Source organism: Cryptomeria japonica, chromosome 2, assembly GCF_030272615.1.
Source record: "Cryptomeria japonica chromosome 2, Sugi_1.0, whole genome shotgun sequence".
Classification (NCBI taxonomy): domain Eukaryota; kingdom Viridiplantae; phylum Streptophyta; class Pinopsida; order Cupressales; family Cupressaceae; genus Cryptomeria; species Cryptomeria japonica.
In genome coordinates, this window is record NC_081406.1 from 246,941,036 (window position 1) to 247,013,124 (window position 72,089).

General features: G+C 36.1%; 1 protein-coding gene across 2 annotated transcripts; it reads left to right on the forward strand.

Annotated features, from left to right (window-relative positions):
• Positions 1-20,100: 20,100 nt before the first annotated feature.
• LOC131035023 (uncharacterized) lies at positions 20,101-25,301 on the forward strand. 2 transcript variants are annotated; one of them, XM_057966659.2, is made up of 5 exons: positions 20,101-20,550; positions 20,712-21,519; positions 22,445-22,952; positions 24,080-24,175; positions 24,496-24,632. In XM_057966659.2, the coding sequence occupies exons 1-4, from the start codon at positions 20,395-20,397 to the stop codon at positions 24,129-24,131; spliced, it is 1,524 nt and encodes a 507-aa protein (XP_057822642.2). In that variant the 5' UTR covers positions 20,101-20,394; the 3' UTR covers positions 24,132-24,175; positions 24,496-24,632. The 2 variants fall into 2 exon arrangements, with proteins under 2 accessions (XP_057822642.2, XP_057822640.2); XM_057966657.2 differs by having other exon boundaries at positions 20,109-20,550; positions 24,094-24,175; positions 24,496-25,301.
• The last annotated feature ends 46,788 nt before the right edge of the window (positions 25,302-72,089 follow it).

Genomic DNA, 72,089 nt, shown 5'->3' on the forward strand with positions numbered 1-72,089 from the left:
AGATCTCTGAAGTCAATACAAATGCGGATGCCCCCTTTTGGTTTGCCGATAGGCACAATAGTGGAGATCCATTCTGCATAATCAATTGGCCTAACGAAACCAACATCTAGGAGTTTCTCGAGTTCTGTTTTGACTAGTACTGCAATTTGAGGATGCATCATACGAAGCTTCTGCTTGACAGGTTTGGCTCCTTCTGCGACGGTGAGGTGATGCATGACTAAATCAGGATCAAGCCCAGGCATGTCTGCATATGACCATGCAAAGTTGATATGACGCTTCTGGAAGAACTCTATAAACTTAGGCTGTTCCTCTAGAGTGAGAAGAGATGCCAGATGTACGAGGCAAGGATTTTCAGGAGTCCCCACATTGTATTCTTTGGTTTCCTTGATGAGCATCGTTGATCGTTCTTGTTGTGTACTATCAGGCAGAATGTCAAACCCTTCATCCTCAGGCACCTCAGAGAGGTTTTCACCATTGGATACGCTCTTTCTTTTTACTTTTGTTGGATCAAATAGTGTCACAGTGTGGTTTTCACTGGAAGATCCATGTTTTATTGTTATATTTTTGCAGTTGAAAGGTTTGGCATCAGCCCCGAAGTATGATGCGCTATTAAGTTCAATGGCGAAACCAGCTTTGTGATCCCTGCTTGGTAGGTTATCCCTTAATTCCAAAAAGTCAATGATGGCCTCATCGTTTTGGAAGAAGTCAAGACATGGGGGATTTGGTTGGTTCCATTCGATGAGTTCAGGGTGGATAATGGTCATTACTTCATCGATTAGGTTAAGTGCATTAGATGTATCAGTGAGGGTTAAGACGTTATGGTGAAGGTCATTGATGGTACTCTCTCTGTCAGAATCAGGCATAGGATGAGACGTAGGGTCTGTGGAAGATGTTTCCAGTTCAAGAACCCAAGAGGTTTTTATCTGTGCTTCTCCATAAACAAGGATGTCTTTGTGTGGTGGAGGTGGTGATGTGTCTTCCTCATCTGAAGTATTAAGCTGTACAGAATCAAATTCCCACTCATGTGAATCAGTCTCTAAGTCACTTTCCAGCATCCGATTACCATACCATACTAGGATGTCTTTTGAGTTAAATACTGCAGGTGTGATTGGTTGATGTACCTTTGTAGTGATCGGTGTTGCAGGAAGATTGATGGGGATAAAAGAATATGGTACTGAGAGTATCGGTAATTTTGACTCAATGGCTTCTGCTGGAACTGCTGGTGCCATAGATGTTACTGCGAGTTCTGATATAGTTGTTACTGCTAATGGTGTTGCTAATGGTATTACGGGTTTGTTTGGTGGGACGAGTGGCATTAGTGACTGTTGTGTTGGGGTTTTGAGCCTTGATGGGGAAGTTGGGATGGTTTTTGATGCTGCTTTGATAATGAAAGGTGTCCTTTTTACAGTAGGCAAACAAAATGGTTTGCTGGGTTTTCCTTAGAATTTGAGTTTAGGAAAGATCTCTTTTTCAAAGCCTAGGCCTGTATTACCTTTGGGCTTCAATTCCGGTAGCAGAGGTTCATGTCATCCTTGTTTGCAACATCCCAAAGCACTCTGACCATCATACCCCATTCTTTGCATAATGAGGAGACCTTTGCCATACTGATCCGTAGGAAGTTTAACTTTCGGTATATCAATGGTGATGGGATTTTTATAGATCCAGTCCGCCAAGTACTCATCTTGGGTTTCTTCTTCTTGACTCTTTCCAAGGTTGAAAGGTGTCAAAGCACATGCAGGCGTGTTTAGTGGTTGCTGGAGTAATTGTTGTGGTTTACCATGTGTTCAAGGAGAAGTGGGCATTTGTCCCACACAAAAGAGTTGACTCAAGTTGTATTCCCCAGGACCTTCCTTTGCTATCTTCATTTTAAGCTTTTCTTGCTTTGGTATAGTGGTGCTCAAACTGGCAAGAGAGGCCGGACTTATATATGATGTGGAGGAAATGGCTTCTCTATTATTAGGAATGGTAATCTCTGGTTGATGGTTGATATTATGGCAATACGCAAAGGGATTTGCATCGCCTAGGATTGTGATCTCTACACCGTTATGTGGGAACTTGATACATTGATGGTAGGTAGATGGAACGGCTTGCATGGCATGTATCCAAGGTCTTCCTAACAATAGATTGTATGGCAGAGGAAGGTCCAGAACCTGACAAATGATGTGCTTTACCACAGGGCCCACTCGGATTGGTAGTACCACAGCTCCTTTGGAGGAACGCTCCGCATCGTCACAGGCTTTGATTGTGATCTTCTTATGAGGATCCACTGATTCTATTGCATATACCAATGTTGTGACCAACTGTAATGTACAAATGTTCAAGCCTGCTCCATTATCTATCAAGACTCACTTGATCCTATGCTGGTTGATAAAGCCTTCAATGTGTAGCGAAGCATTATGAGGTTGTTGGAAGGAAGAGTTGTCACTTTCGGAAAAAGTGAGACAAGGTGATGACTTTAGACTTCCAACCATGGCTTGAAATTGGTCGGTATTCAGATTTGCAGGGACTGACGCCTCTTGGAGTGCTTGATCCAAGATAGTTTTATGAGATGGCGATAGGCGCAATAGTTCTAAAATGGATATAAGTGTAGGGGTTTTGTCTAATTGTTCCACAAGATTGTACTACTTTGGGATGGAGGGGGTGCCTTGTGGAGCTGCCTTTACGGTGACCTTACCACGATGTGTAACAACATTGCAATTTGAGTTGGGATTCTTGAAGGTTATAGTTGCAACTTGTTCACTGGCATCATACATATGATTTACAGTGTAATTATACGCAGCCTGTGTATAATCAGTGGTATCAGTGCCTAGCCTGGAAGTAGAAGGATCCCTTTGATCTTGTGATGGAAGTGGATTTTTGAACATCAGATGATCATTATTTGTTGTTTTTGGGTCATGTCCTTCAATTTCAAGTTCTCCTCGGTCAATAAGATCCTGAATAAGATCTTTCAAGCAGTGACAATTACTTGTCTTGTGTCCTCTTCCTTGGTGGAAATCACAGTGTTCAGTATCTCTCCACCATGCAGGTTTGACTTGAGGCTCATAGTTTGATGTTTTTGGTAGAGTGACCAAATTTTGAGAAATGAGTTGTCGCAATACTGTTTCAATGGGTTCCCCTAAGGGAGTGTATGTGCGTTTCTATTTTTGCTGACGAGGTCTTGGTTCATCATGAGATGTGATGCGACCTTGATTGGAAGGAACATTTGTGTTATTCTGAGGTGGAGGATTTTGTCCTGCGAACCGAACCACAGGTTGTGCATTTTGGATAGTCCAGGCATCCACAACCCCATCGTTGACGATATTCTTGTTTTTGTTCCAGAAGCTTGGTTTATCACTATTGAAGCGTGGGCGAGGACCATCTTTTGGTTCATTAAAGATTTTGATGAGTCCTTTCTTGATAAGTGCCCTTTCACATTTCAAACCCTTGGTGATCATATCATTAAAAGAGTCTGTGTCTTTGACATCTAGGTGAAATTCCATTTCTTCGTTTAAGTTGGAAATGAATATTTCCACTAGTTCTCATTTAGGTAACTAAAGAGAACGTCTGCTAGACATTTGATTTCATCGTTGCAGGAATACTGAGAATAGTTCACCTGGTTTTTGTTTGGTGTTGCACAGATCAGCCATGGTGATATCGCGTTCAATGTTATGAGAGTAATGAGCTAGGAACTTCTGGATGAGTTCCTCAAATGTTCTAATGCCACTTGATAGTTGGGAAAACCATGATGTGGTTGTTCCTCCCAAGATTTGGGGAAAAAGGCGCATTAGGTAGGTGTCTTCATATGCCACTTCGAGACAAGCGGAATGAAATTCTCTAACATGATCACGGGGATCTCCCTTTCCCCTATATTTTTTGAATTTGGGTGTTTTGAATCCTCGTGGAAAGGGTGGCATATAAAGATTCCTATCAAAAGGATAGGGATAGATGTCATTGAGTGAGAATTGGTTATTTTTGACACCACTATGAAGTTGTTGGGCGAGATTCTTGACTTGTTGCTGCAACATCTCCATTTCATTTGGAGGAGGAGGTGGTGGGTTACCTCGAGGAATGTTATATCTGATGGGATCTCTTCCTCTGTCCTCTTCATGGCGACTTTGTCTTTCTGATGCTTGTCTTAATTGGGCAAGATCAAAGTCAGAGGGGAATTTTGCTCCTTCTTGTGCGAGCTTTAAAAAGTGAGCATCCGCATTGCTCCTGAGTATTTCGTCAAACAGTCTGTTAAAGAGAGGGTTATGCTTTATCTTAAATAAATAAATAGGCAAAAATACAAAGTGCAAACAACAAAGAATCAAACTTTATGACCATTCTTCACATCTTGTGAAAGAAGAAGCATCATCAGAATATCAACTTGAAAAGAAGACCATTGAGCTCAAAGGCTTTGATCAAAAGGAGGAAATTCTTCTATATAAATAAACAAATCTTTGTCTCCCATAGAGTTTTTTTGCGTCACATGCGTCTCTACCTTCAAGGCAAAACAAATGAATTTGATTCAGAATCATTGAACCGCATAGCTTTTATGCAATATAGAGCTCTGAGTTATCACAAAAACCAAGGAGGTAAGATTAATCCCAACTTTTTCCCAAACGTCTATATCACATACAACACAGCTTGAGAAATACCACCAACACCCAAAAGAGAAGAGGTAGAGTTTGTCCCATTGGTGACACAAAGCTTTTATTGAAGTTAAAAACATTTTCATCCATTATCTTACTCATACATCATCACTTCATCATCAATCTGTTCCAACTCTCAAAACATTAAGAGGTTCTTGCTCCAAGTTCTCTTTTTAGATATTGCTTGAATCAAACACATCACATCACTTTTTAGATTGTTTCTACATCTAGGATAAGCTCATCCTAAGAGACACATCTACACAGGTTAAAACTAGTTCATGAGTGAATCCTCTCATTACTAGGTAGTTAAATCTGTAACACATCTCAGATTTCTCTACACCTTATCACATCAAAACTTATCAAACAAGCAAGCAATTCAAAAAAGGAATTTCGGTTACATCTACCTTAAAAGTGCTAGAGATCCACATACAACACAATTCACCAACCATCAATCTCTCATTTCATCAAAAACTCATCATCATTTTCACACAACTTCAACAAAAGCTTGTAAGCAAAATGGCTCAAACCCGACCACAGTCAAGGCAACGAGAAATAGAAATGGAAGAAGAAGAAGAGGAAAATCTCAATGAATTCCAAGAAGCACTTGGAGGAAATGCGAATGATGAAAACCAAGGTACACCTACTCCTACAACAATAGAAAGGGCTCAACATAACCCTCTCTTTAATAGATTGTTTGACGAAATACTCAGGAGCAATGCGGATGCTCACTTTTTAAAGCTCGCTCAAGAAGGAGCAAAACTCCCCTCTGACTTTGATCTTGCCCAATTAAGACAAGCATCAGAATGACAAAGTCACCATGAAGAGGAAAGAGGCAGAGATCCCATCAGATACAACATTCCTCAAGGTAACCCACCACCTCCTCCTCCAACTGAAATGGAGATGTTGCGGCAACAGTCGAGAATCTCGCCCAACAACTTCATAGTGGTGTCAAGACTAACCTATTCTCACTCAATGACATTTGTCCCTGTCCTTTTGATAGGAATCTTTATATGCCACCCTTTCCACAAGGATTCGAAACACCCAAATTCGAAAAATATAGAGCAAAGGGAGATCCCCGTGATCATGTCAGAGAATTTCATTCTGCTTGCCTCGAAGTGGCATATGAAGACACATACCTCATGCGCCTTTTTCCCCAAAGTTTGGGAGGAACAACCACATCATGGTTTTCTCGACTATTAGGTGGCATTAGAACATTTGAGGAACTTATCCAAAAATTCCTCGCTCATTACTCTCATAACATTGAATGCGACATCATCATGGCTGATCTGTGCAACACCAAACAAAAACTAGGTGAACTATTCTCAGTATTCCTGCAATGATGGCGCCAAATGTCTAGCAGATGTTCTCTTCAGTTACCTGAACGAGAGCTAGTGGAAATATTCATTTCCAACTTAAACAAAGAAATGGAATTTCCCCTGGATGTCAAAGACACAGACTCTTTTAATGATATGATCACCAAGGATTTGAAATGTGAAAGGGCACTTATCAAGAAAGGACTCATCAAAATCTATAATGAACCAAAGAATGGTCCTCGCCCACGCTTCAATAGTGATAAACCAAGTTTCTGGAACAAAAACAAGAATATCGTCAACGATGGGGTTGTGGATGCCTGGACTATCCAAAATGCACAGCCTGTGGTTCGGTTTGCAGGACAGATTCCTCCACCTTAGAACAACACAAATGTTCCTTCGAATCAAGGTCGCATCACATCTCATGATGAACCAAGACCTCGTCAGCAAAAATAGAAACGCACATACACTCCCTTAGGGGAACCCATTGAAACAGTATTGCGACAACTCATTTCTCAAAATTTGGTCACTCTACCAAAAACATCAAACTATGAGCCTCAGGTCAAACCAGCATGGTGGAGAGATATTGAACACTGTGATTTCCACCAAGGAAGAGGACACAAGACAAGTAAATGTCACTGATTAAAAGATCTTATTCAGGATCTTATTGACCGAGGAGAAATTGAAATTGAAGGACATGACCCAAAAACAACAAATAATGATCATCTGATGTTCAAAAATCCACTTCCATCACAAGATCAAAGGGGTCCTTCCACTTCTACGCGAGGCACTGATACCACAGATTATACACAGGATGCGTATAATTACACTGTAAATCATCTGTATGATGCCAGTGAACAAATTGCAACTATAACCTTCAAAAATCCCAACTCAAATTGCAATGTTGTTATGCGTCACGACAAAGTTACCATAAAGGCAGCTCCACAAAGCACCACCTCCATCCCAAAGTAGTACAATCTTGTGGAACAATTAGATAAAATGCCTGCGCTTATATCCATTTTAGAGCTATTGCGCCTATCGCCATCTCATAAAACTATCTTGGATCAAGCACTCCAAGAGGCATCAGTCCCTGCAAATCTGAATACAGACCAATTTCAAGCCATGGTTGGAAGTCTAAAGTCATCACCTTGTCTCACTTTTTCTGAAAGTGACAACTCTTCCTTCCAGCAACCTCATAACGCCTCACTACACGTTGAAGGCTTTATCAACCAACATAGGATCAAGCGAGTCTTGATCGATGATGGAGCAGGCCTGAATATTTGTACCCTATAGTTGGTCACAACATTGGGATATGCAATAGAATCAGTGGATCCTTGCAAGAAGATCACAATCAAAGCCTATGACGATGCAGAGCGTTCCTCCAAAGGAGATGTGGTACTACCAATCCGAGTAGGCCCTGTGGTAAAGCACATCATCTGTCAGGTTCTGGACCTTCCTCTTCCATATAATCTATTGTTAGGGAGACCCTGGATACATGCCATGCAAGCCGTTCCATCTACCTACCATCAATGTATCAAGTTCCCACATAACGGTGTAGAGATCACAATCCTTGGCGATGCAAATCCCTTTGCATATTGCCATAATATCAGCCATCAACCAGAGATTACCGTTCCTAATAATAGAGAAGCCATTTCCTCCACATCATATTTAAGTCCTGCCTCTCTTGCCAGTTCAAACATCACTATACCCAAGCAAGAAAAGCTTAAGATGAAGATAGCAGAGGAAGGTCCAGGGGAATACAACTTGAGTCAACTCTTTTGTGTGGGACAAATGCCCACTTCTCCTCAAACACATGGTAAACCACAATAGTTACTCCAGCAACCACTAATCATGCCTACATGTGCTTTGATGCCTTTCATCCTTGGAAAGAGTCAAGAAGAAGAAACCCAAGATGAGGACTTAGCGGAATGGATCTATAAAGATCCCATCACCACTGATCTACCACAAGTTAAGCTGCCTACAGATTAGTATGGCAAAGGTCTCCTCATTATGCAAAGAATGGGGTATGATGGTCAAAGTGCTTTAGGATATTGCAAACAAGGACGACATGAACCTCTACTGCCAGAATTAAAACCCAAAGGTAATACAGGCCTAGGCTTTGAAAAAGAGATCTTTCCTAAACTCAAATTCAAAGGAAAACCCAGCAAACCATTATGTCAGCCTACTGCAAAAAGGACACCTTTCACAATTGCCCCACCGAGGCTCAGAATCCCAACAAAACCATTACTAATGCCATCAAGCGAACTAGTAATACCATCCGCAGCAGCCATCACATCAATAGTACCATTAGCAGCAACAACTGTATCAGAACCCGCAGCAACATCTATGGCACCAGCAGTTCCAGCAGAAGCCACTGAGTCAGCACTGCCGATACTCCCTGTGCCATATTCTTTTATCCCCATCAACCTTCCTGCAGCACCAATCACTACAAAGGTACATCAACCAATCACGCCTGTAGCATTTAATTCAAAAGACATCCCAGTATGGTATAGTAATCGGATGTTGGAAAGTGACTCAGAGACCGACTCACATGAGTGGGAATTTGATTTTGTACAGCTTAACACTTCAGATGAGGAAGATGCATCACTACCTCCACCACGCAAAGACATCCCTGTTTATGGAGAAGCACAAATAAAGACCACTTGGGTTCCTAAACTGGAAACATCTTCCACAGACCCTACGTCTCATCCTACGCTTGATTCTAACGGGGAGAGTACCATCAACGACCTTCACCATAACGTCTTAACCCTCACTGATACATCTAACGCACTTAACCTAATCGATGAAGTAATGCCCATTATCCACCTTGAACTCATCGAATGGAACCAACCAAATCCCCCATGTCTTGACTTCTTCCAAAATGATGAGGCCATCATTGACTTTTTGGAATTAAGGGATAACCTACCAAGCGGGGATCACAAAGCTGGATTCGCCATTGAACTTAATAGTGCAACATACTTCGGGGTGGATGCCAAACCTTTTAGTTGCAAAAATATAACAATAAAACATGGATCTTCCAGTGAAAACCACACTGTGGCACTATTTGATTCGACAAAAGTAAAAAGAAAGAGTGTATCCAACGGTGAAAACCTCTCTGAGGCACCTGAGGATGAAGGGTTTGACATTCTCCCTACTAATGCACAACAGGAACGATCAACAATTCTCATCAAGGAAACCAAAGAATACAATGTGGGGACTCCTGAAAATCCTCATCTCATACATCTAGCATCTCTTCTCACTCCAGAGGAACAACCTAAATTTATAGAGTTCTTCCAGAAGCGTCAGATCAACTTCGCATGGTCATATGCAGACATGCCTGGGCTTGATCCTGATTTAGTCATGCATCACCTCACCGTAGCAGAAGGAGCCAAACCTGTCAAGCAGAAGCTTCGTAAAATGCATCCTCAAATTGTAGTACTAGTCAAAACAGAACTCAAGAAACTCCTAGATGTTGGTTTCATTAGACCAATTGATTATGCAGAATGGATCTCCAATATTGTGTCTGTCGGCAAACCAAAAGGGGGCATCCGCATTTGTACTGACTTCAGAGATCTGAATAAGGCATGTCCTAAGGATGACTTCCCCCTACCAAATATTCACATCATAGTGGACCTGACAACAGGACATGCCATGCTTTCACTCATGGATGGCTTTTCAGGATACAATCAAATAAAGATCGCACCAGAAGATCAACATAAGACAGCCTTCACCTGTCCATGGGGCACATATTGCTGGAATGTAATGCCCTTTGGTCTCAAGAATGTAGGAGCAACCTATCAAAGAGCAATGACCACCATCTTCCATGATATGATGCATACTATGATGGAAGATTATGTGGACGACTTACTAGCAAAATCACTTACCAGAGAAGGGCATCTCCACATCTTAGATAAAATCTTTGATAGACTGGAACAATACCATGTTCGACTCAACCCAAAGAAATGTGTCTTTGGAGTGACCTCCGGGAAGCTTCTAGGATACATTGTCTCAAGCAAAGGTATTGAGGTCAACCCAGCAAAGGTAAAAGCAATCATGGACATGCAACCACCAAAGAATATCAATCAGCTAAGGACATTACAAGGGCGGCTTCAATCCATCCGAAGATTCATTGCACAGTTGGCAGATAAATGTCACCCATTCACACACCTGCTACACAAGAACATCCACTTTCAGTGGGATGCCCGATGCCAGCAAGCATTTCAGACGCTTAAAGACTATCTCATGAATCCACCATTGCTGATGCCACCAGATCCAAGTAGACCATTGTTACTCTATATCTCAGCAACAAGTACAACATTGGGTGTACTACTGGCACAACATAATGCAGAAGGAAAAGAGTGTGTTGTTTACTACATCTCTCGCACACTGGTGGGATATGAACTCAATTACACGCCTATTGAGCGAGCTTGCCTAGCAGTAATCTTAGCAGCCACTAAACTAAGGCACTATCTGTTAACACACAAAGTACAACTCATTGCAAAGATTGATCCACTCAAGTATTTACTCAGCAAAGCAGCATTGACAGGCCGCTTGGCCAAATGGGTGATGATTCTAAGTGAATTTGACATCGAGTATGTAGACCGTAAAGCTATCAAAGGGCAGGTTATTGTAGATCAGTTGGCCGATGCACCACTCATAGACAAGCATCCTCTCATTTCCAATTTTCCAGATGAAGAGATATTCATGATTACAACAACACAACCATGGAAACTATACTTTGATGGTTCGTACACTAGACATGGCTCAGGGGCAGGCATTCTGTTTATCACACCTCAAGGTGACAGCATTCTGAAGTCTTACAGGCTCACATTTCCATGCACCAACAACATAGCAGAGTATGAGGCCTTGATCACAAGACTCAAGCTAGTCGTACAATGGAAATTACAAGAACTACAAGTATATGGCGACTCCCAACTGGTCATTCGACAAGCAACAGATGAATATCAGACCAAGGATGATAAACTCATGCCATATAAGCAAATGGTGGACAATCTAAAGACATCATTTTCTACTATCACTTTTGAGCAGATACCAAGAGATCAGAATCGAGCTGCTGACGCTATGGCTACCATCGCATCTCTCCTAGATCTTCCACAAAATTCAACACGCTATGAGTTCTTGGTAGAACAGCTTTGGATTCCCACTTATGATATCCCCGAATCCAAAATGATATGTCACCTTGTCAGTTCTGAATCCCCATGGTACGGTGAATTCTACACCTATCTCCATGATCAAACCCTTCCTCCCAACCAATCGAATAACCAACGTAAAACCTTCATTCGCCAAATTGCTCGATATACCATTATTGCCGAAACCCTATACCGATGTGGTCTTGATGGTACTCTCCTTCGATGTCTGGAACAAGGTGAGATAAAAAAGGCCTTGGAAGAGGTACATGAAGGAATTTGTGGAACCCATGCAAGTGGTCCATCACTAGCCAAGAAACTCCTGCACAATGGATACTATTGGCCATCTATGGAAAAAGACTCCTACTACTTTGTCAGGAAGTGCAAGAAATGCCAAGTTCATGGCGACCTGATCCATGCACTAGCACAGGAATTGCAACCAATCACAACACCATGGCCTTTTTGTCAATGGGGCCTTGACCTTGTGCGTAAAATCCATCCATCTTCATCCAATGGTCACAAATTCATTATTACCGCCACCGAATATTTCACAAAGTGGATCGAAGCTGTTCCACTTACCCAAGTCACCGGCAAGCAAATCGCCTCATTCATCCTCAACTACATCATCTGTCGGTATGGTGTACCCATGTCCATCATTACAGATAATGGTCTTCCTTTCAAAAATCAAGATGTCCATGAGCTTTGTGAGAAATTTCATATCCAACATCGCTTTTCCACTCCCTACTACCCACAAGGCAATGGTCAGGCCGAAGCATCCAATAAAAACATATTGAGGATCCTAAAGAAGACAGTCAATGATGTCGGCCGTGATTGGCATGTTCAACTGAATCCAACACTATGGGCATATCGAACTAGCATTCGAACCCCTACAGGCGCAACTCCCTACTCATTGGTCTATGGCACCGAAGCTATCTTACCTATTGAGGTTGAGATACCATCACTACAGGTTTCCTTGCATAATCTAATAGATGATGAAGCGTATAGAGTCTCACGCCTCCAAGACTTAGAATTACTTGATGAGAAGCGACAAGCTGCATACAATCATCTCAAAGCCTATCAGCAGCGTATGAGCAGAAGCTACAATCACCGAGTTAGACCTCATACATTTGAGGTAGGTGATCTTGTTCTTTGAGAGAATCCTCGCAACCAACCAAACAAAGAACATCAGGGCAAGTTTGAATCAAACTAGCTGGGCCCATACGTTGTCACTGCTGTATTTGGGTCTGGGGCATATCAGTTGGCTACTTCAGTAGGAGAACCACTCACAGATCCAATCAACAACATGCACCTCAAACTGTTTTATACCTAAGCTGTACAGAGCATCAGGCTCCCCTGCATACCAAAAAATACCAAAAACATTTAGAAAAATGTCCTGAAGAAATACATAAAAAATTAAAAAAATCATGCATCCAAACGGTGAACAACCAATCCAGTGGCACCTTGGGTAAGTGCGATGGTGAAAATCTAGCAAACAAGCGCCACTCGTAAAAGGCTATGGCTCCATTGTCTTTCAAACTTGTTGCGATCACATCTACTTCATACATACATCCATCCATCAACCATGGCTTGTTATAAATCTACAAATCCAAGAAAGTACTACATGCATCCTGCATCCCGCTTTTTTATAGTCATGTCTAAACTAGGGGCAATTCCCTTAAACTATTGATGGAAGTGGATTCTACATTGTCTTGTGATTCATTAAAGTTTTTCATTTAAAACTATCTCACAAAATCCACAAACATTCAAAACAATTCAAAATCCAAAAACATCCAAAACACTTCAAAATCCAAAAAACATTCAAAACAATTCAAAATCCAAAAACATCCAAAACACTTCAAAATCCAAAAAACATTCAAAACAATTCAAAATCCAAAAACATCCAAAACACTTCAAAATCCAAAAACATTCAAAACAATTAAAAATCCAAAAACATCAAAAAACATCGAAAATCACACAAAAACATGGCAACACATTGTACATACTCATCAAACGCGGATGCCAAACAAACATTGCGACATACTCCACAAAATGATGATCACTTATCAAATCGACCAAACAATCAACATCACCACACAAACTATCTTAACAAGGATGCATCCTTCCTTACCAAAACAAAGACATGATACCATTTTCTTTGACAAGAAAATTTTATTTAAGCTATCAAATACTTGGTTGATTTGTAGGTTATTCATTCATTTATATATATCAGGTTCCTACACTACTCCAGGATATCCACAAGTGATTAGAGTGGCCGTGATGGTTCCTAAGCATTGTTTGTATGTCTTCTGTAAATTATTCCGATGAAGTTTTGGGGCATGCACTAATGGTGTCTATGTGGGAAGTTAACTAAGCTGCGTGATCATAGGCAAAAATACAATCATAGACCAACAACACAAGACACAAGAAAATTGTTAGTGTTAGTCAATCAAAAACTAATCTAAACAGGCATATCAAAAGAGATACTAAAATCATGCTAACATATCTAACAAATGAAACAAAGATAATGAGGCATCTCCAAATGCCTCTTAGCATGCTCTTAGCTCCTTCTCCCTTGTTCCTCTCCTCTCCAAGTTCCAAAATAGTGTAGCTCTCAGCAACTTTTTGCACTATGGATGCTTATGGAGGATTGAGATTTTAGTATTGTGCTCCAAATGTAAAATGAAAACCTAAAATACTAGATGCTATTTAAAAATCATTGATTTTAACCAAAATAACACGATTTTAGTTTGCTATGTTAAATGCTCTCTAAAATGCCTATAGGTTAAATGCATACAAGTTTTCAGCATCCAGATTATGAAGAAATGGGCTCTATTTATAGGAAAAATGGAGCAATGGATGGTTGAGATTGAGCAATCTCAACAAGGGTCAGGATTGAATAATTTCAAATCCATGTGAGGGCTTTCAACCCAATCCCAGGATGACAAGTGTCAATGTGAGATAGGTTGAGAGGAGAGGGAATAAGCATTAAATGCTTGACATGACCTTGGGAGTTAAAGTCAAGGTTAGTTGAATAAATAAACTCTTTATTCAAAGAATAAAAGCTTTTATCCAATGGATAAACTCTTGTGCAAATGTGAAAAGGATAAATATGGTCAAAACAATAAATGTTTGGGGAGACAAGTTTGAAATAACTATAAATGGTTATGTAAGAGCCATAAATGGTCATGTAAGAGCCATTAGTGGTCTTGGAAGACTTTGGGGGTTAATTTGTTGAACACACAAAGCATTAAATGTTTTTCAAAGACTTTTGAAGTCTTTGAGAAGTGACTTCATTTTGCTTAGGAATGTGACAATAATTAGGGGATGGATTAGGCTAATTAGGAAGGGGTTAGAAGAATCTAGAAGGGGATTAGATTTTGTAAGTGGATTTGGTGGGTGAGGAAAAATAGGATTTTATTAAAATAAAAATTAGTTTATTTCAATAAATGAGTGCGAGTTGCATTTGTAGGAAAATGCAAGTGGGGGGGGATAATGATTTAAATAAATGTTTTTATTTAATTTATTTAAAAGAGGAATAGGGGGATTAATTAAATAAAATAGATTTTATTTACTTAATTGATTGAATTTGATTTAATGAATTAGTTAAAATAAATTGAATAATTTATTTAATTAATAGAAGAATGTTTGGGGATAAATTAATTAAATACTAATTTAATTAACTGATGGCTAGTGGATTTTTAATCAAATAAATAGCGAATATTTATTTAATTAAGCTGGACAAATTTGTGTGACTACAGTTGCTTTACTTCTTTCAATTCTATATGTACCGATATATCAGTTGGTGTATGCATGTTTTAATAAGGTTAATATTGGACTTCCCGATATAACATTGATTCACCCCCCCTCTTAGTGTTATTGGATTCCAACAATATGTGTAGGTACATTAGAAAAAGATGTGGGAATGGAATTCTCATATTGATTTGTAGGATTTGAAAAGCCAAGGGCTTCGACACAACTTGTCATTGGCATAACATTACTATCCATAATATGAGCAATACTACACAACATATTCACCCATTGTTCATCACTTTGAATCGTTCTCCCCAAATCCTCAATCAAGGGGATTGCTTCACTATTTAAGTGTTTTTGACCCATCCTTTGTTGAAGCCTATCCAAATCATGGTCAAGATTCCCCAATTGGTCAATAGTCACTTGAGGGGAATGATTCTCCACAATGTTAGGTATGTCTTGTGTAGGAATAGAGGATTTACCCAAGTTACCATGGAATAGATTAGTCAACCCAAGCTCAACACCCATTTGGGAAGCCATAAGTCTATAACTTCTTCTCACCGAGATGTTGGATGTGGGACAAAGGGTAATGAAAGTCATACATAAAGAGGTCAAAGCTAGTGAAATAGATTCGTTCTCATAATGCCTCTCATACAAGCAAAATCTATGATTAAACAATATAATTTCCCAATAAAATGAATGATTAACCAATTAATTAATCAATATTCACTATGGCAATGATAGATTTGAACAATGAATGCGTCTAAATATGAAAATAATATGCAAAATTAATAATCATATATGAGCATATAAATTAGAATTTATGCAAAGCACAAGTCAATTTCATAAAAAATATTTAGGGTTTTTGTGAATTAGACCTCTAAATTTATGTAATTTAAGTGCATAAATTATTATTTTAAAAATGATTGCAGATATGAATTAATAAAATGCATACAAATCAGATCTGAAATTAAAAATTAGAATTTAATGCAAGCATTATGTCTAGTTCACCAAAAATATAATAGGTGGAAATATGATTCATAAGTTTATGCATGCATAATAGGTATTAAACCTATCTCCAATAATTACATTTAGGAGTATGATCTCAATTGGCTCAACCTCTAATTTTGAATGGGAAAGAGGTTGAGCATAAGGTTAATTCAGTACTCCTTATGTTTTAGTTGAAAATGAGCTATGAAAAAGATGTGAATTGAATGCAAGAACTAGGGTTGATAATGCAAAATTGAAAATAATCAACATATATAGGCAGTTTCAAAATAGATATGAAGACATGAAGCATAGATGTAGAATTGGGAAGTAGTGAGGAACCTGCGGCTAAAATCTAGACTCAAAAATTAGGGATAGTGATGCTAGGCATCCTTGTCCAAGGCTGTCAGATGTAGATGAATGTGATATTTTCAAAATCAGGGTGTTGCTCTGGGTATCTCCCTAAAAAATTGTCAGAAAAGTGTCAGACACTACTCATCAATTGCTAGTATCAAGGGTTTTCTCTTCTTCAAAATTAGGTCTTGTGCATCTCAGTCTCCTCTTCCTAGATCTATAAATGTTGTCATTAGATCTTGTCACCTGCACACACAAGAGGGAAAAAAGTTGTTGGGTTGATAGGGGTTTGTCTAATTCAAATCCCAAGTTTGGAATTAACCCTATGATGAATTGAAATGAAATTGAAAGTGTGCCTTGAAAGAGAAGAGGCTAGATTTGAACTTGAAATGCTGAATTGGAAATGTTATACCTTTATGAATCTTTCTTTGAAGTCTTCATGAAAACGTTGATGTTGTCATATAGGAATTCATAAATAACTTCATAAGAACTTGATCATGGATGCCATCTTGAATGCTTGAAATCTGAATAGTTGACCTCTCCTTCACTACTCTAATGATGCTTGATTACTTGAGCCAACACTCACTTGAATTTTCTTGATAGGAATTGAATTTAAAATCAAGAGATGAATCAAGAGATATTTCAAGTGAGGGGGTAAGAATTGCTTTTATACCTCAATCCATTAAACATGTTTAAAATTACGAAGAAAGCCAACACAAGAAATATAAAATTGGCCCCGTTTGGTTTAGACAAGGGCACTAGGTGTCCCTATCTAGGAGGTGCCCTTGTCCAGTCCATCTGGGATAAACAAAGGACCCAAAAGTAGAGCAAAAAATGAGGATTACAGATATGATGTTGGTGTGAGTAGAATCAGGCAAAATCAAGGCATAAAAGGCAGAAACACCAAAGTGAGACCCAAGTGAGTATTGAATTGTATGAGGATACAATTTACAATGCTACAAAAGGAGAGAATAATATCCTAACAAAATGAAGACATTATTCTTTATATAAAATCTTAAAGAGTTACCATCTTCAACCACATAAGAAAGGTAGCCTACTGGTGCAATGGGGAAGCAAAAACGATCTCCAAGATAAAAGTGACTCCTTTGAATGATAATAACAAAAATTTTACAAGATATCATTGTAGCAATTATAATGACGTAAGAAAATTGTTGTGAGTGAAATGAGAGAAAGGAAGTGTTGTAGAATAGTGATAGAAAGAAAGAAGAATGTTCAGTAGATGTTAAAAGATGGATTTGGAGGCAAAATGGAATGGTTTTAGCAACAAGAAATGACCCTCGATGTCGATGCAAGTTGGCAAAGGCATTATACTACCGAAATGCAACAAGTGTAATGTCCCAATGACTAACATAGTCGCAAATATTTGTGGGACACTAGTGCAATATGCAGACATTTGCACGACGCCCATACATCTGAGCGAAATCTAGACCTAATGGTTAAGGAATCATGCATGAAAGGTGGCAAGAGATGTTTTAGATTAGGATTAAGATTTGAAAAGCATAATTATCTTAATTGTAACTAGAGGGGAAGTCTTATGTGAAGTGGAATTGCATAGGGTGCAATTTACTACATTACAAAAACTATTAAATATTTCTTCCCTATTTAAGACAAGCATTATCATTCACATACTAAAAAATATAATTCCTAGTTTGACTCGCAACCATCATGGTATTCGATTGAGGTGTTCTTAAAAGAAAGAATAAAGACAGATGGTGATACCTTGACATATACACAAAAACACAAGTCCTAAAATACAATATTAATAAAAAACGCTAAGATTTGAATATAGAATTAAAAAATAAAGCCTAAAAACCAAACCCTAGGGGGTGTAGGATTGAATGGGTTCACCATAATACAAATAATTAAAATGATCTCTTTTAAGTTGATTATGAAAAATAAATACAAAGAAACACTAACAATAAGATAGATGTGGGTAAAGAAATTAACTCCACACAAAACATGGTTTTCAAAATAGACAAAGAAGCTACTTAGCTTTGTTTGTGACTTAGGGATATTTTGTTATAAAATGTGTTTAGTGATCCAATCTAGTACTCTTTATTAAATCTAAGACTGAATGCTTTGACATGTTGCTAGATGATTCACTATTTTCATTGGTTCAATCTTGCAATTACATAATTGATCCTTGAATGTGTGGCTATGATAAAAAATAATATATTGAATCTTTTGTTGCATATTTAGTCTATATGCCTCTGACTTGAAAAAAATTATTCACCGTTGATATTTGAACATGGTGATAGCAAATGTACCTTTGGCATTTGTCGTGCTAGAAATTTTGCCTCGGTCAAATTCATGGACAATTTGAAATTGTTCGAAGACAAGGCAAGCAAAGACAAGGCAAGCAACTACATGAAGTATGCCTACTTTGTCACTTTCAATGTAGACATTGATGATAGTTGATGCTCTAATAATACTTCGATGTCACATAAATGATAAAGCTCTATCCTAAATTGATGGGCGACGGATTTAACTGATTGATATAATGAATTAAGGTTTGACCTTTTATACAACATCCTAGCATGCTAATTAAACAATTCATGCTTAACTTAGCAAGTAATGACTAGCTAAAAGGGGTTTATCAATTTAGACCCATAAATAAGTTTGATTTTAAAGTTTTTACATCAAAATTACAAATATAATTGTAAACCAAATTCAAAATTCAATTACAAATTTCACATATGATAGAAATGAGAAATCTATAGATTAAATTTGAATCCTTAAAATATATAAAATGTAATTCAAGCAAAACTTTAATTGATTATCAACTTCTATAAAAAATATATCTTATACTAATCATTATATATAAAACAAACGAAACTTACCAAAAAAAACTACAAAATAAACATTTTTTTAGCTTAACAATATTCATTTACACATCAAACCATTTAATCCATAGAAAACTTTTGTAACTTTAGTCTTATAGTATTATTCTAGACGTGTCAACTATTTTGTTCTCTTCTCTTGCTCTCTTCTTCCTAATGATGAGTCATTTAGTTTGATTTGAAACATTGAGGAAATAAACTATTACTAGAAACTATGCACAATAATTCTAGATGTTCCTTAAAAAGAAGATAACAAAAAATAATCAATATCTAATAGTTGAAAAGTGCCATTTTCTCATAAGAAATGTTGAATATTAAAAAATTACATATGAAAATCCTATTTTTAATAAAAAATAAAAAATAGAATTATTATTGACCAAAGTCCTTAGTAATAGAAGAGCATCATCCCACAAACATGTGAATGAAGATGTCATTGATGTAAAGAGGGTCAAGTCTTCCAACTTATTATCAGTTAAAAAAATGTTAAAGAGGTAATCAGTTGGACAACATTATTGATAGGTTGAAAATGACATGTTATTCAATAAAGTCTTCTCTTAACAATATATTTGTTTTTCTATTAGCATTATATTTGCTATATAATGCATGCTAATTCCTATCAACATATTAGTTGGACAACTTTATTGGTGAGGTGAAATTGACGTTATTCAATAAAGCTTTCTATTGGCATTGTATTTGCTATACAATGCATGCGAATTCCTAGGGACATATTAGTTTTAAAGTCTTCTATTAGCACTATATGTGCTATACTGCATGCTAATTCCTATCGACATATATACTCTTATACTCATTTAAACAACTATACAATTAACTTTTGCTAAATGTTTTACTCAATTTTTTTTTATTTTTTTTACAACCATTTTGTTGCTTGCTTTCAATATGATAAAAACTTCCCTTCCCTTTACCTTAAACCCATGCCTATTCTATAATAATAACAGCTGTCAGAATTCCAAACTAATTTGTGAATGGAGGGACGATAGCTAGCACTTTGAAGTTTGAAATCTAATTCATAAAAATTAACAAGCGAAGTAGTTACATGGTGTTTTTAAAAAACTAGACACAAATTTCAATGATAGGCTGTGAAGACAAATCAGAGACGGGTCTTTGTCATTGACTGAACAACACATAGCTCAGAATAGAAGGACAATATACTTCGGGAAGTAAAATGTAAATATAGGCAGGGATTGAGGTTGGGCTATGGACTAATCCTAATCTAAGTTGTTGTGATGCTTTCACAAACTGTCATTTTACACATGCAGTGCATGCAATGTTGATGGAGGTTGAAGAGATTTAACCGAAGGATCGGCTGTTTTAAAGCTCTTATTCGGTGGATCAAAAATCAGATCATAAGAATATGGCAGAGGAAGGAAAGCACAGCAAGAGTGATGGTCAGAGCAACAAAAGTAGAGATATCAGTCCTAAATCAGTGATCAATCCTCCTTTCACAAGCTTGCCATCTTCTGCATCAGGAAGCATGGACCATAGACAATCTGATAAGCCATCAACACAGGTAAAGTATATTGTTAAACTCCTCTGTTTTGTTATTGATACAGGAAAGTGATAGTACGTCAGAAAGAAAATGAAAAAGAAGTTAATGTAATGGGTGAACGTGACAATGCTAGCTGACTGTGAGATTTGACAAATGTGGCTTTTCTTTTATTGATTTATCAGCTTGAATTGCCCATTGAAAAGAAGAAGTATGGCACAGAGAACCCATTTTCTGACAGCTGCAGAAGCCATCCGGTTGATCCGCTCTGTAAGATTAATCTCAGAGAGACATCTGAGTTTGTTAAGTCTTTTCCCATGGCGAAAGAGAAGAATGATATAAATCTTCTAATGGGTGCTGAGAATCTTGCAAACAGGCCTAATACAGAAGTGAAGGGGTATAAAAGGAGGGAAGGCCATCGTCAGAGTGTGCCTCCCAGGTTGGATTGTCCAGGGACACCTTCTAGGTTTGTTTTTGGAGCTGCAGAGAGTCCTCTGCCTGTGAAATATATGGTGGGTGGATTTACAAGGAGACCATTTCCTTCGAAGTGGGATGATGCTGAAAAATGGCTGATAAATTCAAGTTCTGCTATTAATTCTCCATGCAATAATAGCAATACTCCAGGCCGTCATTGGAAGGGAAATAATCCCAACTCTTGTAGGTCCCCTTTTAATGTATATCAGGTCAGGGATTTGAACACAGGGAGCAACCCATCTGGTCCTGTGATTGAATTGCATGCAAAGGAAATCAGACAAAATCAGATTTTCAGTCATAAAGCTAGTGGTGGGGATGATAAACTGATGGCAGGAACAGTGGATACAAGCAAGGAGGAGATTTATCTTGCAGGAGCCTTAACAATAGGTGATGTTTCGAGCAGAGTTTCAAGTTCTGTTTTGTCCACAGATAGGCCTGTCAGTATGTCATCTAGCGCTGGCTCTGCATCGTCGGAGCATGGGGCATTTGCAGCTTACCCTTGTGAAACATTTATGAAAGGTGCGTTCTGTTTTGTAATGCTGGTTTCATTATATTGAATACGATTTTACAGGGACTAGTTGCAAAATGTCTGGCAATATATAATTCTGTAAATAAGTCCTGTGGGTTGTTTCTGGTATGCTGTTCTAAACTCAGCGATGCATGATGGTGGGCTGAGAGTTACTGTAACTTATAATAAGAAATCTGGTGGCCATCAGTCCGGCCATGCCTGTTGCGGTTTCATAACTAAATGGTGCATTCACCATGCCTATTTGATTCTGGGGTTTGTGGACAACTTATATGTAAATAGAAATTCTATTCATGTAAATCCTGGTACAAAGTGGTCATAATAGAATTCTATGTAGGTGAATTCTAGAACCCTCTCCTTCCATCTTTTTAGTCTTCTTGGTCTGCTGCTTATCTCTTCACTCTGCTCTCTATGTTTCATTCTGATTATGGGTTATGTAGTATGATCCAAAACGTTGCTGAAAAAAAATTGCCCACAGTTTAAGACAGAAATCTGCTATACGCGGTCATAAATAGATTCAGTTATGCCCATACTGTGTGTGTCCATTATCCGCCATTCCATACATTTGAACAGTGCTCAATTGGGCAGGGCAGACCCACAAGCTGGTTACACGAAAGTGGGTCTCTCTGGTTTTTGCTGCTCACTGGGGTGGGAGATTATTCTTGTAATTATGTGTAAGCCATGGGATCCTCTGCCTCTGGTATGGCCATGGTATCATTGTGTAACCTCCAGTGGAGAAATGTTCTACAGATGAAATTGAACTGGAAGGTCTTAATTAGGGTGAATTAGCATTTGAAACTGAGTCTAACCAATTGAAAATAAAAAAATGCCTTTTAGTGACTCCTTGGGCACTTATTGCCATATTGAGTTGTATATTTTTGCTTCTTTTTATTTACTGTTTTCACTGAATGCATGCAGATAAATTTGCAGATAAAGTAGAGCCAGCTTCCAAGTATAGATTCCAGGAATCTGGATTGGAACACAGTCATGGAAAAAGTGAAAGAATTCCACCCATGAAGGATGCTGCTACTGAAGTAGGGGCAGCAGTTCATCACAGGGACATGGGAACAGAGACAACGCCGCTTGCAAGCTCTCGTACCTCTAGATGTCATACTCCTGTTAAAAATGCTTCCCCTGTCAGGCACAATACTCCTTCCAGTCATTCTGGACTAGTACATGCTTCTGGCATTGACATAGGGGAACTGGAAAAATGTCATTTTGCTAAATTAGAGCTTCAAGGCCTGTCATCAGGTATCCAGTATACTTCTATTGATAAAAGTATTTCCAATTGGAGTTCGAGGGAGGAAGAGGAAGAAGAGGTCTCAAAAAGCTTGAGGCATTTTGACATTGGTGACTGTAAGAGAAGCATTCTTGAAGCTAGAGCTACAGCCTGGGAAGAATCTGAAAGATCCAAGGCCTATAACAGGTAATAGGCTTACTGTAACAATGTTGTTTTTGTTATTACATCTTTTTGTGGGAAGCTTCAACCAAAAAAACATGGCTTGGAAGTCCCTTGACCAATTTCTGAACCAAGGCAAGCATTAAGCTTTTTATCTAGGTGCATAGGTCTACATTTCACAAGGGATGGGCCTTGTGGTAGACCACAAATTTTCGTTGAACGTATAAAGATGAAGGGAGATGAAGAGGTAGGAAAGCCCTGAAGGTTAAAACAACCATAGAGTGGTCATACTCTAGATCAGATCCTTTCAAGCATGGGCCTCAAAAAATCATTCAGCAATACCCAAACTGAGCTGATACTAAAGATTATAGAGATTTAATTAACAGTTAAATGCAACTTCTTAGTTTATACCAATAAAAATAGGATACTTAATCTCATTTGGATCTCCATAAAATATAAATTTGCCATGAATTGTTCAACCATTTAATGTTTAATTAGAGCAATACAGAGCTAATCTGAATCAAAACGAAAAATCTTAATGAGTTGAAATCTTGATGACCATTGATACAAGTAAGTTAAGCTTCATTTGCTTTGAATCTCATCATCCTGAATATAGAAAGTTGTGGATGCATAGCATACAAGCTTTTTCTTTGGAAATCAATTGAAATGAGGGCTGTTTGGCCCACCAAAGTCTGATAGTATGGTCAAATGTGCATCCAGGGTGTTGGATAGACAAGACACTGACCATTTGCTTGCCTATCTATGACAAGTTGACCAAAAATCTAGACTTAAAAAAACAATCTGTAATATATATAAAAACAGATCTCCAGAGGATTTAAATTGGAGTTAGCAAACATTGAGGCGCATTAACAGAGCCAGGCAACAATCTCCAAGGTGTTCTGTCAGCATTGTGAGGAAAACTGGATCTTGAAGAGTGACAAATATTTGGATTTTTGAATGCTTGAGGTTGTGTTTAGAGCCTGGACTTTGAAAGCCCACTGTAGAGTAGGGTGTGGCTAAGGCCTGTTTAAGAAATTCAATAGTATACTTTTGAGTTAGAATACATTGGGTTTGATTTATAGATTGTATTAAATAGATTTTGATTTCATGAATGACTTATGGACATGGAAAAGTTTGAGCAATTCCTTAAACAGTTTGCAAAATCCAGGTACCAGAGAGAGGAAGCAAGAATTGAAGCTTGGGTAAATCTCCAGAGTGCCAAAGCTGAATCTGAATCAAGGAAACTAGAGGTAAAAGTGTGCATGGTTTTTTCAATTCATTTAGATCCCTCAAATTCTGGGCATTAGGTTTTTTAAGCATATGCCTGCTTCCATTAACATAACAATCACTACTTATGCCCATGTACATCGATGTCAGAGTACATGGAATAAGGAATAATAGCATCATATTCTGTTCTGGGTGCAAGTGTAATGGATTTTTCAATACAGAAATTCACAGGACACATTCATTTTCACTTAAACAAAGAACTCAAATCACAACTATCTGCAAATGGGTATCACACCTTATACACCCCTGTTCTCCGCAAGTCATAATTTGTGGTGTTTGGCAGGTGAAAATGGAAAAGATGAGATCAAATTTAGAAGAGAAACTAATGAAGAAAATGGCGGGAGCCCACAAAAGAGCAGAAGAATGGAGAGCCGCAGCCAAAGCACAGCATGCAGAGCAACTCCTGAAGACTGCAGAGCGTGCAGACAGAATGAAGAAAGAAGGCACTTTTTCCTTGTACACTCTTCCCGCCTGCAATGGCTGCTTCGCCTCTTGTCGTTCCTGACAACAGTAAAAAACAACTCTACTCCACCAATCATGCGGCCCTTTTTTCTCTTCATCACCGATTCAAAATGTACATCTTTGTTTGCAGTGCAGGAAGCAGTAAAACTTGGATTTTTTATTCACTAAAGCTGCAATTAGCATATGATTATTTCGTGGAATGGAGTATACGTTTTGTCCACCGTCCAAGATATAAAAGATTATATCGAGCAAGACAAGGAATACTCTGCACACAGCTCGATTTGTGGAGAAAACTGGAGGCTTGTACGCGTGCATGAATATGAATGATTATGTCCAAATAATATTAAGTCCTGTTCATATATTTAATGTGTACGTGCCTCGCCACCATACTTGGGATACGAATCGCAGGTCATCTACAGCTCTAATTGTCATTTCAATAATTAGAAAATGCCCAAAGCCATGTGATTCTTGGAATCGTTTGCCCATAAATCATTATAATGTTTTTACTTGGGCAGGACTCTTGCGATGGAGACCACAATTTATAGATTTTTATGCGAGGATAAATAATCTTGGAATATTTTACTATTTTATTTATAGAGAAAGTACAAATCACAGTTGTATGAATAATAGATTCTTTTATTGAAGTTGGGATTATCTATTATGTTCAAATCATCTAAAGGCAATCAATTAAGAAAATGTTTATTTTATGATATCAATATTTATATAATTTCTTAGTCAAATTTATTCGTCTATATTTCATGAGCATTGGTTTGTACAAAACCATTTTTTAAGAGAATGAATGGTTCATTTGGTGCTCATTATGTTTAGGTGATGTTCATAGGGAAAGAAAGATTCTTTTATAGTTCAAGATGCTGACTATCTATATATGAGTCTAAATGGGGCATACATACCTTAAAGAAAGATCCTTTTATAGTTCACGATGCAAATAGTTTGTATATGGGTCTAAATGATACGTACATACCTTGCCCCCTATGGAATTTTAACTTGTGGTTGAGGTCTCCTCAAGCTATATACTAGGCCAATTCATGGATGAAACATCGGGACTTTTGAGGTCACCGATCCCATTACTACTCTAACTTAACTTGCTATCCCATTAGCATAACTTTAAACAAACGTTGTACTTGATAAACTATCCATAATAGAACCCCTTTAAACTCATAAATTTGATAAGAAAGATTTTTGACATACTATGATAAAAACCTCTATAACATTAGATTTGTTAAATTTTTGGATTAAATTGTGTGCAATATTTTTCATCATCAATAATTTATATCATACTTAATTATTCATCATTAGTATGCTTAACTATGAAGTTTCCTTTTGAATTAAGCCCACCTAACATGCTATCCCATTTGAAAAACCTTAAACATTGTACCTTATAAACCATCTATCTTAGAACACATTTAAACTCATAAATTTGATAAATACAAGATTTTTGACATACTATGAAAAAAACCTCCTATAATGTTAGATTTGTTAAATTTATGGATTAAACCGTGTAATGCTTTTCATCAACATTTTGGATCATACTTCATGATTCATCATCACAATAAATTAGCTAGAGAGTGGAAAAAGTTCTGATGATGGATCATGAAGTATGATTCAACGTTTTGGATCATACTTCATGATTGATGATAAAAAATATTGCACACTTCAATTTAGAAGTTTAAGAAATTTTACATTATAGACTATGGAATTACATGAATCTAACTCCAATAATGTGTCAAAAACTTCTTATCTATCAATACCATCTACCCAAAACATCTTGTCACAATAGCACTTAGTGGATCTAGACGATATTCATGGAAGCTGTTACTCATCTCACTACTACTCTGACTCAAACACGCTTAAACATAAAATTTCCTAAGATCAAACCCATTTAACTTAATACTCCATTTGCTAAATCTTTAACAAACATTTTATAGGGGAAGGGGCCCAATTTCTTTCCATGTTCCAATGACCTTTTAATCCTTGCTCACCCAAACCCCTAATTACTAACTTTAATGAAACCAAAAATATGATATAATGCATCCAGGTGATGTGGAAGTGAAACATCAGACATTCTAAGAGTTCACCCATCCCACTGAGTGTATCTAAGTGATGTTCATGGAAGTGAAACATTAGACATTCTGCCCATCCCACTACAACTCCAAACACAATTAACCATAAAATTTCCTCAAAATCAAATCCACTTAACTTACTATCCATTTACTAAATCTTTAACAAATGTTATATAATATGAACCATTTATCATAAACCCAGTCTCTCACAATGTATCAAAACCCTCCTACTTATCAATACCATCATGTCACAATAGCAACCTCACTTCTTTTAAGACATTACAATGGAGGTTTATTTGAGCTGCCTTGGACTACTATTCTTTTTGTCGCCTCATGTATTGTCTTATTACATCAAACGCGTCATTATCAAATAGACAGCTAAGAAACTAATAAATAATGACTAAAACTGTCACATGTTGTTCTTGGATAAGTCAAACAGTACAAAAGAGTTTTAGCAAATTAAATTAAACGCGATTGAAAAAGTCCATATTTCAAGTGATTAACAATCTACATCTGCTACACAAACCCTGACACAGTCACTTTCCCTATAAACTATTCTTTCTTACTCCTTGATCCGCATTAAGTTGTGTTTTGAACGTGCTTGTAAATGCAAAAAGTTTTAAAATACCCTTTTAATCTTTGAATGTCAAAGTAAGCTTCACATTCTAAAATAAGTTTTTTTTTTTTCAAATTTAAATACATTTTTTTTCTTTTTATTTTTCTTTCGATTTATTTTATCTATTTGTTTTACATGTAAAAGTATCTTCCCCGTCCAAGATACATTTACATCTGTATATGCATTTATTCTTTCTTTTTAATATTTCACTTTTTGACTATAAGTAGAGCTATACCCATCAAGTTAATATTTTTCTTTTTCTAGTGGCTTTTCCCACATTGACTTACATAATTTATCTATGACATAAGCCTTCATTTCTTTGTTATTAATTATGCATGTATTTCGGTGGATGGCCCATCTGTTCATCTTCTTGAGGTTTTGTTTCACTTAAGGCTTCTTTCTCTCATTCAAGACTTCTTTGATGATAATAGCCTTAGATCACATTTTTGTCTCCACGTATTGAATTTTTTAAACATGTTTTAGGAGTACGCCATGACAATGTCTTGATTGGGAAGGTGCATGTTTCAACTAGAAGAATCTCATATGGGATTGAAGCTTTGAGTTTGAATTTGCTTGTGATCAGTGTTTTTGAATTCTCTCTGTTGGCTTCCATTTTACCCTTGAAGTATTGTTATCCCATAAGCTACATTTGTAAAGCACCTTTAGAATAACAAAAAGTTAGAATAGATTTGTATATTTTTCTAGTCCCATTACTTCACTTGTTTTCTTTTATTTTGCAATGCATACCCTCTTGGAGTTATTTTCCTTTTGCAAATATTCTAATTGAGCTAATTGCTAAAGTCAATTCTAAGATGCTTGTACTCTATCACTTCCTTCAGAATATTCCCTTCAAAACAAAAGTTATGTTTTTTCTTATTTTTATCAGGGAAGTTTATTATCTTAGTCTTACTAGTGTTGACATGCATACCTACCTCCTTATAAAATTTATTTAAGGCACAAAATGTTGTTGTAACTCTTGAGTGGATATAGTAATCAAACTATCAATGTTTAAGAGAAGCTTCCCAACATAATCTCCCAAAAGAATACCACCCCCTCACATATTTAAGCATTCTTCTAGTTTGCTAATATATATGCCTTAAAGAGAAGGGGAAAGAGGACATTCTTGTTTGATACTTGTCACTTCTAAAACTTTTTAAAAGACCTATTTGTGTTTTGATTTTTATGTGATCTTCCTCACAAAACCTATCAATGGCCCCTTTGTATTACTTTGCGACACCAAGATCTTGCATTCTACAACATATTTTACACTTAGGAACCATGTCAAAAACTTTCGATAAGTCAACAAAATAGTAGTGGGATTTTTTTTTTCCTATTCCAAATATTTTCAATGATATGCCTCAAAGTGAAGCCATGATCTATAACTGAGTGTTTTGGTTTAAAAATTACTTGCATTTTGTGCTCTTACCTTTTCTTTCTACTCACTCATTGATAATGTGTTGTACCATGCTTCTAAAAAAAATTTCAAACAAATAATCAATTGTGATGGTCAAATAATTGGAAGGATTGTTTACATCATTACTCTTAAAAAGAGGTATCATTGGGTTGGTTGTCCAATCACTTGGAAACCCAAGCTAAATGATGTTGAAAATTTGCTTCATATTAGGGATAAGGGTGTTCTTTTGCCATTTTAAGCAGTTTGTTTGTAACTTGACCATGTCACAAGCTTTCCTTGTGCACATCTTCTTAATATCTAAATTAACCTCTTGCAAAGTAAATAATTGCATTGTTACATACTGATTGTAGGAGGTGCCTTTTCTTGTGATTTATATTCATAGAATTTCTTGCATTTGTAAGCCACTGATTAATTATGATATTATTCTTTGTCTATTATTTTCTTTGTTGAAGCTCCCTCCAAAAACAAGTAAGGTTATTATTCCCTAAATAAATTAGTTCCCCTCCTTGTGTTCATGTACTCTCTTTTTTACACATATATTTTGCAATCTACTTGTACAAATATTTGTTCATCTCTTCTTGCCTAGATCTTTGAGATCATTCCTTGTTGCCTTGCACTCCTCGTCAAACCACACATTTGTTGGAAAACAACTTATTTTCCTCTTCCTATTTTTCACCCCTTTATACCTTTATAGAGCCCCCTAAATTATTCTTGTTAGCTCATGGATTTTGAAGCCTTGCACTCTCTTTTCCTTCTTTTACATTATTTGCCTTACAACTCCCAATAAGATAGAGTGATTTTCTTGGGTTAATGGAAAATCTTCTTTTTCCATTTGTGGGTGACTATGAAAGGAAGGTATGGTGCGAAAAACACTTCCTAACACTAATCTAGTGGGGGAGATAACACAAATTTCCTTATAAATATTGAAAAGATAGAATAAGAAACACATAACAAGGAAATATACAAAATGCAAATAGATTAACAATCAAACAAAAGATATATCAAGGGGGAAACCCTTTTAGGAGAAAAATTCCACACTCCAAAAGCCACCCATTATATTATTCAAAAATCAACAACAAATTATGATATGGTTATAGAGAAAGATTCTCATTATAGCATCATAAACTAGAGATGTGAAGGTAATTTAATAGCTATAAGACTTACACACAACCTCCATCTCATGCACCTAATATATAGGAGATACAATCCTTGAAATCATCAAGCAGAATTACAAAACCATGAGCTAAAACCACCCAAAAAGTGGTGCCCAACTTATATCCAATACAAGATGCCCTATGATGTGTCAACACTCATACAACACGTGTAACTCCCTTTTACAACTCATTTATGTCTTTCCTATTGCAAGAAACTCAACTTGTAGAGGTCGTAACTTTTGAACTGGGTGTCTGATTAACAAACCGTTTGAAGCGACAACAAGCTTGTGACATGCTTTATCAAGTTATAACCACTACGTAGGTTATAAACAAATTCTGTTTGTTTTGGAGCCTCTAAGACCCTCAAAATTTACTCCAAAACTTTTATTCGCAACTTTCAAAAACAAAAACTTTAATATCTTCAAATCTAGGCATGCAAAAATTTATTGGCATGCTTATCTAGCCAATCCAAAGCTTTGGGAATTTTTTTTTATTAATCCGTGCTCAAATAAAAACTTACTATAAATTGTAAACTTTATGTAAGTGCAAGGTTAAGACTCCATTTTCCTAAGATCCTCCCACTCGTTGAACACCTTGCAAGAGCAAAGGGAGTATCTACACCATAATTTAATTTTTAGGGGCCATGAGGCCCATAGACTTTGAAGACCATTTGAACTTCTTTGTGCTCCCCAATTTTGTCAATGCGTCTGCAACATTCGTTGAAGTATCAACATTCTCCAATTTTACCTTCCCATCCTCTACCATATCTCATACAAAATGAAATTGAACATCAATGTGCTTTATTTTGGCATGGAAGATTAGTTTCTTTTATAAGCAAATGGTACTTTGACTATCACAATAGATAGTAATCAATACTGCATCAAACCCAGTATATAAAAATAATTGTCTAAGTCAAATGGCTTCCTTACGAGCATCAATAGATTCTATATACTCTGCCTCTATCATGGACAAAGCAAGTACAACTTTGTGCTTACTCATCCCACTAATAGCACCACCATACATAGTAAAGACATAACCATTGGTGGATATTTTGTTGCCAATGTCACCTGCCTAATCTAAATCCACATACACTCACCAAATGTTGAGGTCCAATAGGATAACCATGATAACACAAGGAATACTCAAAAGTGCCCCTAAAATATCTAAACACTGTTTTAACTGCATCCTAATGCACCCATCCAGGATTAGCCATATATCAACTCAAGACACCCACTACTTGGACATTGTTCAAGGTCTTGTACAAACCGTAACAAAAATAAGATTGCCAACAACACTCAATTATGGTACACTGGCCATGTCCTCCACCTCAATAGGATATTTTGGGCAATCCTTCACAAATAACTTCATTCCCAATGCAACAAGAACTATCATAGATCTAAAGGTTTCCATACTAAATCTCTCCAACACTGAATTCAAATACTTACTCTGGCTTAACCAAATCTTTTTATCAACGCTATCTCTTTTGGTCTCCATTCCCAAAATGTACCTAATTGAACTAAGATATTTCATCTCAAATTATGGTAACAACTTAAACTTTAAATCAAAAATCAAATATGCATTCCCAAATAGTAACATATCATCCACATATAATGCAATAACATTGAGAATGCAACCATTATTAGTTTTAAAATAAACACAGTTATTGGATTTAGACCTCTAAAACCCCAAACTCAATTCATAGGTATCCATATTTTGGTACCACATCTTAGGAGACTGCTTTAGACCATACAAAGACTTTTTCAACTTGAAAACTAGATTTTCTTTACGTTTCACCGCGAAATCCTCTAGTCGTGGCATACAAATCTCTTTCTCCAAATCACCATGAAGGAATACTATCCTTACATCCATTTTCTTGATTTTCCAATCATGAATTGGAGCAAGTGATAGAAAGAATCAAATTGATGTCAACTTTGCAATGAGAGAGAAAATATTACTATAATCTATTCCCTTAATTTGGGAATACCCCTTTGTGACCAACCATGCTTTATGCTTCTAAACACTAGCATCAGGACCCAACTTTTTCTTGAACACCCATTTGCATCCCACGAGCTTATGTTCTTCAAGAAAATGTACTAGATCCCAAGAATTATTTTTTTCAAAGATGCCATCTCATCATTCATGGCTTCCATCCAACAATCTACATCACTCACACCCATAGCCTCTCTAATAATACTAGTCTCATCAATGTTAGCAATCAGGACAAAAATGCATCTAGAATCTAACAATGAATAACCAATCCTATCTAGTTGCCTCCTTATTCTTGTAGATCTCCTCAAAGGCTTAGGTTGAGGTTCTTCATCTTCCTTTGAATTATCAGAGTTGCTAGAGATCTCCTTATCATCAGGTCCATGAGGAGTTCACAATTATTTTTTCTTAAGGGTAGAAGGAATCTAAACTACCTCCTTATTTTGTTTCTCCTCTTTCTCTAGCTAGTTGTAGCTCAACAATGGAAGGTTTCATCTCTCTAAAAATGACACTTCTACTATAGATAATCTTCTTTATCGTTGGATCTGAAAGCTTGTACCCTTTTACACTAACACCATAGCCAAAAAAGATACACTTAACAACCTTGTTCTCCAACTTAGATCCTTTTTCACTAGGAACATGAGCATAAGCTTCACAACCAAATCTCTAAGATGTCTCATAGAAGGCTTATTTCCTAACCACACTTCGATAGGCATCTTATCAACAAGAGCTGATATAGGAGATCTATTTGTTAGATAGCATATAGTGTCTATAGCTTCAACCCAAAACTTTTGTTCAAGAAAAGCACCACTAATAATACTCCTAACCCTCTCCATCAACATTCTATCATCCTCTTCACAACTCCATTTCGTTGAGGGGTATATGGAGTTGTCTTATGCCTCTCAATCCCATGATATTTATAGAACTTATTGAACTCTATCAAGAAAAATTCACTACCATTGTCAGTCCTCAAACAGTTAATATTTCTACTAGTTTGATTCTCAATAAGAACCTTAAACTCCTTAAATTGACTAAAGACTTCAAATTTACTTATAAGAAAATAAACAAATGTCCTTCTACTATAGTCATGAATGAAACGAAATATGCAAAATTTGAAATCGAAGGAACATTAACAGGACCAAAAACATTATAATGTATCAAGTTCAACAACCTAGAAGATTTGTGATAACTAGAGTAAAACTAAGCACAATTTTTTTACCATAAATGTAGTGTTCGTATAAATTGAACTCAAGATTACAATCATCAAGCCCCACAATGAGGTGTTTATTTTTTAGGGTTTTGAGACTGTTATCACCAATGTGACCAAGTCTTTGGTGCCATAATTATCTCCAAAGCATTGGCACCCTTAGGGATCCAAAGAGCATGACCATCAGATTGTTGGCATTGAGGTTGTCATTGATGTCAACATATGTGTGTGCAAGGCTGATTTGATGAAGTGGTAGAGAGACTTACAAGATACCCACTAGATGAAGATGTAGCTAGCACACAGAGTTAATTAATGTCAATAGTGGAGATGATACAGTGGACAAAGATGCAGAAATGATAAGTGCCACAAAGAGCAATTACAGCTAGACAGAATGATAGCCTCACTCCCACTAGTCAGAGATGTAGAGGCATGCAAGCATCAGGTGGGCTAAGTATAGATATGCAACATTATATGTGCCCCATAGGAAGATGAAGATGCAACAATGTCATATGATGATCTTGAGGAAAAGGTCAAGGTTTCCTAGAGCAGATAACTCACAAAGGGAAGGTGAGAAGATGGTATGATCTCTGGTTGAGAGAGATGTAGGATGTGCCCCATAGGAAGATCACACTAGCTGATATGGTGTTGCATCAGACGATTAAAGGACAAAGCCATGGTGCTATGATTGCATGAAGCAAACAAAGTTTTCCAAGGGCATAAGTACTACTGCAACATCATATAACACGCCATGTTATACGCACAAGGAGATATAGAAGGCAAGCTTGGAATGTTCTATGAGGACAAGTAATTGGATGAAGAAGACAAAGGGAAATGTAGTGGTGAAGGCATCGAGCAAACCGGTTTGAATCAGGAAAGGTGTAACTACAGATGCCAATAACACACGACTGAGTTGCCAATAATACGCAGGTTATCGCTATCGCTATGACCAAAGGGTTGTTGTGTACTATGATAGGAAGTGTCAATAACATGATGGTTATGTGTCTGCAAGTGTCAATAACACGCTGGTTATGTGTTTGCAAGTGTCAATAACATGATGGTTATGTGACCGGGGTTGTCAATAACATGATTGGTTGGTCGTATTGGTCTCGCGGCAAAGGATGTCAATAACATGAGGTTGTGTGATCCTTTCTATCCCGCAACATGTGCGGTTGAAGGTGTATGACCCCACGGGATAACAATTATGTGGTGCACATTATCCCACAACATGTTGGTCAAGGGTTGAATCCCTCACGAGATAACACCTAAGTGAAGCAAACAATGAACTTCCTTATCCTGCAACATGTTATTTGTATGTAAGAAACCTTGCAGGATAACGATAGTCAAAAGAGGTCAAAGCGGAGAGATGTGTTTCCCTTATCTTGCGGCATGAGAAGTGAGTGATAGAAACCTAGCAGGATAACAATTAACAGAGGAAAACAAGGCACTTTGTTATCCTGTGTAATGAATCTTGGAGAGAGATGTTTCGGCAAGGCAAGAAATCAAAGGGAGAGTGCTTGAAGACCTTATCCCGTGTAGGTTAAAGAGCTACACAAATATGATGTAGGCTAACAAATAAAAACAAAGGTTTCTCAAGGATAGACTACAAGGGGAGAAACCTTATACCACGTGGGTCAAGAGGCACACAAATTATAGTGCGAGATAACAAAAGAAAAGGCACACTGCACAAAGATAATGAAGGCTTATCCCGCATGGCTAACTTGGACATGCAGATGGTCTTGCGAGGCAAGAAGATAGTGGCCCTCGAGATGCAAAGATCCACATGGCAGTCAACCAAGTTTGACCAAATGACCTGGATGACGATTAAGAAGACTTTGATGCCAAAAATTCTTGTCGATAAACTCTGAAGTCCATGTGGGCGATTGACTAGGATTGACCAAGTGATTTGGATGACACGTTTGCAAGTCGATAGACTTAGTAATCCATGTGGTGGTCAACCAAGTATGACCAGAAATGTTGAACGACAAAGTTGATGCCATGGATGCATGTCGATAGATGAAGAGGCTTATGTGGCAGTTGTTCGACATTGACCAAGTGAAGTGGATGCAAAAAATGAAGACAAGTGGCCCCAAGTGGTCGATAATGAAATATGATATGCAAAGGTTGGTGCTTATAGAGATGATGGTTGATTTAATGAGGTGGTTGACGATCTCTCCAGGACAGGTTGACAGAGGATAAAGGACACATTAATGGTGAACTTGTTGTAGTCTGTTGATGGGTTCGAGATGATCAAAAGTGGTTGGATCACATCTGCTGGACATATCAAGTTTGCTAAAAAATAGAAACCTAGTGCAAAAGGTGAACAATACAAAGACCAAAAAGAAGATAACAAAGCAGGGTCATTCAATGCAGGTGTTCAATCCAAAACAAGGAGATCAAATCTGAATATAGAGAATAGTTGGAAGGTAGGGAGAATGAATTTATGGATGAAGACTATCTGTCTGAGTGGTGAACATAGAATTTGATCAGTAAGCAAACACAATCTCTTAGAGTTTGAGGAGATTAGATTCTAAATCTATTCTTGGAGGGAAATCTTGCAGATATAGAGCTGACTGAATGGAGAGGCATTTGATGTGATTTGACAGGAGTAGTTGAGTCAACTGAGATGGGAGAGCTATGTGGACAAGTGGTAGAGCAGGCATAGTAGAACATAGGGATGATGTGGCACGTGGAGCCACCACTATGACAATGATGATCAAGTCCTCCTAGATCAACGACTCAGATTCAAAGTTGATGATGGACACAGGTTAGCTATTTGTGTGTCTGAGGACTCAGATTGCCAACTGGACTGACTGAATGAATGATCTTCTTGGTGCATAGGAAATTTTACAGACTATGTGGCATGACAACGAGGAAGAACAATAGTTGTCTTGCAGGTGATGAGTTATGATCCAACTAACCTCCTAGAGGTGGATGCTGACTACAAAAATATAGACTTGTCAACAAATGTATGTGTGATGAGAGTTGGATGAGTGTGTGCTGTTGTATAGAAGAAAACAATCTCAAGAGAGAAAAGAGCGAAGTGTGTTGTGATTTCAGGGTGAATACGTAGAGAGCAAAAAAGAGAGAAAGCATCAGAGACCAAAAAAGAGAGCAACAAAAATCAGAGTGTGTAGAGCTAAGGCAGAAAGGCAAAAAGGAAGAAGAGGAGAAGTGGTCCGAGCAGAAGATAGAGAGAAAAGAGAAAAGATCAAGTGCAGAGACAGATAGAGAGCAAAGAACAGAGAAGAAGAAATCAGAAAGAGAGCAGGTCAGTAAGGTGTTGCGAAACTTCATTTGCAACAAGGTATATAACATGTATTTATAATTACATTCTTTGTAATATCTGAGTGGGTTCTCAAACTAGGGGTAGGCGCTCCTTTGAGTAGAAGCTCACAAACTGTAGGGGTTGGTGCCCTAAATCTAGGGGTTGGTGCTCCTTTGGGTTGGTACCCATAAATGTTGTAACCATTGATTTCATTGTGAGGTTGGATTGGAGCAGTAGACTCCAACAATTTTTCTCATCGAGGTTTTTCCCACATTGGGTTTTCTTCGTAGATCTTGTGTTATGGGTTTGCCTCTTATGTGTGTGTGTGTTGATTAGTTAATATCTCTTCTCATAGTCTTGTGATTAAAGTTATTAATGCTTATATCTTTAGAAGCTTAAAGTTTTTATTGATTACCACTAATTCACCCCCCTCTCGGTGGTCCATTTTGTTCCTTCAGAGATGTAGAGGCAACAATCTTCTTCATAACTTGATCTAATGATGAGGATGGAGAATCTAGAGCCCTCTTTTAGGAATCCATAGAAAAACTATTGCATTGAAGTGTGCATGCATTAGCTTATACAAGGGGCTTATCTGAACACCCTTAGCAAACACCATAGAATCTATAGTCATTTTGCAATATCCTTGCGAAAAAAAAACCTGCATGGTCACACCAGCTAGTTTACTTACAAAAAGTAGATTTTGAGTCAAATCCAGGATGTGCATTACACCATCGATCCCTTTATCTCTGTCATAAGGAATCTAATGTTGACTCTTCCATGATGAGAAATCTTTAGATGAGAGAGATTCATCACCAAGATACACCTTCCCACCATCATTTTCTTCACACTTTGAAAACTAACCCTGATGTGAGGTTATGTGAAAAGATACATTATCTATCAACCACATATCTTTTGATGCATGTGTTGCCAAGGCTGCGACAAATGCTTCACCATCATCTTTAGAGGATTTGTCTGAATTTGAATTAGAGGGTCTCTTCTTCTTCTCCTCCTCCTTAATTCTTTTCAAAAGTGATTTATTTTGCCACAATTCCAACATTTTTCCTTGGACTTTCTAGGAGACTTAGATCTCCCATTGGTTTTGGATCTATTTATTTCATCTCTCTTGCCTTTCTCTTTTGATCTACCACGAACCATAAGTGCTTCCTAAGCTGACTCAAAAGTCTTCCTCTGCATCGCTTTAGAAAGTAATGATGCTACCACCTCTTATATATTGAACTTGGTTGTTGTACTCCCAATAGCCATAATGAGGTGGTCACATGAGTCAGACAAATAACACAACAGAAGCATGCAATGATCCTCCCCATCGATCTTGTCACCAATAGAACCCAGCTAAGAAATAATCATGTTGAATGTATTAAGATAATCAACAACATGTTGGAATCAAGGAACACTGAGAGGGTGGGTGAATCAGTGTTCTGCAATTTTTAACATTCTTAATATGTCCTTCAAACCACTTAAAGAAAATGAATAATAATAGTGTAGAAACACAAAGAAAATAACCACAACACCATAACACTAGGATTTTTACGTGGAAACCTGGTTAAGGAAAAAACCATGGTGGGATTGAGACCCACAATATTAATATACCTTGTTAGAAGTATAATAATATTACATGAGGGGAATGCACATGCATTCAAGCACATTGCCTAGAGCTCATTGCTCGAAGTACAATAAGGGCTACAACCTCGAAAGGATCACTGCCTTACATAATGATTACATATAATACTTGGAATGTTTGAACTGATAAACAACATCTACGAATGCCAAAAATAGTTCCGGTTAAGCACAAAATACTCTGTTCAGCAACACTGCTCTGTTATGATATTTTGTTGAATTCTAGAGCACAAATCCTTCAATTACGCACAATCTCTCATACACACTTCCACACAACCACTGATATAAAAAATAAAATAATCAATCAGTCTTATATATCCACAACATCAATTTAGGTCTATTACATGTCGGCCCAAAACTGCATAACACACAAATGAAACGTGCTACCCAAGTCAGCTTAATCCGATCCAAAACAACCATGTGGACCAAAAAAAATTGTCCACACGATTCCCATATGTCGGCTCACTTACCTCAAACATACAAACAATGACCAAAATCGATCTGCAAGATCCGCACAATGAGTCTTCACACGTTACTACTGATAAGCATTGTTCTACCAAAAAACCTGTATACCGGATCTTCCAACTCACTCAACACTCAACACCAGAAGCCATAAAATTGGAATAGGAATATTACACGTCCACAATGCATCTCCGAGATCCACAACACCAAATACTCAATAGAAATGAACCACCAACCAAATTACTGTACACTCTGTCGGATGCTTTGTTCTTCTCACCGGACCTCATTGAACCTCAATCTCTCTTCCAGTATGAATGAATCATGAACCGTGGATTGGATATCTGACTCTATTTTCCATCAATGACAACATCTGAACAACAATTTAGTGTCTCTTGCCAACACAACAAATCCTCCATCTTCCATCTTCAAAGAATACATCTTCTTTCTCAAGAAAAGCTTGTTTACCAAGGATTTAGCCTGATAAACGTCTCCAAGCCTCTTCCAAATACCTTTTGTAGTCTTCTCTTCATGGACATTTAACCTAGCATTCCTTGAGGCAATCACTAAGCTATAAAGTCAAGCTCCTCTTGATTATCATAATCACTAATTATTTCAAGATTGTCCCAACATTTCCTCAGCAACAAATGTATGGAAGTTGAGCTCCAAACACAGTAAACAATAGACAATAGTTTTGTTAGTGTGAAAGATGCTCCCACACACTAGTTCATGTATAAAGATATGCTTTATTAATGTGACATCTAGCTCTCAATTCCTCATGCCAAAATAGGGCACAAAACCTGCGTTTTGATGGTTGGAAATCACACCAGGTGAACTCAGTGATTGACTCTTAGTTGAGTCACATCGAAATAGGACACTTTTTTTTGTAAATTGACATGCCAAAATAATTTCCTACCTCTTGCATGAGTTTAGATGTAATTAAATTCAATTTTGGTCAAGTTTTTAAGTATTTTTGTTGAGTTTTCATTGTTGTTCAACCCTTAATCACAACCAAAAACCCTAATTCCAGGTTTGTTGATTTAATGTTGTAAACTCTATTTAAACCCTTCATTTTGTGATGCAAAGGGCTGAATATATTATGCAGAGATTATAGAAAATTAATCTTACATTTTCAAAGGAAATTAATCTTACATTTTCAATGTGGCTTCCTACTAAAGTTGCTGAATTTGAATGCAAATAAAGCTCAAATTCAATTATTTTGTTGTTTATGTTGTATGTCCAAACATAAAATTTAGATGGTATTGGTGATTGCATAAGTAACATAGCTCAAAGTAACAATTAGATAAGATTGTCCTCCACGTGCTTGAGGATGAATTCGTCTCATATGTGTGCATAGGTAATGACCATATGATTTGATTGTATGAATTATGACATTTTGATTTATATTTATGTGGTTTCATTCAATTTGATCTACTTTCTATATGTAGCAAGTTAATGTGTAATTGTTACTGCCTGATAGCTTTTCATTTCACTTCATTTCCTATACCCCTCTAATATATTTTGTTTATTTCATGATTGCTAATAGGATAAGATGTTAGAATAGTTTCTTTTCATTTATATGTGATTTGTGTAGATTTATCTCAAAAAATGCCACAAATAGATCATTGAACCTGAGAAGAATTTAGACATTCAACTTTCCAAATTTAGCCTAAAAGTGTCAAAATACCAGCTGGCTCCCTTGTGAAACATTCACATCACTCCAATTGACCTATCCCACGCATCTAAGACCTAGCCTTTCACAACCTTGGAGTGAGGAATCCTACTTTTGAAAAGAGGAGATCCATCTTGGACCTCCTACTATTGTTCGTGCTAACTCTACAATCTACATGATTTTTGAACCATTTCATAATATCTTCTAACACATTTAATATCTTTATAATTTTATTTATTTTTCTCATAATTCCATTTGCTCAAAAATATCATTTTCATGAAAAACAAGTCCTCCTTTGTAACCAAGTGATTGTAATTTTATACCTAATACCATTTAAATTTTCCAACATGATAAAAATGCATTAGAAGAATAAATAGTAGAAGTGCTGCTCTTTGAATCAATATTGCACACAAACTTACTTGGACTTGTTATTATCATTTTGCTTCTTACATAGCACTTAATCTTATATGGATAGATTTGTATAAAAAAGAGAAACAAATCTCTAGGATCACTCTAATACTTGTTTAGAAATGATGTGAAACCTAATGTACCCCAATTATATAAAAATATATAATTACTGTTATGTGGGGGATCTTCTTCTTTAAGTTTCACTTTTTTATTCTTTTATATAATTCTATTTATATTTTATATTTTTTTCCTTATTTTAGCCACTTATTTACTTGGTTGATTTGTGAATAACAATTTGAGGATTCTCAACCATTAGGAAACGACTAAAGGGATGATCACCTATGTGTATCACCTAGCTCTCCTTATTATGATTGGACTTTAAAGTCTAATGAAGTGCATAATGTACCACTCTCATAGTTTGATATAATGATGGCCCAATACCATATTGTATGCTAATCACCCAGGCATCACATAGAATGGTGTATCAAGAGAAAGAAATCCCAAGTGATAAGAAGAGTACTACCACCCATAGACTACGATGTAATATTATCAAATCCTTTTATAAAAATTTGATATTTCTGATTTTGGCAAATTAATTTGTAAATTTTTATAAGAAATTATATTTTGCATATATTCAACTAGATCCATTATCAATAAAGACACATTTTTAGATTCAAATGACCATGTATTCACTATAATATGTAAATTTAGATGATCTCTAATAGCCAAACTAGGTGGAAGATCTATAGAATCAAGGAAAATGCCATTGTTTTGAGTACCAATAGATTCTTATATAGAAATTACTATTTGTTGTGAAACATTTACATTTGTTTGATATATTTTTTAATATTTCTATAAAAATCTATACCTTGAGATGAATTATGCAATACATTTCATAGAAAAATATTAGTTGATATGTATTCTAGATTTGATCCATGATGTCACATTCTTTATGCAACTTGGTTGTTAATAAGAGGAAGTTAAATATTATTAGGATGCAAAACTAGTTGCTAGAAATTCTCTAATAACTATGCCCAATCACATGATAATCATGTGAAGTAGGTGTTACATGCAATGCAATTTTAAGCTTAAGAAGATCATGTGTAGTATGGAGTAGAAGATTAGGTCTAGGTGGATCATGTGTCGCATGGGATACAAGTTTAAGATTGGACAAATTAGGTGTAGCATGGAACTTAGAAGGAATCACATGTTATAAGACACATGAACATGAGGTGGAAGGGATGAAATTTTTTCTAAAGATGTAGAATGAGAAGACACATATAAGTCCAAACTATCCTCAATCATTCCAAGGGAAAAAATATGCAATACAATCATGTGCCAATTTTAGGAATGAATTATAAATAGTACAAGATTAATTGAACCATTTCAATATTTCATCAATTAAAGTATGCCTATATTCACTCATCAACAATATATGATCATATATGTACTCGTACTTTGCAAGTAATAAATACTTATTTTGTAAAAATGTGCAAAGTTAGTACCATCAAATCCATTTACATTAATTCCTCATAAAGAGCACAAATATAATAATTTCATACAAAATAAATCAATGGAACATCATAGATATCTATATAATCTATATGAGATGCATGAAAACTATCACAATGAGAAACAAAATCAACATGAAATTTATCTCAGGAAATGCATCACCATGATTATCTAAAGAATCGACATGAAATGCAAAAGAATTATCATAAGGCACAACATTATCATGTATAAAAGGTGGTAGAACATGTATATCATTATCCCTATGCTCCTCATAATATGTAACCTCATGAATTGAAGAATAGAGAAACATAGTCATAATGGCATGTAGAAATAGTGGTACATTAGTAGTCTTGATAATCATGTTGGAAAGTATTATCGCTATATGTATCTTTAGAAGGTAGGGCTACATCATCATTATCCATCACACAAGAGAAATAATAATCACAAATCACATATACAAATGAAGTGAATTCCTTGAAGAAGGATGGAAAAGTAAAAAACAAGGTCCATGAAAGAGAAAAAGCTAGATAAGCATGAAAACGACTCATTTATGGAATATGTAGGGTTATCTAAGTGAATAAATGATGAAATAGATAAGCTTATAATTAAGAATTTCAACAATAAGAAGTTATATAAACGTATTTATTTTTAAATTGAGGAAAAAGGTTTAGTTAATTCACTTCATTTGTGACTTTGAGGTATTGTTTTGTAGAATGTGTCCAACAATCTAATCTAGTGCTTTATCTCATATACAAGATTGTAATGCTCTAACATATCGTTGGATGATTTTCTCTCTACTCTAGTTTAACTCCATAGTTATGGTTCACCAACCTTCACATGTGCAAATTTGAATCCTTTCTATGAATTTGACCTTGCATCTCTAACCTTTCAACATGTTAGGACTTGTTAAGTCAAAATCCTAGGATTGATTAATTACTTGAATAGGTTTTATGACAAGTCAAATAGCCATGCAAGATGCTTGCTTTGTCCTTATCAAAGCATACACTATTAAAATTGATGCTTTGATTGTAAATTCATTATATAGATCGATCATATAGTATTTGACTAGATGTAATAGAATGGTTTAGGGGAATTATTATTGTATACAACACCCTAGTGTGGAAATTGAACATTTCATAACCAAATCAATAATTAATTGTTGGTTGGAAGGAGGTTGTTGTGGATTTGAAACTAAATTTTAATTTGAAAGTTTGAAGATGCAATTTTGAACATATGATTTCAAACTAGGTTTAGATCCACACTTGTAGATTTAACCTAGGTCAAGGAATTATGAATCTCTAGATTTGATCTGAAGCCCTTAGATGCATGGTGTTATATTCAATTAAGTTTCTAATTAAATGCAAAAAATGTCACTTTGTATATTACTCATTATGAACGAGATAAATAGGTCAAAGCGATTCTAAAACATAGGGGACATACCTTTCACCCTTACTATAGTATTAAATAATTTAGCCTATTGGTGTGGTTGAAAAAACTAGTTTACATAAGAATATTTATTTCTTTTAAAATCATATTATAGTTTGGTATCTATTCTACAATAGTCTAACTTAAATATGCATTCAACATGGATAATTAGTAACTCAAAATCATCCAAAGTTGAATTCGATAACTAGTAAATCGAATTCACCCTAAAGATCAAACTAAATTCAACCTGGCCTGATAGGGGGTAAGACTTAATAGTTGAGCATGTTCCAATAATTGTTATAGTGCCTATTGATTTAATGCCCTGTATTTTTAACAATATTGCACCAATAATTGTGATTTTAAGTTGTTAGTATTGATGATGACTACCCATAATTGAATGAAATGTGTTCCTTAGATCTGAAATGCAACAACTCATCCAATGCCACATCAACACACTACTAAAACATGACTTAATGCACAAGTATTGGTCTCACTTGTTTTGGGCCTTTTTGGACACCTTGACAAAAAGCAATCTGGCATGACATCATATTTGATGATGTGACCCTTAAACCTTGGTTATAAGCAAGGGACATCCCAAGAAAGCTACTATAAAAAACTGAGAGTGATTTGAAATTTCTAGAGAGAATTTTAAGAAGCGCAAAGTTAGGATGCTCAACTAGGTATTAGAATCCTTTCCCTCAAAAAAATGAACTTTGCCAAATAACACATACGACCATCGTCACGAATCAAACTCAACCAATTCTCTACAACCTTCATATGTTTTCAAAAACAGATTTAAACCTAAAACTACTGTAAACAACTGATTTAAACCTAAACTTCTGTAAAGTTTCCCATTGTAAACCTCAAATGACCGGTGGATATGAATGGTGTACTCCACCCCTTGAATAAATTGGCAGGTGATCTGCTGCAGATTAGCACGGATCCTGTTTTCAGTAAAATAGTTGCTTGTGGATTTTCGTGTAGAGTACGTTTGAGAAAAATAATACTCCATTGTCTGACATTGGTTTGACTTAATAGTCCTCCCTGCGCACATTCCACGCATCCAATGTCCTTACTGATCTTACGGGATCAGCTTTTGTATTAATGTTCAGATATGTCAGCGTTAAACTAATATATTAACACTAGTTATAATGGTGTACTTCGCAGGCTTTTTCACTGTAATTGTGGTCTCTGACCAACAGATTTGTTTAATATATGGTGGGTTCTGCTTCAGCTTAAATTATGCTAAAAAGGGAAATTTTTAGTTAGTTTAGAGTTTCTAAAAGACGTAACATGGTGAGAACATGATATGATGGTTTTGAAGCCAATGACAGCGTTTGAGTAGAGGCCAACATTGTGGTTGTCTAGAAGCTTGTGACTAGAAGAATAAGTTAGAAAATGAGTAGTTTTGAGTTGGTGAGGTAATTGAGTCTCACTTGTTATAATCTAACAATTGTATGGCCGTTTTATAAGAATTTGTTTTTGTATTGGTAGTTTTGTAATTGTTTATTGTCATTGTGGGACATTTTGTTATGTATTTTCAAGAATGAGAGTAGGATGAGTTTTCGGCACTACATTTTCAATATTTGAAATGTCTTTTGGTGTCACATGAAAGATTGAGAGACTAATGAGAACAAATTACACGTCGCGTGTAAAGGTTGGCTCTCTTTGATAACCTCTTAGATTTCATATTGTAGGGAAATGACAATTGAGATGGGTTTTTATTAAGTTATAGACATTGTTGTGGATGTTGGATGGTGTAGAAGTTGAACGCAAGTCTAATAAATGAATAACAAATGAGTGCACAAAACACAAAATGGAAGTAAAAATAAAGGAGAACACAATAAATCTCAATGATTCAATTACAAAATTGGAAGAAATATAAGAATTCATCAATAGGTGAAACCTTTTAGTCACTATCGACCAGGAAATCGGGCTATGAAAATCCAATGAGCATGCATGACAAACTAAGCTAATCACAAAACTTAATCAAACACACAAATCATGTTGGTATTATGAATGTGTTGCATTGGTTTTGTCATTGATGTCAACACTTGTCAACACTTATCCTTGTGGAGATCTTTGGTTATGTTCATCGGTATGTTCAGTGACTTATGCATAGTCACCAGTATTTGGTTCACCGACAAGTTATATTGTTAACCGACACTGAGGATGATCTGTTATCATCTAGAGATTACTTGGTTATGTCGAAGACATTGTTTGGATACTTGGTTTTGGTGATTTGATTATTGGTACAATCGAGTTTGCATATTTGTTGTTATCGGCAAATAGGTTTAGGTTATGGACCGACAAGCATTATCTATTCCAGATCAACACGACACGTTATGGAGATGATTTGTTACTATTGTACATGCATTGAGCCGACATCATGCATCGCATATTGATTCATTTGTAATTGATTTAATTGTAATATCTTAGTAAGCCGACCTATACATTTGGTCTTAGGTTTTGGTATATATGTAAGATCTCATTTGTGAGATTAGGGAGAGTGGTGTGAAAAAGGATTGTAATAAGGTATATGTGAATATAAGTAGAGCTATACACGCAGACATCATTTGAAGATTCAAGGAAGGTATGAGGAAGACAATCAGAGCTTAACCGGTAGTGAATCCAACATATGAAGATGTTATTTTGAGCAGTACATTATCATTGGATTTAACCATCCAATTGTAGTCAGTGTGACTCCCATTTTGTGATTGAGCAGTGAGCTCTAGGCAGTTGGCCTTTCTGCATGTGCAGACCCCATTTGTACACACATACTATCTGCAGTAGTATCATCTGATTGTGGGTAAGGTTTCCCACCATGGTTTTTCCTCTTACAGGGTTTCCATGTACAAATAATTGTGTTATGTATGTTATTTGTCTTTTTGTTTCATGCATTAAACTTTATCGGTACTATTATTAACTGCAAAACTGTCTACCGACATTAAAGTTTGGTTTACCGGTATTATGCATTAAGTTTGGTTAAGTTATATTTGAGATGAAATTATTAGACAACTGATTCACCCCCCCGCCCCCCCCTCTCAATTGCCTCCGGGTCCTAACAAATCAAACCTAATCTAACCAACAAAATTACCGAAACAAAACATAATTCAAAACATGATGCAAACTATCACTTCCATGCTTCTTCAATAAAATTCTCCTACTTCTCCTTTCTTCTCCAATATAGGTATGTTTCTCTCACAATGCGTATGATGGCGAGATTACTAGAAGTGTGATTATGAAAACTAAATTGACAAAGTAATGACGACCAAGATCGAATTGATTTTTGGGACATCGAACGGACATGATCAAATGCACAACAAAGTTGCCATTCGGGAGATGGATGAAAATGGAAGAAAGTTGAGGAGAAGGTATTATTGATAATTAATAAATAAAATCTTTAATTATCTCCTCATGAAAATTAAATTAGTAGGTTGAAGATATTATGGAGATTTAATTTTTTAAATTATTAAATATCTACATATGAGAGGATGAATAGAAGAATTAAAAAATAAAAAAGCGAGGATTATGTTGGCATATGGACACTCCAATGAGACATTGTGTGTGATTGAAGTTTTTGTCATTGATGGCAACCTTGCAATCCTATGGCATTGGCAAGACATTATACCGGCAAAAGCATTACATAGGCAACCTTGCAATCCTATGGCACCAGCAAGACATTATACCGGCAAAAGCATTACACAGGCAACCTTGCAATCCTATGGCACTGACAAGACATTATACCGGCAAAGCATTATTCAAACAAGACAGTGCACCGACATCAGCAAGATCAATCTACACCGGCATCGGCACAAAAGGAAATATGTATACTAGCACAGAGGTCGACAAGATTTTTGATATGTAATATTTTGTTTATTATTGTAAGCCGACTTGGCAAATTGTAAAATGACTCTTGTATATAAAAGAGATCATTGTAGACTTTTATAGGATATGGATAGAAAGCATAAATAAATTATAAGGCAGACCTAATGTGCGAATTGTAGGTCAAGGGTATATGTAAAGAACAGAGCAAGAACCGGTACTGAATCTGGCATTGAAGATGCTATTGTAAAGCAGTACAGATCATTGGATTTGCATAATCCTCATTGTAAGTTAGTGTGACTTCTTATTGAGCAGTGAGCTCTAGGCAGTTGGCCTTCCTGCTTGTGCAGGCCCCTATTGTAAGTAATATTCTCTTATTAGCTAGTAAGTGAATATTGTGGGTCACAAATCCCACCGAGGTTTTTTCCACATTGGGTTTCCTCGTTAAACATCTTGTGTTATGGTGTTCTTTTCATGTGGATGTTTTTGATTCTGTTATTTACATTAATTCTTGCATACCGGTATACTGTTACTTTATGTTCTGCATGTTCAGTTTTAAAAAAATTTCATTACCGATCAGATACTAATTCACCCCCCCCTCTTAGTATCTGTGGGAACCCTAACAATTGGTATCAGAGCCTGGTCCTCTATTTTCAGAAGCCTAACAGCTTGAGGAAGATCTTGACACCGGTAAAGATGGAAAATCTGATGAAGCAACTTGAAGGAGCTCTTATTGACTATGATGCAGAGAAGTTGAAAAATATCAAATTAGAAGATAATTTAAAAGTAGCTCAGGACATTATTCAGGCACTTCAAGAAAATCTTACTGTCACAAGAAATAAGAGAAGAGAACTTTGTGAAAAACTGCAAAATGAGAATGATGAAAAGGAATCACTAAATGATATGATAAGCAAATTGAAACAAGAGATTATGACAACAAAAAATGAAATGCAGGATATGACTATGAGATTTTGCAAAGAGATTGAGGACAGAAAGAAGAATTGACCAGAAGACTAAGTGATGCAGCAAACGAGAACACAAGACTTAGCTATGAAAATGACATGTTGAAGACAGATCTGATGCATACTCAGAATGACTCAAATGAACTAATGAGATAAAAAGAAATCTTGGAAAGGGAATTGGAAACTGCAAATCAACACAAAGAAAAATTCAAGAAAAGCTCAGAAGAACTTGGTACCTTATTTAAGAATCAAAAACCCAAAGGTGACACTTCTGGAATTGGATTTGATGTTGGAGAAAGCTCTGGTACTGCAAATACCCAAGATCACAGCAAACCGGTAAGACCTTCTAATACTTACAAATTCAATGGAAAATGCTTTAACTGCAATAAATATGGTCATAGGGCAAATGAATGTAGATCTAGGAATTATCAGAACATCAATCCTCCCACCAGTCAATGCACCAAATGCAACAAAATTGGTCATAACTCTAAAAATTGCAGAATGAATGTAAGATGTTATGTTTGTGGAAGATTTGGTCATTTATCAAATAAATGCAGAACACAAACCGACATAGGTTATGGGAAAGCTATTTAGAAAAATAATGTAACTTGTTATGCATGTAACAAGATTGGTCATATTGCTAAATTTTGTAGAAGTAAAGGTACACCGGTAGATAACAAAAGCACTAGTTTGAAAGGTAAAGAAAAGGTTGAAGAAGTTAAGCAAGAATTTTCAAAGCAATGGATTAGAAAAGGTAATCTAAATATTGGGGATACTCCTCCACCGGTAGAACCAACAAATGCTCTACCGGTAGGACAATATGATGCTCCACCGGCAAGAAAAAGCAATACTCCACTGGCAGGATGTTCTTCATCAAATTGAAGAAAATTATCTTGAGGGTTTGGCAATCAAATGACACATGTGCTATTATTCCCTCGGTTAGAGAAAAGAAGCTGAAAATCATTCATTATCGGCAAATAAAGTTAAGCTAATACATTACCGGCAAGCAATTAATGTGGTAGGTAGCAGAAAAGACTTTATAAAATAAGGTTTTTGGCTCCATTTCATTTCACCGTGAATTCAAACTTTTAGAGAGCGCGAAGATTTCCGAGCTAAGGCATTCCGAGCAAAGAGGCAAAGCACTTCAGCAATCAATCCATCCAAAGGTAGAAAAAGGTATTTATCATCATGGCATCTTTCTCTACACCTGAATTCATAGCAAACCCTACAGTAGTCGAAGTTATAAAACAACCTAGGCCCATGTTTTAGCTAGTTCCCGAGGTAGCTAAGAAAGATGACAACACAGGTGCTCTTTCAAAAATTCCAAAAGGTGTTGTTTATGCAGAAGACCCTAGAATGTATATTCATTGCAACATAGAGGAATTAGGTGATGAAGAAATCAAAAACATGTATAAGTCTGTTATATGTGACGACTCCGGGAATGTGAAACCTGAACATAAAATTGTTGAAACCCTAGGATTCACTGAAATCCTCTGCATTCCTAAATTTCCCAAGGAAGTGGTTAGGATAGTTTTAAGCAGGGTACATGGTTCATTCTTTTGGCTTGACTCAGTGCATAAAATTACAAAGGAAGCTGTGAAAGCAGTAATAGGGTTACCTTCCACTGGTAACAAACCTGACAAAACCAAGAAGGTCTCCAATGACTTGGTAGCAAACTTAACTGGTGCAACATCCGACAAGAGATTATTGAGGGTTAATGATGTGACCGATACAAATGTTAGATTTGTTAGCATGATTTTAGGTTACAAAGCAACTCATGCTAATAGGCTTAACTCAATTTCCAGTTTATGCATAAAGAGTGCTTATGACATGGTTAAGGACAATGTGAAAATTGATATCTGTGAATGGTTAAAGGATGAGTTAATTGACAATTTAGCAAAAATCAAGAAGGATAAGAAAGGAACCTTTAGAATTGGAAATTTACTTGTATGCTTAATGCTACATATAACCAAATAGGCTCCTGGTATAGGCAACAAGGATTTTGGATTTGACATACCGGTAGGAAAACAATTGTTTGGCTTATTCAACAACATGGGTGAAAATAGAGAAAAGAATATCAATGAGTATTGCACTAAAGGTCAGAATGAATAAGAGGATCAGACTATCACAGGAAATTGTCAACAAATATAAGGATGATATATGTTTTGTAATAAAAAAGGATGAGATCTGGATGGAAGCAGTCATCCCAAGGACAATCTGGGTAACAGAGATGGGGTATGAAACAGATGACCACATAGTGGAAACTTATGCCAAAGCACTTATGGAAGCCCCCAATGAACCAAAAGAAGAAGTATTTGGTAGTGCTGAGACCATTGAAAGTCAAATTCAATCTAAGAAGAGAGTGAAAAAGGTTGAGGCATTTGTGAGAAAAGGAACCAGACAAGCAAAAGCCATAAAAGAAGATGTATTAAAGAAAACCGGCATAACTGAAGATGAGTTGGCAGCCCAACAACCTGAAACTCATCTATCACCGGTATGCACTTCCTCAGAAGGAGATATGCCAGCAACTTTCAAAAGAGTTGTCAGAAAAAGAGACCCCTCACCAGTAACCACTCCTTCACCTAGAAGGACAAGACAAAAGCAACAAGCCGTAAGATCTTCGGTCAGGAAAGTCACACCCAAGAAGAAGCTAACCCCCAAAAAGAAGAAGAAGACAAACACTGACTTGGCCCCTCTTGACATATTACTGAATGAGATCACAGAGGAAGGTAAATTGAAAAACATAGGGAAAATCTATGACACCCTATCAGATGATGAGAAAGGACAAGTTGAAGAGAGTGTCATATTACACATGGACATGTATAAAAAGTTTTTGTTGCAAGTCTTAAATGAAATTCCTGATGAACTATATAAAAGACTTGAGGCCAAAAGGCAAGGAATAATTGAGTTGGATAAGCAAATAAAAATAGAAAAATTACTTGCAGTATACCCGGTCAACTCTCCTAAGGAAATTGATGATTTGATAGCTCAGGCCAACCGGACAGTTTTTTCCACTGCACACTAACAAATATCACTAATGGCAGGTAGAGTTACTGAAGTTTCAAAGGAAACAGAAGATGGTTGGGATACATTCTTGGTTGAAAAGGAAAAACAAGAAGAATATAGGAATCCCAAGCCCATTCTGGTATATCAGAAGGACAAAGGGAAAGGTAAAGTTGGTGGACCACCAAGTATCAAGATTAGAGACAACTTACCCCCACCTCCTTTAAATACTCCACCGGTAAAAACAACAACTACAGAAGATCAACCAGTAGCTAAGAGTATGGACACAAAGGATAATAATCCTAATCCTGAAGTCCTATATACTGTAAATGTTGATACTCAGAAAATCAACATAGTGGTAAATAAGGATACAACAGATAAATCAGGAAACAAAGAGCAATCAGCAGCAGATTCAGAGAAAAAGATGGAATCTGGAACACAAACAGAGAAACCAACAGAGCTAAAGGCTTCAGAACAGATGCCACCAGTAAGAAATGATGCAGGAAAACCAGTGCTTAAAGAGATGGAGACACAAATAGACCTACCAGAGGTCAATACTAGCATGGTCACTTCCACCGGCACTCAGTTTGTTGGATCACCATCAAATGTAACAGAGGTATTGCTTGAATCTATCAAGAAAATAACTGATTATAGCTCACAAGCTTATAAAGCGATAGATGATTCAATTCCTATTTTGAAATCAATAGCTCCAAATTGTAATATAGCCAAAAAAGATTCTTTAGGCCAGTTGGATACACTTTGTAAATATATTTCTGGAAATTTTGAACAAACAAAGGTAAAATCTATAAAGGAAAGTGTAGAAAAAGAGAAACAAAAATTCTTTGAGGAAGGAATAAAGAAGTGTAACAAGGAATTTGACACACTTCTACCGGAACTGTGCAATTTATTGAAAGAGCACAAAACTCTGTATAAAGACACCTGTAAGATAAACTTTTTGACTATAGATGTAGACAAAAAGATGAGCAAGGTACAGGAAGAGATAAATAAACTTGCAGATAATTTTGTTAACTCACCCGATGCATTATCAGTTTTTGAGGAAAAGATAACAAATCTTGAGGAATAATTGCTCAAATTAGAAAGAGAGAAAGAGAAAATAATAAACAAGGCAAAATTCTTGAGATCTAAACTAAGTCCAAGATTGGACTATTTAGCATCTCTGCCGAAGGAAATATTAGAGGCACTAACACAGGGAAGCAAAACATCGGCAGAGCACTTGCAGCATCTCACCGGTACAGTATACAGAACTAAGATAGCAATAAAAGATAGCAAGAAGTTTATGGATGGTATAAACTTAATTTTGGGAGATATTCTTCAGATAATAACTATCCAGCTACAAGGTTGAGGTTATGGATTGGTACAACTACAAAATCTACTAACCTTTGTCATTGATGCCAAAGGGGGAGTAGTAGGATGAGAAAATTCAAAGCACAGGGATCAAATGCTCAGGGGGAGCTCTCACATTTTTGGTAACATTTTGGTCTACACATTTTTGGATATCTTTTTGAAATTTCTCATGAGTGTTGCCATCAATGCCAAAGGGGGAGATTGTTGGCATATGGACACTCCAATGAGACATTGTGTGTGATTGAAGGTTTGTCATTGATGGCAACCTTGAAATCCTATGGCATCGGCAAGACATTATCCTGGCAAAAGTATTACACAGGAAACCTTGCAATCCTATGGCACCAGCAAGACATTATACCGGCAAAAGCATTACACAGGCAACCTTGCAATCCTATGGCACCAGCAAGACATTATACCGGCAAAGCATTATTCAAACAAGACAGTGCACCGGCATCAACAAGATCAATCTACACCGGCACCGGCACCGGCACAGAAGATGTACACCAACACAGAAGGAAATATGTATACCAGCACAGAGGCTGACAGGATTTTTGATATGTAATATTTTGTTTATTATTGTAAGTCGACTTGGCAAATTGTAAAATGACTCTTGTATATAAAAGAGGTCATTATAGACTTTTATAGGATATGGATAGAAAGCATAAATAAATTATAAGACAGACCTAATGTGCGAATTGTAGGTCAAGGGTATATGTAAATAACAGAGCAAGAACCGGTACTGAATCTGGCATTGAAGATGCTATTGTAAAGTAGTACAGATCATTGGATTTGCATAATCCTCATTGTAAGTCAGTGTGACTTCTTATTGAGCAGTGAGCTCTAGGCAGTTGGCCATCCTGCATGTGCAGGCCCCTATTGTAAGTAATATTCTCTTATTGGCCAGTAAGTGAATATTGTGGGTCACAAATCCCACCGAGGTTTTTCCCACATCGGGTTTCCTCGTTAAACATCTTGTGTTATGGTGTTCTTTTCATGTGGATGTTTTTGATTTTGTTATTTACATTAATTCTTCCATACCGGTATACTGTTACTTTATGTTCTGCATGTTCAGTTTTAAGAAAATTTCATTACCGATCAGATACTGATTCACCCCCCCCCACTCTCTCAGTATCTGTGGGAACCCTAACAGATTATCCCCACATGAGAGGATAAATAGAGATAATTAATAAATAGTATTTATTAAATATCTCCTCATAAAAAGCATAAATTATGAAGAATTAATAAATAAAATTTATCAATTATCTCCATTTTAGAAGAAAATAAATATGATAAATTAATAAATACAATTTATTATTTATTATTCATATTTATGGGTTAGGTAATTAAATAAAATGAATCTATTTAATTAATTGGACAAGAGGATAAATAAATAGATATTAAATTTATTTATTTAATTTTTAGAAGAAGGGTTAGTAAGAAAGAGAATTTAATTAATTAAACTAATAGGCAAACAAGTCAAACTGACGTCGAGAGACCTTAATTTAGTCAGATTAAGTCAAATTGAGTCAAATTGGGCAAAATTGAGAGGAATTGGAAGGAAATGGAAAGATTTGGTAAAATTAGGTCAAAAGAAGTAATTTGGGTCAAACATGTCAAAAGACACGAAATGGGACCAAAATGACACCATGGGACAGGAAATGAGGTCGAGATAATGTCATGAGACGAAAATTGGGAGAAAATGATGCCATTAGGACAGGTTTTGGGAGAAAAAGATGTCATGAGATCAAAATGGGAGGAAATTGACATCATCAGGATACATTTTGGGACAGATTGATGTCATGAAATTGAAATGGGGATGAAATGATATCAATGAGATGGATTTTGGGACAAATTGATATCATGGAATCGAAATGGGGAGAAAATGATATCAACTAGATAGAAAATGGGAAAGGAGAAGTGAGACATAATCGACAAATGGTGAAGACCATGCATGCAATGAATTCAAAATAGGAGATGCATGCATTGACCATTTTTTAGTGTCTACATTTTGCCCCCTTGAGACAATGTGATTCAGAGCATCATTTCAAAGAAAATTCGAGAAAAAATTACATTAAAACATGCCCTAGACATGATAGGTAATAAGGGTACCCCCTTGAGAAATTGACTAAAATATTTGGAAAGAAAGTTAATTTGTCAACAATGATACCAGGATTCCAAAATAGCAAACACAAGAGAAATCAGAGTTGAAATGCAAAAATACAAGATCTAGAAGGTGAAAAATACTGCAACCAATGCAAATGGGAGTGCATGCATGTCCATCTAGGTAGCTTAATGGGTTATAAAAGGGGGTGAAAGGGTGAAAATAACTCATTTTCACTCTCTCAATTGGAAGAATTGGATCTTTGGAGCAAGGAAGAATAGGCAAGGATGGTGCAAATTTCGAGGGAGAATTATCGTGGTGAGTGCGTGTGGAGCTACCAACGACCAGAGGGTGCAAGACTAGAGGTATGTACCCTGATGCCCACTTGTCAATTTCTAATTTGAGCATGCTTTTTTGGGTTAGATTTCCTCATTTTTTTAATACATGTTGTGTTGCCCCTCTGGCATGTGCTGGCATTAATGTCAAAATATGTGTTTTGATCACCTTCATTAAATATTCAATGTTTCTTGATAAGGGTGATTTTGTGTTGATCTTTGCATTGCATATCATGTTCTTTAATGTGATTTTGGAGAAAAAGGAAAAGTGGTAACATTCCTAAGTAACTAGGCTTTAAGTTACTTGGAATATTAAAGGGACTCAAAAGCTATATTTGCAACTTATAAAATATGAGTTGCTTTTGGTTCCTTATGTGGTCACGTGTCTTATTTGAAACCTAAAGAAAAAAACTAAAAATGTATAACTTTACAAAAAGATACTATTCCTACATCTTTTGTTAAAGCTCTTGAGGAGCTAGGCCATGAAAAGCTCTCAAAGAGCTAGGGAATGAGCAGCGGTTGGACATTCAATTGTGTTACAGAGTAGCGACAACTTATGGTCATGTGGACTCAAACACAATTTGGCAATGATGTCAAAGGAGATATCTTCAACATTGATTTACATCTCAGGTGTTTCGAACCCTTGTTTTTGTGATTTATTTTCTTGTCAAATTAATTTTTTGGTTGTGATCTATTTAGTTTGGTTGTGAGCCTTAAATCTTTTTATCTCTTAGTTTGTATGGGTTTTTCATTAAGGGATAATGGTGCTATAATCTTCTATGAAATTTTTTGTTTATATGTTTTTGAGGTTTGAGTCGTTTAACTCTCTTTCAGTCTCTTTCGTGAAAATAAAAAAAGGGGTGTACACTGTTACATGGTTCTTACTTTGTAAAATAAAACCCTTATAGGTTATCTTATGCATATATGTTTTAAGTGTATTACAAAAATGAGTGTATACACCTAAAAATTGGCTGAGCAATTAAATAAATATTTAATATTTATTTAATATTTATTCTTCTATTAAATAGTTAATTTGAAAAGATTAATTCATTTAATTCATTTTCATATCTTTCTATTAATTAATATTTTATTAATTAATTCATTATCCCATTCTTCCAAATTAATTAAATATCTAATATTTAATTATATTATTCCTCTAATTAATTAAATATCTAATATTTAATTATCTTATTCCTCTAATTAATTAAATATCTAATATTTAATTATCTCCTCCAAGCAATTAAATATCCAATATTTAATAGTTATTCTCCTATCCTATAGTCTCAAATATTAAATAGTTCTTAAATTATTTAATATCTCTTTTCCAACTCATCCTCCATCTCCACTTCATCTTCCCTTTGCCAACTCATCAAACATGTGGCTAAAGAAATTAATATTCCTTAAATATTAATTCATCATTTATCCTCAACTACCAAACTTAATGAAATTGTGTACGTACAAATATTTCATAACCATTTCCTATATTCTCTCCAACACCCCCTACATCTTAGGAAGGACTTGAATCCACTTGTCCTATCATGCCTAAATTTTCTCCAACCATCCCTAGATTCTCTCAGTCAGCAACCCAGTCAAGGTGAGATGAGTGACACTTGTCTTCTCCTTCCCTCTTTCTCTCAACCTTCACCTTTGCTAATAGCCATTCAAAATTGCAGATCTGATCAAGACCGTTGATTTGAGCCACATCATCCAATCCTCTCAAAGTCTATAAAATCAAGAGCTTCAGTTGAGAGGAAGTTAGTCTTCAAAAATAGTCTTGAAAGCTAATCATATGCATCCGTGAGTTTTTGAAGCAATTAGCAAATAGCAATTATCATATAGTATTTTAGCATAATCATGTAGCTTTGCATATCATACTATCAGTTAACTACAAGTTATCAGTCCATTCTTCATATGCCATCTTGGAAGCCAACAATGCATTGTCTGAGAGCACACCATCTGCAACCAGGAACAGTGGAGTTAGGACACATTGAGACATAAGCCATGAAGGTAAAATAATGATTTATTTTAGTATGTATTTCATGTAGTTTCATTAGTGGATTTTGGATTTCCTGTATGCATTTCCATTGTATTTTGTGAAATTAACTTATTACAGGTAACATTATGAGGATGGAATTCAAGCTCACACATTTTGGCGCCCACCGTGGGGCTGGACCTCACATATACCTTTAAAAATCTCGAAAAAAATAAAATCAACACATTTGTAATGGAGATTCACGCATATGTCAATTTTGATAGCACTTTTGCATTGTAGGTTAGTGCTTTTGCATCGTAGGTTAGCGCTTTTGTTAGAAAATTAGCGCTTTTGCATCATAGGTTAGCACATATGTCATGTAGGTTACCGCTTTTGTCTAAAAATTAGCACTTTTGTAATGCAGGTTAGCGCTTTTGTAACGCAGGTTAACGCTTTTGTAACGCAGGTTAGCGCTTTTGCATCGTAGGTTAGCGCATTTGACAGAAAAGTTTGTAACCATGATTTGAAATTAGGCTTGTAGAAGCCCACCTAAGGTTTTTCACTAACTTTTTACTATTTTGCAGGTTTTTAACAATTTCTTGCAGATTTGGAGGAGTTAACTTAGGATTTAGTGATTTCTTTTGTAACTTTTTCAAAGTTGGTTAAAAAGAATTCATATTTCCTTTTGGGTAAAAAGAACTTCATTTTCCAAATTTGGTGTTCTAAAAAGTACCTCACTTGTTTTTGGGCTATAAAAATAATTACATTTGCAAGGTAAAAAGAACAACAAATCAAACATTTACTTTCTTGCAAAATTAGGATTCACACCTCAAATTTTGGGCTCTAAAAAGAACAACAATCTTTCATTTTCTTGCAAAGGTAAAAAAAAAAAAAGCACAATCAATCTTATTTTTGCAAGTTAAAAAGAACAATCAACTTGTCCATTCTTACGAAGCAAGTTACTTTTTGCAACGATTTTCATTTTGTTGACCAGGATTTCCAATTCCTAGATTAGAAAATCATTTGCTATGAAGGGATAAAATAAACACCATGCTTGTTGGAGCAACATCTCCAAGTAGAGGATAGATCACATTGCTATGGAAAGTTAAAAATAACACTTGTATTATGTGTCTCGAAAGTGGTAGGTATATGCTCTCCCCTTAATTGGGTGATCAAAAAGCCAAACCCACTCTTTTTACGCTTTCTTTGCTTTCAAGCAATTAATCCTTTAGAGGGCCTGCCTTCCCAAGCTGCCTTGAGGGGGCCAGTGAGAGGGGAATGACCTAAAGTGGAAACGGGCTAATACCGAGTCCTTCCAATCCACTATAAATAAATCGTGTTTGTAATGAAAGTTCAAACAACATGTGCTGATAAGTTCATACCGACACTATGTTTCCCCATAAACCCTATGGAGAGTAACCTCTATAGGCTGGGAACCTTCTGTATTTACAGAGCTGAAAGTGTCGCATATGGCCACATGACCGGAAGCCTTTACTAAAAACCACTTGTACTAGTTGCCAAAATCCTTCTAGTTGTTAGCGTAGGAGGTTGGACCTCTGAAGCGGCTCACACACATATGGTTCTTAGTAGAGATATAAAGTTTGCCATGAGGAGATTTCATGGAAATTGGTGCTTGGCTGCCCCGAAGAAGTGAGTGCTAAGGGTGGAGCCAGTGGGGTCAAGCATCTAAATATCCTATTTGAATAAGCGTAGCCTCGGGGGAAACTCCATGTGAGATTCAACAACTATTGTCTCAGCCTGCCATAGGGATTTGTACTTGCTTGTGTTTTTTATTTATTAAAAAATTGTGTCTTCTATGTCTGTAACATGTTCCAAATGGTCAAAAATTGAAGAAAATTATCATCTACAAAAGATCAAAATCAACAAATTTCTGGAAAAGTGTGATCAAAAGGATAAAACAAAAAGCATTCCAACACTTGAAACACCAACTCAAAACCAAGGTATCAAAACATCAAATTATCAAAATAATTCTCGAGGTAGGTTTTGTCTCTAAACCATCACGTATTTTCAAAATAGCTCAAACAACTAGGTTGCTAATCCTATAGGTTATTCCCAAAAGGTTCTATAAACATCAACATTCAACAAGCTATTGATTCAAACATCTTAAGTGCAAAAATCAACATCCTTGACAAGTCTCTCATCAGGATAATCAAATCCTCTATCATGAAGCTTGATCAATCTATACTAGGTTCCTAATCTTGGATATATCTTTCCTATTTTGAACTTAGGTTACATCAAAACCAAAATTGCACCATTGGAATCAAACTTGTAAACTGTCAAATGCTTATATGACTTTTAAGTATCACCTTAAGAAAAGAAAACCCAGTTACAAAGCTACTCAAAAAAGAATAAGATACTTGTATATCAATCGCAAGATCTTACTGAAACATAGAACATTCCTACACCGTTTTCATCACTACTTACGTGGCTGCGGTATAGAATTTGATGGTGAAACTCTACAAAGACGTTCTTTTCAACAAAGAGATGCTTTATCCCAACGAATAAACAATAGTGGTAAGATCAATAAAGCATATCATCCTAAACCAATAATCACCTATTGACCTTGTCCTTGGGAACTTTCAACAACTTTGAAATAAACACATGCCAGTTTGGACTAGAGCCCAATACGGACAACTTAAAAAACAACAACAAATGGAGGAAGAAGATACCACTTTTGGATTTACCTCTGTTGACAAAGAAGCCATCAATAGCACCATTAGAGACCTGGAACAAGATTTCAAATTTGATAGGCTAATGGAAAAATTGTTGGCAAAAGAAAAAGAAAAATATCTCTTGATGTTGGCAAAATCTGGAGCTAAACTACCACAAGACGTGGAGACAAGTAACACCCAAAACACGGATGAGCAAAAAAATGAAGATATGAACAATGAAGAAACAAGGAAAGAAAGGGATGATAAAAGAAAAGAGCATAGTGACAAAAAGACTCATGACAAAACAAGGAGAGACTATACAAATAATCCCTTATCAAACCTTACTCAACAAATACAAGCTCTACAACAACAAATACAAGACATGCAAAATGGGACAAGCTCCAAGAAATATTCGTTACAAGATATATGCCCATATCCTTTTGATAAAAATTTGAATATGACGCCATTTCCGCAACATTGCGAGATCCCTAAATATGGCAAATACGATGGAAAATCTGATCCTCAAGATCACATTAGGGAGTTTTGTACTATGAGCATGGAATTTGCTCACGAGGAAACTTACCTTATGCATCTTTTTCCTAGGAGTTTAAATGGACAATCAATCGAGTGGTTTTCAAGATTACCATCTGGAATCAAATCCTTTGAAGAACTTGTGAATATGTTTATTTCACAATATTCCTACAATATAAGGAATGAAATAACAATGCCAGATCTTTGCAATGTTAAACAAAAGAATGGTGAATCCTTTATGATCTTTTTACAACGATGGAAATGCATGTTTAATAGGTATCCCCGAGATGTACCTAATCAAGAAAAAATGGACATATTCATTGATAATCTTATCAGTGAAATGAGTTATCGACTAAGGATGCAATGTCCTCCCTCTTTTGCCAAAATAATTGAAAATGGTCTGAAAATAGAGAACGCAATGGTAAAGAAAGGAGAACTAAAACTTTACAATAATTCATACAACAACAACAATGACAAACCCAAGTTTTGGTCAAAGAATAGGAATGTTAGCAATGAAGGAAATGATGATAACAATACTGCGAAACAACAACAACCAATTTTGAATCTATCAAGTCAAATCCCAAGCAACAACAATCTAGAAAACAATAAAGCCAAGTCCTTTTTCTCTAATCCTCGGAGAAAATTCACAAACATTGGAGAATCTTTAGAATCAACTCTAAAAACTTTGCTTGCTAACAAATTGATTGTTTTACCAGAAGCAAGAATTTATGAACCACCAGTTAAGCCAAATTGGTGGAATGACAATCACTTTTGCAATTATCATCGGAATAAAGGACACCTAACAAATGATTGTCAAAGATTGAAACACATTATCCAAGATCTAATTGATAATGGAACCATCACGGTGGATAGCCATAAGACGAATGAATCACACTTAGCTTTTAAAAGTCCACTTCCAAACTATGATAAAGGTGAATCATCCCGATTAGAAAATGACAAAGGGAAAACCAAAGTGAATTATGCTTATATATACGATGATGTAGTAAATGTGATCATTGTTAACAAAAATCCATCTTCAGAACCAATCAACGTTATCACAAGAAGCAAAACAAAGGTAACCTTTCTAGGTATAGCAAAAGACCCAACATCTGCATCACAACAATACAATTTAGTAGAGAAATTACAACGAATACCTGCTCAAATATCAATTCTAGAACTTCTCAAAGTTTCACCTATGCATAAAGAAATTTTGGAGAAAGCATTAGTGGAAACAACGGTTTCAAAATATTTGGATGTAGATCAGTTCCAAAACATGGTAGGACATCTTATAGCTCCTCATTTCTTATCATTTTCTGAAAATGATGATGCATCCTTACAACATCCTCACAATGCTCCTTTACATGTTGAAGTCTCCATTAATAAAATTCGTGTCAAATGTGTACTCATAGATGGAGGAGCTGGTTTAAACATTTGTGCTTTAAGCTTGATAAAAGCTTTGGGATATTCAGAGAATGCAGTAGACCCGAAAAAGAAAATAACCATCAAGGCTTACGATGAAGCAGAACGTTCTTCTAAAGGAATTGCTATGCTACCAATAAGGATAGGACCTGTGGAAAAGGATACATTGTGTCAAGTTTTAGATTTGAATCTCTCCTACAACATTCTTCTGGGAAGACCATGGATTCACAAGATGCAAGCAGTTCCTTCTACATACCATCAATGTGTAAAATTTCCTCATGAAGGAAAAGAAATCACTATAATTGCAGATTCCAGTCAATATTGCAATAATTTGAAGCCAACACAAGATACCACAGTTCCACATAACAAAGAATTAGTATATCCTACCAAGGAAATTCAAGCAAAGTTATGGGAAACTTTTGAAGAAAAGCTCAAGTTAAATGATGAAGGAATGGGAAAGTATTCTTTGAATAATTTTCCACTTTCCCCTAAGTCATATGGAAAACCTACAGATATTCAATCAAAATCATCAGGAAAATCAAAACATATGTTTAAAGGGACATTTGTTAGTGCTAGAACTCTTAAAGAAGAAAATGAAGACAAAAGTATTCTTGATTGGTTATACAAGGATGAAGATAAAACTATAGCAACAACAACAAAAGTCAATATTCCCATAAAACAATATAAAGGATATGAAATCATGCAAAAGATGGGATATGAAGGGAAAGGACCAATTGGTAAGCAACATCAAGGTATTTCAGAACCTATTTGTCTGCATTCACAATCCACAAAAGATAAATCTGGGTTAGGATATCTGAAGTCTAATCAAAAGCAACATAATCATCAACAACAAAAATGGAGAAAGAAATCAATTTCTAAAGAAGAAAATTGGCAAGAAAAGCTACATCAAGCGGCTGAAACAGTAACCAATAAACAAAAAGAGCAAGAAGAACACGAAAAGAAAGAAGAGAAGATTATCATCCTAGGGAATGAAAAATCTTCTCAGCAAGTCCTAGAAATACAAACAAAAGAAAAATCTGAACAAGATATTCCAGAAGCAGTAAAAATAGAAATGATAGAAATCAGAGAACTTTTTGCACCATACGACATTCCAATATGGTATAGTGGAGTAATCTTAGATCATAATTCAGAAACAGATTCCAATGAGTATGAATGGGGACCAGATGCCTTATCTACTACATCAAGTAAAGAACACAATGAAGATCAAGCAGCTATTACAAAAGAAGACTTGTCTATTACAGAACAAAAGATAAAATTAGTAAGGAGACAAGAGAAACTTAGAATTCGGAGAAAAGAGGCGTATGCAAAAAGAAAAGAGAATGACAAAAACAATGACACAATGCCACAAGAAGTGCAAACAAGAATCAGATATGCAAGAACCATAGAAGAAATAAGAGATAGTCAAGTTGGATTAACTATTAGTCCAGAAGAAGCTGAGTTTGAAAGGAGACAAAATCTGTTAAAAGAATCCTCTTTAACATGTACACAAGTCTACCAACTCCAAACTGCAAATGGATTCAATCAGGAAGAAATTTGCAATACCAAAGATGTGTGTGTTGATATAATCCATTCATTTAAGGGACAAACGTCAATTGAAGAACCACTTGAGTATGAACTACAAAATGCTAATATTAATCTTGTTAAGACTAATTCGGAAAATCTTGAGAAAGACAATTCTCAAAAACATTCAATCTATGACAATACCTATTCTATGATAAATTATGATCATTATGTCATGAACATTGAAACACTTAATGATGACAATGATTATGATTTACCACTTCTTCATCCTAAACTAACTGATTGGGATAATTTAGATAACCCTGAACTAAATGTCTTTTCCAATGATCATGACTTAGCTATATACCTTAACACTATTGAACCCATAACACCTAAGATATCTTCCACTACAAAATCAAGTGATGTTTCTCATAGACAGGAGAATGCCAAATTTTCCAGTCGCAAAAACAAAATAAAACAAGGAAAGAGACCTATTGTTGAAAACCATTTCATGGCAACATTAGATCAATCAAAAGAGAAAATAAAGGGCGTATCTGATGGTGAAAACCTCCTTGAGGTGCCAGAAGATGGAAAGTTTGACATTTTTCCTGCATATTTTCAAGAGAGATCTGCTATCCTAATAGAACCAACAGAAGCAGTAAACATTTATACATCAAAGGATCCTAAAATACTTCATTTTTCTGCCTCGTTATCAAAAAGAGAGAGGAAAGAATACATGGAATTCTTTAAGCAGAGGCAAATAAATTTTTCTTGGTCTTATGCAGATATGCTAGGACTTAACCCAGATCTTATCATGCATCATCTTAATATGGATTTAAAAGCAAAACCCGTTAAACAAAAGATAAGAAAGGTGCACCCACATATTGCTCTTCTTGTAAAAACTAAGCTCAAGAAACTATTAGAAGTGGGTTTCATAAGACCAGTGGCTTATCCAGAATGGGTTTCAAGTATTGTACCAGTTTCAAAACCAGATAAAAGCATAAGGGTTTGTATAGATTTCAGAGATCTGAATAAAGCATGTCCAAAAGATGATTTCCCGCTACCAAACATTGATATCATAGTGGACTTATCAGTAGGACATGAGATGTTTTCATTAATGTATAGCTTCTCAAGATATAATCAAATAAGAATTGCACCTGAAGATCAAGAGAAGACAGTTTTCACCTGTGCATGGGGAACGTACTGCTGGAATGTTATGCCATTTGGGCTTAAGAATGCAGGAGCGACTTATCAAAGGGCTATGACGATAATTTTCCATGATATGATGCATACATTTATGGAAGATTATGTCAATGACATACTTGCAAAATCTCACACAAGAAAAGAACATTTGAACATTTTAAGCAAGATTTTTGACAGGCTGGAAAGATATCAATTGAGATTAAATCCAAAGAAATGTGCATTCGGGGTAACCTCTGGAAAGCTCCTTGGGTACATTATATCAACTCGTGGTATTGAAGTAGATCCTGGAAAAGTTAAAGCTATCATGGAGATGGAGTCACCTAAGAACATAAGTCAATTGCGATCTTTACAAGGAAGGTTGCAATCAATCAGAAGATTTGTGTCCCAATTGGCCGATAGATGTCTTCCCTTTACCCATCTTCTACATAAAAATGTTCCATTCAAATGGGATCTAACATGTGAAGAATCTTTCTTGCAAATAAAAGAATATCTCGAGTCCTCCAATACTGATATCACTAACCAAAGGGAAACCCTTATTACTCTATGTATCAGCAACAAGTGTATCATTAGGCGCTCTCCTAGCTCAACATGATGATGAAGGAAAAGAAAGCAGTTTATTATATCAGCAAAACACTTGTTGGATATGAGTTAAATTATTCATCAATTGAAAAGATATGTTTAGCAGTTGTATTTACAACTCATAAGCTACGACATTATATGTTGATTCATTCTATAAAACTAATAGCAAAGGTAGATCCTCTCAAATATTTATTGAGCAAGTCAACATTAACGGGGAGACTAGCCAAATGGGTTATGATACTGAGTGAATTCGACATAGAATATGTTGACCAGAAATCCATCAAAGGACAAATCATTGTTGATCAATTGGCTGATGCACCTTTACAAAATGACATGCCTTTGCACATCAAATTTCCTGATGCAGATATCTTGACAGTAAGTACAAACTTTTCGGAATTGTACTTTGATGGTTCTTATACTCAATATGGATCAGGTGCATGAATCTTTTTTATCACACCTCAAGGACATATAATTCTGAAATCGTATAGACTAAGATTTCCATGCACCAATAATACTGCAGAGTATGAAGCATTGGCTATAGGGCTCAAAATGGCCATTGAATGGAATGTTAAAGAACTACATGTCTATGGTGATTCACAACTTGTCATTTATCAAATAAATGATGAATATCAAAAAAAGGATGATAAGCTTATGTCGTACAAATAGCTAGTTGAGGATTTTAAAGGACATTTTAAAGAAATCACATTCACCCAGATTCCCAGAAATGAGAATAAAGCAGCAGATGCAATGGCTACAGTAACATCTCTCTTGCAAAATAAAGAGAATCAACAACGTTACAAATTTCTTGTGGAAGATATCTTAACCCCTACCATTCAATCCCAACATACCTATCGAATTTGCCATATATCAGGAACCAGTCAATCCTTATATGGTCAAACCTACCAATATTTAAAAGATCATATCCTTCCTTTGGAATTATCTCGTAATCAATGAAGAAACTTTATTCGTCAGTCCTCTCGCTATACCATTACTGCTGATATCCTATATAGGCGTGGTCTAGATGGTACATTGTTGAGTTATCTTGAAAAAGATGAATCTGAGAGAGTTCTTAATGACATTCATGCGGGTATTTGTGGTACACACTCAAGTGGTTTAACATTGGCTAAGAAACTTATTCGTATGGGTTACTTTTGGCCTACTATGGAAAGAGACTCATTCACCTATGCTAGAAAGTGTAAATAATGTCAAATTCATAGAAATGTAATTCATACACCAGCACAAGAGTTATATCCTATGACAGGATCATGGCCATTTTCACAGTGGGGCCTGGATTAGGTCGGAAAGATCAATCCCTCTTCTTTTAATGTACATAAGTTTATTTTGGTTGCTACTGAATATTTTACTAAGTGAATTGAAGCAGTACCTTTAACAATAGTGACAGGAAAACAAATATCATCATTTATTCTAAATTATATAATCTGTCGCTATGGAGTTCCTATGACCATTATCACTGATAATGGAAGACCGTTCAAAAATCAAGATGTGAACAGTTTCATATCCAACATAGGTTCTCTACTCCATATTATCCACAAGGTAATGGTCAAGATGAGGCATCAAACAAAACTATTTTAAAAATCTTGAAGAAAACAGTCAATGAAGCTTGAAAAGACTAGCACATTCAGCTAAATCTTGCTATTTGGGCATATCAAACTAGTGTCCGCACTCCAACATGGGCAACTCCATATTGTTTGGTCTATGGATCAGAAGCTATATTACCTATAGAAGTAGAGATACCTTCTCTACGAGTATCCTTGCATGGTCTTATACCAGAAGAAGAACAAAGAGTCTCTCGACTCCAGGAACTAGAACTGATTCAGGAATGTCACCAAAATGCAACAGACTATTTGAAAGTATACCAAAAAAGAATGGCAAGAAGCTATAACCATAGAGTCAAGCCGCACACTTTCCAGATTGGAGACATAGTTCTAAGGGAGAATCCAAGAAATCAGCAAGACCGAGAAAAGAAGGGAAAATTTGAACCAAATTGGCTAGGACCTTTTGTCATAGTAGCAACATATGGATCAGGAGCATACAAGTTATCTACCCCTGAAGGTGATTGGTTTGATGAACCTATCAATTCTATCCATCTTAAGAAATTCTATGCTTGAGATATAAAGTCCTGGAAAAATCAATAAAAGGCATATAAAGTCCTGAAGAAATCAGTAAAAATAAAAAAAGCAGAAAATCCCTAAAAAGTATAAAACAACAAAAATGCAATAAATTTAGATGGTGAAAACCTGGTAAATAGGCACTATCTAAAAAGTGAGTTTCTCCATCCATGAGATCGCTTTGCGCACCTATCCACTCCATCCTCTCGCATTTATCACTTCCATCTTTCACATCCATTGCTCTGAACCATTTAGCAAGAAATATGCAACTTGCCAACAATTATAACCTTTTGACATACTTATCATAGTCACTATCTTAGATTTTATCAGTATCTATCAATCTGCATTTCTATTCTGTCATGGTTTGGATCTTGATCAATTCATACATCCATAATAAATTTTTGCTTCTACTGGGGGCAAAATCCTAATTCCTTTTGCTAAGGTGATCTTTTGAAAACTTAAAAATCCAAAAACATTCGAAAAACTTACAAAAAACCAAAAACATCTAGGGTTTTGAATTAGATAACAAGCAACAAAGCAACAAATCAATCAAGGCATCTCATCAACAACTGAATCGTTAAACTTAGAAAATGAAGAATCAACCCACAAGCTATAAAGGATTATCAAAGATCATTCATTAAGATGATTATATCAGTTAATGACCATAAGAACATGTGAATGACATACAAGATTCAGTGTTTATATCTTGATTTTTACTAATCATGTACTCTATGCGACTCAAGGATGTCCATGACTAGAGGAGCTATGATGGGGCATGATTATTTTCTTTGATTGTTGTCTATGGTTTATCTCTTACTACGGTATGAACTTGTCTCAGGATATGATCGGCAAAAGATCAAGGAGGATGTTCCAAGTCATGCATGAAAGAAGATACTCCTTGTCTGTTCTGCAAGCAATACTCAGGTCAACTTGATTCATTATATCAATTTGCTCGTATTAACTTGCTATATCAAAATCCATGTAAGAAATACTCAGGTCATCTTGAATCTTTATGTCAAGTTGCTTGTATTTTCTTACAACATTTTAAAGCTCAATGATGAAATCAAGCACTGTTACCTGATAGCATATGAAGAATGGCAGTACAATTTTTAGTTAGATCATTTCATTAGCTCATTATTCATATGCATTATAAGCATTCATGATCAATTGCATTATAAGCATATCATTTCATTAGTAGGTCAACGGTCATAAATAAAGATTGAGTATACTTGGACAAATAAAAACAATTTGCATTTTTATTCATTTCATTTTAGCTGCATTTTATCAATGTATTAATTGCATTCAATCAAGTGCATTTCATTAACCATGTAAAGTATCATCATCATTATCTACATTATCATTCCATTAAAGATCATTTAGTTGCATCTTTTTCACTTAGATTCATAATCATTATAAGCATAACATATAAATCAAAAACAAATCAATCATTCATATGTAAATCTATGCATTAATTGCATTCAATTAAGTGCATTTCATTAACCATATAGTGTATCATTATTATTTGCATTATCATTCCATTTATCATTTAGTTGCATGCATAAAATTTCAAAAAACATTTCATTTGTATATACATCATCGTAAGCATTAAGCAATCATTTCATTTGCATTTTCATATAGATCATTTGCATCATTTAAGTTAAGTAATCATTTTCAAATGCATCCAGGATAAGTAAAATCAAAAACATTTATCATTTGCATCATGTGTAAGTTATTGCCATCATATCATTATCCATCTAATCATTGTATCCATAAAATCAAAGCATATAAGCATATAGAACATCATCAAATAGAATAACATGCATAAATAAAAGCATCATCATATAGAATCCATGTCTGCATATAGATCATCATAAAACAATAAAAGTCCAAGTATACAATGATATCCAATAAACAATACAAATGATCCAAATCAAGTCACGGTTGTCCTGTACCACTACCACCTGACTCTGTCCATCTCTATGGCTATGGGCGAGAAGATCCTCTAGATGCATGTCTACCATGCTCACCACTCCTCTAAGGAGGTCCCGTGACCCCACCCCTGCTAGTATCCATCAACATGGTGGTCTGATAACTACCTGCTCTCTGGCTCTCTGCAACTGCCTCCTCATATAATTGTCGCTAGTAGGAAGTCTCCTTCCCGACCCGAAATAATGCTCTAACAGTGTCCGCTGAGAGAGTACCTAATCCAATCTACTGAATATGATCTAGAAGACCCTGAGTATCCTGCTGTCTCCTAACAGTTGTGTCTCTCTTAGTCATAAGAGTCTATATTTGTGCTCGAAGCTGATCAATCTGTGCTCTCAGACTGTCAATAGTATCATGCCCTGGCACATCATGCTCTGGTATAACCACATTTGGCATATCCTGCACTGGTGCAACCTGCTTTGGTAGATTTTGCTTTGGTGCATGAATCCCAATCCCCTCACCACCAACATGTCCAACTGCTGGAACCTCAATCCGAGTAACTCTCTGAACCTGTCGTCTAATCAGGGGAATATGATCCTCGGGATCCTCATCATCACCACCATGAGCTGCAATAACTCTAGGATTTGGCTGAATCAGTCCAAAATCAATACCTCTCCCGCAACCCCCATCCAATCCAGTCACCCTGCCCCCTCTCAATGGTAATCCTCTAGGTGATCTCATCCCTACCCTGCTAGTATCCCTCCCAATTTGTCCACCATATCTCCCACCCATAGGACGAGGTCTATCAATCCTGCCAGCCAATCCAAATGGTCCTCCGCGGACTCTCAATCACTGTCCTCTCTGTCCAAGTCCACCACCACCACCACCTCTATCCCAACCATCATCTCCACCTCTCCTAGCCTCATGTGCAACTCTAAGCTCATCTACGTCTCTGTCTCTTGCTAACAGGATCATCTGAATCATCATCATCATCTCCTAAGCTAGGAGGAGGATCTACCGGATCCATAATCCGAAGAAATGGATGAGCTAATAAATACTAAGCATACTCTGCAATAACCCTAGGATCAAGAATTTGCAATCTCATATCATAAGCCACTCTCGGAGTAGCAACAAACTCTGCACGAGCAATCTCAAATGACAAAGATGGTCCCCAATCTCGCCTATCACTGTATCGTTGAGCATAAATCGTCACACCAGTAGGCATAGGCTAAATGATACCAAACTGTCTCAAAATCCGACCAATCAACTGTTGCTCAAAAATGAAGGGTGTCCGACCAATAAGATATCTACTCTGTATGATAAATGGTAATGTTTGTGCATCATCCATCCATGGCTCACAATCAACATATGGTCTCCAAGTGATGCTATCCAAAGAATCAAGAACCCAACGCCAATACTCCATCTTACCCAGCTTGGGCTGAGTAAGAACGTCTGCATAAAAATAAACATATGGTTGCCTCTCTCCACGAAATCTGTGATGGATAGGTCGAGTAACAACAATGTGCTCCCAACACCAGATCTGCAATAACGTGCATCCTGTAGACAAACTAGCACTCTCATCATACACAACCTGGTGAAGATCATGATATAAATGTGCTAGCATATAAACACCCCAAGCATATCGTGTACGATGCTACATCATACTCAGTAGAACCTCACCCCATCCAACTAATAAACCTCGAGATCGCCTATCGGGACATATAAATCCACCAATCAAACTAGCAAGAATAACAGGAAGAGTCTCATAGTACATCACCATGTCTACCCATCCGATCTCTCCTCTACTGATGCTCTCATCAGCAAAAATGACTCTACAAGCCTCGGTCCCAACGTGATCCTGATAATCGTACTGCACTAGTTCCCCAGTCACTGGGATATGCAGAATCCTATAGACATCCTCTAGGGTAACACTAATCTCACCCATCGGTAGGTGGAAAGTGTTATGCTCACTATGCCATCTCTCAGCTAATGCAGTCAACAAACCTCTATTATGTGTAATCTCTGGCATAAACAATAAATGACGTAAACCACAGGCATCTATGTGTCTAATCTCAGCCTGGGACAACTCTAGAACTAAATGACGTATGGCCAGTAATTTCTCCCGACACTGGAGAACATCAAGTTTCTCCTGTTTTTTCCAGAGACACCAATCAATCAAATCAAACTGACTCAATCATCAATCAATCAATCAAATCAATCAAGCAACCAATCAAATCAATCAATCAAATCAAATTGAAGCAACTTAAGCTATCAAATCATTTTAAACCTATCAATCATGGTTTGTTATCAATCACTGAGTTTGATAAAAAACTCTGCTAAGCTCTTGCATCAGAAACTAAATCGATTTCTTAGAGCTACTCAATAAAGCTAAACAAATCTACTCAATCAAGCTAAACAAAGCTACTCAATCATCAAATCTACTCAATCAAGCTAATCAAAGCTATCTATCAATCAAGCTAATCAAAGCTACTCAATCATCCAATTTATCACTCAAGCTAATCAGAGCTACTTTATCAATCAAGCTAGTCAAAGCTACTCGATCGAGCAATCAAAGCTATCTATCAAACACGCAATCACTCAATCAAGACTCTATTTCATCCACAATGTGTATTACACATGTTAAATCTAATCATCAAAAGTGATTTTAAACCTTCGCACTTATCAAAAATACCAACTTTGAACAAAAGCACTATCGTTTTTAGCATATGCGCTAAACAACGATGCATATGCACTATTATAAGCAAAAATGCTATCCTACCAAGCATATGCGCTAAACAACAATGCATATGCGCTATTCTATGCAAAAGCGCTACCATTTCATGCATTTGCGCTAACAAATCAAACAAACGTGCTAAAACACACAAAAACGCTAACAATCTATGCATTTGCGCTAACAAACAAAGCAAAAGGGCTAAATCAAGCATTTGCGCTAAACGAAATGGCATATGCGCTAAAGAAAATTGCAAATACGCTAATCTAAAATCAAAAAAATTGAAATTTTCAAAAATTCAAAAAAG

Bases quoted from the DNA above. Each gene is read 5' to 3' on its own strand.
- LOC131035023 (XM_057966657.2), top strand. From the start codon at position 20,395: ATGGCAGAGGAAGGAAAGCACAGCAAGAGTGATGGTCAGAGCAACAAA. The intron at 20,551-20,711 runs GTAAAGTATATT...TTGATTTATCAG, and splicing joins CTGATAAGCCATCAACACAG to CTTGAATTGCCCATTGAAAA. The intron at 22,953-24,093 runs GTAATAGGCTTA...TGCAAAATCCAG, and splicing joins AGATCCAAGGCCTATAACAG to GTACCAGAGAGAGGAAGCAA.